The 72089-nt window shown below is 33.4% G+C and overlaps 3 protein-coding genes, 1 long non-coding RNA gene and 1 pseudogene across 4 annotated transcripts; 4 read left to right on the top strand and 1 right to left on the bottom strand.

Annotated features, from left to right (window-relative positions):
- Positions 1–2320: 2320 nt before the first annotated feature.
- Positions 2321–3336, top strand: LOC146949890 (uncharacterized). The gene is made up of 2 exons (XR_015025444.1): positions 2321–2483; positions 3122–3336. It is a non-coding gene; the product is annotated as an uncharacterized LOC146949890 (long non-coding RNA).
- A 6782-nt stretch (positions 3337–10118) lies between these two features.
- On the top strand, positions 10119–12979 carry LOC146949889 (uncharacterized; annotated as a pseudogene).
- A 13732-nt stretch (positions 12980–26711) lies between these two features.
- LOC146949888 (uncharacterized) lies at positions 26712–27491 on the bottom strand. Its single transcript, XM_085748582.1, has one exon. The coding sequence runs from the start codon at positions 27489–27491 to the stop codon at positions 26712–26714; it is 780 nt and encodes a 259-aa protein (XP_085604708.1).
- Positions 27492–29370: 1879 nt separating this feature from the next.
- On the top strand, positions 29371–29909 carry LOC146949887 (uncharacterized). The gene is made up of 2 exons (XM_085748581.1): positions 29371–29561; positions 29639–29909. Exons 1-2 carry the CDS (start codon positions 29371–29373, stop codon positions 29907–29909), a joined length of 462 nt encoding a protein of 153 aa, XP_085604707.1.
- Positions 29910–29924: 15 nt separating this feature from the next.
- Positions 29925–31703, top strand: LOC146949886 (uncharacterized). The gene has a single exon (XM_085748580.1). It carries the CDS (start codon positions 29925–29927, stop codon positions 31695–31697), a length of 1773 nt encoding a protein of 590 aa, XP_085604706.1. The 3' UTR covers positions 31698–31703.
- Positions 31704–72089: the final 40386 nt, after the last annotated feature.

The raw sequence follows: 72089 nt of genomic DNA, 5'->3' as shown, positions 1-72089 counted from the left end.
TCTAGCTGAGTTTAATTTGTACACTGTAAAACATCTGAAAAATACTCGTACAAGTGAGAATCACAAACATATTGAAAACTTATAAGCAATATCTTATTTACTAAAGCTTAACCCGTAAAGCTAACCCTAAACCTAATTTTTTCCCCCCATTTTTTCATCCACTTTTCTAAGCCATTGGATCTTGCGCATTTAGGCGCCATTCAATTTTAGCCATTGATCATATTATATTTATCTCTTCTATTTTCCGAAACAACTATTTCTTATTTATCTATTCTATTTTCCGAAACAACTATTTCATATTTATCTCTAATTATAATTTTGGTCATATCCAAAATTTGTTATCAATTCACTTAAATCCGAAATTTGTTTTCCTATAGTTTTGGCCATCCGAATCCTTATTTATTAATTAACCTAACAAATTTCCCTTTCAAAAAAAAATAAAAATTAACCTAACAAATTTCATTCGTATCCTCCTTTTTTTTTTTTTTGAAACAAATATTTTCTACACTTTTACGATTGCAATTTAACATAACAAATTTCATCTAAAAAAATGCATCGCACAAATTTTATTCTTATCCTCGCCTTTTTTTTATGAAGCAAATATTTTGGTTATATATACGAAGCCCTAAACCTGTTTATATACGAAGCCCTAAACCTGTTTCTCTCAATAAAAATAAACCCTAAACCGTGGTAAATGCTTAATCCGTAAAGCTAACCCTAAACCTAATTTTCCCCCCCATTTTTTCATCCACTTTTCTAAGCCATTGGATTTTGCGCATTTAGGCGCCATTCAATTTTAGCCATTGATCATATTATATTTATCTCTTCTATTTTCCGAAACAACTATTTCGTATTTATCTCTTCTATTTTCCGAAACAACTATTTCATATTTATCTCTAATTATAATTTTGGTCATATCCGAAATTTGTTATCAATTCACTTAAATCCAAAATTTGTTTTCCTATCATCCGAATTAACCTAACAAATCTTATATAATAAAGCTTAACCCCTAAAGCTATTTCTAACCCTAATATTTTCCCCCCATTTCTCCCTCCACTTTTCTGAGCCATTGGATCTTGCACATTTAGGCGCCATTGATCATCTTACTTAATTAATGCTAGCCGAATTTTGTTATCAAGTTTGCTATAATTTTGGCCATCCGAATCCTTATTTTTATTTTTTTTTTGAATTCCTATCCCCCTTTTTTTTATTCCTATCCTCCTTTTTTTACGAATCCTTATTTTTTTTTTAATTCCTATCCTCCTTTTTTTTTTATTCCTATCCTCCTTTTGGCCAACCGAATCCTTATTATTTTTTTTAATTCCTATCCTCCTTTTTTTTTTATTCCTATCCTTCTTTTTTTTAAGCACATATTTTCTACACTTTTAAGTTTGCAATTATTTAACATAACAAATTCCATCTAAAAAAATTCATCGCACCAATTTTATTCCTATCCTCCTGCCTTTTTTTTTATGAAGCAAATATTTTCTACCCTAATCTATTTATCTATAAAAGTTAACCCGAAAGCTTATTTTAGCTCTAATTTTAACCTAAACCCTATTGCTAAAATTTACTGTTTTAACCCTAAAGCTTAATTCCGATTTGTTTAACCCTATTAACCCTATTTTTTTGCAAGCCAAAAATCGTATTGTTCCTAATCGTTTCCTACTAAACAGATAAACATAAAAAAATCACTCCTATTAACAAATTGTTCCTATCCACTCCTATTAACAAAATATTATTAACAATAAAAACAACAAATCTGTTGCATATCCACTCTTATCTGTCGCTACAGTCCTTCTTAACAAATTCCACTCCCATTTATCTGTTGCATATCCACTCCTATTTTTTTGACAATACAGATCGCTCCAACCTTTGTTAACAAAATTAACAAAATTTTCTTGCATTAATTTCGGTCATTCCTGCCAACTACCCACTGATCCATTAAACATTTAATGTGGCCTTCCATATCTCTCCATGCAGCAAGTGAATTTGTATTCCACGAGAAGTCTCTCCAACTCTCCAATTCATTGTGTACACATGTCACCATGATTCAAATTCATTTTGTCTATGAGTCCGGTTTAAATAGTGGCGTGCACATACCTTTGTGGTACAGTTAATCTTAATGGATTTCCATACAATTTCTGTTCTAATCAATCTAATCATGAATATTTTGTCATTGAGGTAATTTTCTCTCATCATTTTTATTCATGTGCAATTCCTTTTCTTTCGAGGATAGTTGGTTTATCTTGAATTGTTGACCTTTTTCTTAATGTGTATCTGAATGGCTAAAATGGATTATTGATTCATTCAAGGTACAAATTGTTTTCTTAATTTGCTTTGGAATAGTGAGTTTTAGGACTGTTCTTCATCGACAACATGGTTTGGGCTACAATTACATTGATGTTGTCCCTCCTCACTATTGCAGTTTCAAGTGTGTATTGTCTTTAATATTCATCCAAATTCCCTCCTCTATAAATTATGTAAGTTGAATCATCTTTCATTTTCATTTTTTATTTTGTTTTATGGGTTTGATTAGAAACAGTTTAATAATCTTTTTGGGGATTTTTACCAAAAAAATTCTTCAACAATGATTGATAAGGAGGATAATACTTCAGAGCCTTTTGATGCAGAGACAAAAGGTTGGGTATATTGTGTTATTTGAAGCCATCTGAATAGAGTGATCACTCATGACTCTGACATTGAGAAGGGTATATATAACTCCATTTTGCATATTAGTTTTAGTCCTTTTTATTTTTGAAATAATATTAGCTTTAGTCCTTGATATCTAAGTTCTTTGTATATTCCACAACATTTTTTCCCCAATATAATGGAATTGGGGAGCCAAAAAACTATATGTAATAGCACTAATCCTCATTTGAAATATATGAATCTTTTTTTTTTTTTTTTGCAAAAAAAGCTTAATTGTGTTTTATTGGATGAATATGAATCTTTTGTTGTTTTTTTTATGCATAAACTTTTGATCATAAAGATAAAATAGGGTGTTGATTAAGTGTTAGGGAATATGAGATGTGTACATGTATCATTGTGTTGTTGCTTCTTACAAGTTAAAGCTGTTTCTTTTTTACTGGTATTAATTTTTTTTCTTTCACATTGACAGATTCATATTGTAGCATTTCAGAAAGAGAATGTAACCAAAAAGCTTTTCAGAAAGAGAAAAGAAATAGGATACTCATAGCATGATTCTCAATGGAAGAAAGATAGTAGCAATGACCAAAAAATAGAAAGTTTAAGTCACTCCACATTATTATTGTTGAGATTCTGAAATGGAAAATTCTATTGTTTAATGGTAAAAAATGGGAAATTCTTTGTATATATCTCTAAACTTAATACATATATTTAAACTTATATATAAATAATTATACTTCTGGATTATATAATTGACTTTAAGCCTCAATGTGGAATCTCTAACAATCGGTTTAGTCATCATCCAAAAAAGTACATGGGTGTCATACCACCTATTGTAAACTGAAAAAAGGACATCACCAATTTTACTTCAAATTTTAGTTAATATCAGTAAAATATGTGGTTTTTTATAGTTAACGGGTCTTAATTATTAGTTATAGTTCTACTTATTTTTATTTTCGAGATCATGCTAACATGTGTGTTAATTTTCCTTTTAAAAAAAATATTTTCCTAACTTTTGTTATCAAAAAGCAAACAAATAAGCTTAATAAATTACTCCCTCCGGTTACATTTATAAGCAAAAAATCACTTTTTAGATTCATTCAATATTTAATGTATTTGGTCAATACATAGACCAAATTCATTATTTATTCAATGAACCTAAAAAGTGCATTTTTGCTTATAAATGTGACCGGAGAGAGTATGTTTTTGGATCTGCTAAAAGTAAATAGATGTTTTGGTAAGATTCAAATGTTATGAAGATTTTTATTTTTATTGCAACATTTATCTCTGTTAATTTCTTTTGTAATTTTTAATAGTGTCAACCTGTTTTGTAATTTTAAATTTTTGACATTTCACCATCAAATAATGGCCATAACCGATGAAATCAATTTTCAATTCATTTTATTTTTTAATTTTTATATGACTTCTATTAAACTATATATGTTTACATTGTTACGACTTATTCGTTTAACTTCTTCTTGGAAAGACCCGTGCGGTAGCACGGGTCAAGAGTCTAGTAAATATAAAAATTATACTCAACTTAGATCATTCATTAATTGGTAACTTATCTTTGCACATATAACACACATCATGGTGCACTAGACTCAACAATATGGTGCTGTGGTGAGAGACCTTTATAGGTCTTCTACCGTGGGAGACCCCCTCCTCTTTTTTTCTTTTTTTTTGTTGCAAATCAATCAAAGACCATTGGATATACATGAAAGACATTGAATGGTTGTGATGTATAGAGAATATGGCCCACTTAAGTTAATATTTAAACATAAATCTCAATTTAAAAAAATGAAATGGAAATTGGAATTAAACTTAGAAAATGATGTTTTGGAAATTGTCACAATTTTTTAAAAACCCAGCAACAGTTTTGAAAACGTTATATTTTGTTTTTTATTTTTTTTGGTTACAATTGTTAGAACATTATAATGTTAAAACATTATAATGAAGTTTGATAATTAAATATAACGTTATATATGTTTAATTGTTTTAATTATATTTTATTTTGATACAACGTTCAGTTAAACATTATATTTTGATACATTCCAAAAACATATGTTTATTTTTTTTTTTTTTGAATAAAACATATGTTTAATTGTTTAATTGTTTTTGGAACTGTAAAATTAAACATTATTTTGAATGTATTAAAATTTAATTTTGTTTTGAAAATATATGTTTAATTGTTTTTTTGGAGTGTATGAAAATAAAATAATTTTAGATATAACGTTATATTCAGTTTAATAATTTTAATTTTTTATATTCCAAAAACACTCTTTCCTAAGTTTAATTCCAATTTCCATTTCATTTTTTAAAATTGAGATTTATGTTTAAATATTAACTTTAGTGGGTCATATTCCCAATACATCACAACCATTCAATGTCTTTCATATATATATCCAATGGTCTCTAATTGATTTGCAACAAAAAATAAAAAAAGAGGAGGGGGTCTCCCACGGTAGGAGACCTATACAGGTCTCTCACCAAAGACAACACCCAACAATATACTCCCTCCATTTTTACTTAAGTGTCGTTTGATACTTTGATTTTATGTTTTTATATAAATGTCGTTTTGATCTTTTAAGCTAAAGTTCGTCAGTTATACCCTTTCTCACTTACTCATATTCATTTTCAATAAAACTTTCCCGCATTTACATTAGACCTTCATACCGATGTTACCCCAAGGCCATCAACATCTGTTATCTCCAACTTTATCATGGTTCAACGCTCGACTTGTCCTATTTATAGTGCAACATACACAATTATGATAAATAATCACCATCAACATTATCTAGTAAACCTAACTCATATTTGCGATAGGGGATATATTGAGATCAATTTAATGTGATTAACAATTATATATTATAATCATCGTCAGTAGAAATATACACAACTGTAAAACCCTTGTATGAGTAGAAAGATCATCCATCTGTACCTTGCAATTAGGAATTGAAAGGAGTAAGTAATATGAATTTTACCATATAAATTGAAATATAAAAACACTTATTTGACATTAAAAGAATAAAGTTATGTCCTCGTGAGCTTAGCTCAGTTGGTTGGAACAATGCATAAAATAAAATATGCAAGGTCCGGGGTTCAAACCCCGGCCACTACCAAAAAAAAGAAGAATAAATTATCGCCATAGTTCCATTGGGGTTCAAACCCCGGCCACTACCAAAAAAAAGAAAAGAATAAAGTTATCGCCATAGTTCCATTCAGACAAGCGATAATAAAAACAAGCAATTGAAGGCAAGTAACTGGCGATACTTTGGAAGCTCTAACAGTTGGAGAATAACTTGAAGGCAAGTTTTAGAAGACACCTTCATGGGTGACTTCTAGCAAAACCCATATATATATATATATATATATATATATATATATATATATATATCATAAAGATCTACTTAATCTATCTTCAACATTAGTTTGAAGTTGACAAACTAGTCATGGACCGAAAATGGAGCTCAAGTTTAAGACTTAGTCCATGTCTTCTAAAATGGTTTAATTTTGTATTCAAGTTGAATATATAGAACAGAATCTATTACGTAAGATGTACATTGAATATCCTCTCTTATAGAGTAATCATATTATAATTAAGAAATTATATTATCTATCCTCATTTATATAATTATCCCCATAAATGTGTACATATATCAGACACAACTAGGGGTGGGAATAGGTTAGGCCGATCGAGCTAGGCTTTGCAAGCCTAAGTCTGGCCTGCCATATTTTTTTCAAAGCCTAAGCCTGACCAGCGGCCTGTCATAGGCCTACTTTTTAGGCCTGAGCCTGGCCTTCTGAAAGTTTGATACGACCTACTAACCTGTTTAAAATCTTATATCTTATGAACATATTTAAATAAGCAATGTGATCTAAGTTTAAATGGACTAGCGAACTAATAGTTCAATTATATTAAACTCTCTTTTGATAATCAACACGATGTTTTAGGAAATTTGACTATATATTGTATCATATTTCTATTCTAGTTTATAATAATACATTTATATATGCAAAAAATTAATGTATACTAATAAAACTTAAATTATTGAAAAAGTTTACAAATTTATATTTTAATTCAAAGTACAAAATATTATATAATAATAAATAATATTATTCATATTACTTAAATAGGCCGGCCTAATAGAATTAAGAGGCTTTTTGAGAGGCATGTGACATGACCTTTTAAACTAAATAGGCTTAAGAAAGAGCATAGGCCTTCTCTATTTAAGAAAAAAGCTTGGCCTGGTCTGGCCTGTCGTAGGCTAGACCGTAGGGCCCTGTAGGTCGGCCTAAGCTATTCCCATCCCTAGACACAACCATTTGACTATTTGCCTAGTAGGGTATAGAATCCTTGAAAGTCATATAATAGGTAAGTCATTTTCAAGTGGGTGGGTTTAGCCTATAGAAGGACTTTGATAACACTTGGGTAATCTTGGAGAGGCTGGGATGATACTCAGGGGAAGCCCGTAGAGGCTGGACAATACTTGGTGCCTGAAAAGGTGTAAGAGAATCTATAATAGAGATCCTTAATATGAAGTTTTTAAATGGGTCTTACGTGTACACATAACTCTTTTATAATTTTTTAATAACAGTATCTAATAAGCACTCAGTCACTTCAATAGAGACCCACCGACAAAATGTCTAAATGGGTCTCACTAATAACTCTTCATCGTTTACATTCCAACAATACAATGATTAATCTAATAAAAAATAGTGTGAGGTCCACTTAAGAATAGAGGTCGTAAGTGAGAGTTTGAGTCTTAGAAGAACCCAAAAAAAAAAATCCCAATAGAGATACATATTATATACCGGGTCTTAAATGGTTAAAACTTCACCATTGGGGATCGTCTAACAATACTTGTAATTTGGAGAGGCGGAGCAGAGAATACTCAATGTTTTGCGAGGCTTAAAAAAATAATACATGTAAAACCATGACAAGAAAATGTAAATAATCCTCAAAGCCATAGAGGTAGAGTTAAGAATCATCAAAGTCGTAAGGGGTGGAGTTAAAAATACTCAAATGATCAACAGGGGTTGAGTTAAGAATCTTGAAACATGGAGAGAAGCAAAGTGAAGAATACCCAATCTTGAAAAGGCGGAGTTAAGAGTACTTGAAGTCATTCGGATGAAAAATTAAAAATTTCTCTTAGAAGGGGAGAACTACTAATATAAAAATTTGTGTGTTTTCTCTTTACTTTAAATGTTCTTTATGTCTTTTCTTCAAATGACTTAAATCAAATGTTTTAAGTAAAATAAGAAAAACTTTGACAAAGAACTTAAAGAAAATGTTTAAAAAAGTAAAACACAATTCAAAGTTCCTCCTCCTTTCTTGTGTTTCTCATCACCTTCATATATAAACAAATAGTTTCTTCAATGTTAAGAATGAGTCTTATTACGAAAACTCCCGTCCCATGTAGAAAAGAAATAAAGCTTAGACTGAGTTTATAAAGAGACGTGTCTCTCTCTCTCTCTCTCTCTCTCTCTCTCTCTCTCTCTCTCTCTCTCTCTCTCTCTCTCTCTCTCCTAATATTGTATTTAGAGCTTATCCAAGATGCGTTGAGCCACCTGTTTTAAAGTCACCGCTATCTGCATTTGAATCATGCTTTCGATGTCCAATCATGAGCGTGGAAAAGTATGTTTTAGAGCTATACATTGGATGAGATATGATATGAATATGTGTTTATAAGTGGTGGGTAGTTCCTATTGTATAATTAGGCATAAAATTATCTCAAAAACATAATCAGCATATTTAGGGTCGTTCCTCTGAAAATGGAGGCCCGGTTCTCATAGTAAAAATTGGTCCAAAAAAAACGCAACTCTTTTAAGAGAGCAAAGAAAAAAGTTTGAAATATATGTTTATTACTATTTTCATGAGAAAAAAAAAACATTATAATGTTTATTGTTAGAGCTTTGCTATTTTATATAATAATTATTAGTTAAAAATTGTAAAAAGTGTTCTATAAAAATATGTGCCAAAAAATTCATACAACAAGTGGTCTAAATAAATAAGAAGGAAAAAAAAGTATCATTGTGTTTCTGTCCAAAAAATAATAAATTTAAGAAGCAAAAAGTACATTTTGTGAGAGTTGAACCCATACCCATGTACAAATACTTGTTCTTCTCTTTAAAGTCTATATATAAATAATGAGATGAATTTTATATACTTTGTGATAATAAACCTTACAGAATGTGTTTAACAATAAACCTTACAGAGTTTTGATGATAACAAGGTATTAAAATTGTCAATTGGACTAGCTAATATTTGTTCAAGTGTACAGGACCATAGTTAAAAAGTTACATCATATAAAGGTTCTGAAGAACTAAAGAGAGCTAAGGAATCAAGAAAAAGGAAGCTTGAAAGCCTCTGAAGAAAAGTGCTCCTGAAGTCAATAGTGCTCCTGAAGACAAAGTGCTCCTGAAGATGAAGACGTCATCAGAAGCTGAAGTTCATCAGAAGCAAGTTACCCAGAAGCTGAAAATCACCAGAAGCTGAAGATTCAAGATTTAACTCTTCAAAAGCTGTCTATTGGATTCGAAAGCAATGCTGAAGACTGGAAATATAAAGCAACGGTCATTTTGTGAAGATTTGAAGGCATTGGATGCTTATCTTCAAAAAGTGTTAACAAAGTACAAAGTGTACGAAGTGTACAACTACTATCTCCACTACTCTGCAGTGTCCACGCTACAAGACAAGAAAACAGCTCCAGAATACAGCTCTGCCTACAACAATGTTCCTTCACAATATGAATGGATTTCAAATTGGTTCTTCATAGGACAACAACCATATCAGGCAAAAGATCATTGGTGATTGATCAAGCTTCAATAAAGGAGTGAAGACTTAGAGTTTGGAAATGCTGAACACAAGACTCAACATTTTACTAGTGCCAAAACTCTGCTGAAATTGTTCTGCATTCAAAATTCACTTAGAATTTCTATTTCTCAAGTTCATATCTTAGAAATTCTTAAGTCTTAAGAGTTTTATCTGATTTGTATTGTGAACACCACTGATTGTATATCAAGTCTCTTGCAATTGTGCTTGAGCAAAGAAGTCTCTTGATTGTGTTCTTGAGCATAGGAAGACTCTTGCAAAGTGTGCTTGAGCAAAGGAAGTCTCTTGCTGTGTACTTGAGCAATTGTAATCAGATATTACATTTTAGTGAACTCTCCTTGGAAGTACAAGGGGGATTGGACTACTTCCGGATCGTGGAAGGAACCAGTATAATTGCTTTGTGTCTTTCTTCTTCTCTCTCTGTTTTTATCCGCTGCATTTAGATCCTGAATATCACTTCAGAAGATGTCTCACTTTGCTTCTGATCAATGTGCTTCAGTTTAGGAGAAACGAAGAAAAATCTAACACAATTCAACCCCCCCTTCTTGTGTTTTTCTCACCTTCAATTGGTATCAGAGCCTTGGTCTGTTGTCTTTAACACTTAACAGTGTAATAGAAAAAATCTGAGAAAAACATGTCTGGTGATACTTCCAGATCTAGATCTGGCCACAACAACAACAATGTTCCATATGATTATGGTGACAACAAGAAATCCAGTGTAGGAAAGATTCCTACATTCAATGGAGACCCTGAAGAATTTTCTTGGTGGAAAACCAACTTCTACAGCTATGTCATGAGTTTAGATGAAGAATTATGGGACATACTTGAAGAAGGTGTTGGTGATGACTTGGTTCTTGATGAAGAAGGAGCTGCTGTTGATAGAAAGAAACATACTCCTGCTCAGAAGAAGATTTATAAGAAGCATCATATTATCAGAGGAGCACTTGTCACTGCTATTCCTAAAGCAGAGTATATGAAGATGAGTGATAAGTCATCTGTTAAAGCAATGTTTGCTTCTCTTTGTGCTAATTATGAAGGCAGCAAGAAAGTCAGAGAAGCAAACGCTCTTATGCTGGTTCATCAGTATGAGTTGTTCAAGATGAAGGATGATGAGACTATTGAGAAAATGTACTCAAGGTTTCAAACCCTAGTCTCTGGACTACAAATACTGAAGAAGAGTTATGTTGCTTCTGATCATGTGAGCAAGATACTCAAAAGTTTGCCTGCTAGATGGAGACCAAAAGTGACTGCCATTGAGGAAGCTAAAGATTTAAACACTTTAAGTGTTGAAGATCTTGTTAGTTCTCTCAAAGTTCATGAGTTAAGTCTTAATGAACATGAGTCTACTAAGAAGAGTAAATCAATAGCTCTTCCATCCAAAGGCAAGTCATCAAAAGCTCTCAAAGTAGTTGAATCTGAAGAAGAAGAAGAAGAACCATATGGTTCAGATTCTGAAGAAGATGCTGCTGAGATGGCCATGCTCTCCAACAGACTGCAGTATCTGGCTAAGAAGAATAAAAAGTTTCTGACCAGAAGGAGTAACTTCAGAAGCTCAAATAAAGAAGATCAGAAGGGTTGCTTCAACTGCAAGAAGCCTGGACATTTCATTGCTGATTGCCCTGATCTTCAGAAAGAGAAGTCAAAGGACAAGTCAAAGAAGTCAACTTTCAAACCAAGCAAGTTCAAGAAGCAGAATAAACAGAGTTTAATGGCCACCTGGGATGATTTTGGGAAGTGAATCTGGATCTGATAGAGATGAAGCTGATGAAGGTGCAAAGATAATTGTTGGGTTAGTAGCTACAACAACTTCAGAAGCTGGATCAGAATCAGACTCAGAAGAAGAAAATGAGGTATATTCTAAAATTCCCAAAGAAGAGTTGATTGAGTCTCTTAAAGAAATCCTTACACATTTTGAAGTAAGAACCAATGAGTTGAAGGATTTAAAAGAAAAATATGTTGATTTAATGAAACAACAAGAATCAACTCTATTAGATCTGAAGGCTTCTGAAGAAGGACTTAGAGGTTTTGACTTCATTTGTAAAACTTATGAAGACAAGCTCAGGTTCTTGTGTCAGAAGCTACAAGAAAAGTGTAATGGAAAACCTTTAAGCAACCATTAGATTACGCTTGAAGATTTTATCATGTCTGGCATTGACAGAAACAAAGTTGCTTCTATGATTTATAGCATTTACAAGAACAATGGCAGAGAAATTGGTTTTTCAGAAGTGAAAACTAGTAAAACCAATCTTAAATCCTGTTGCGAATGCGTCAAGGAAGGACTGAAAACAGTTTTTGTACCTGAAGGTGTAAAAGGTGAAACTGTGGTTCAGTCAGAACCTGAAGCTCCTGACTCTAAGGCTAAGATTGCATCAAAGCCAAAGAATCTTAAGTCTAAGGTTGTGACTAACTCTGAACCCAAAACCTCTAAGATTAGGATTCTGAAGAGATCAGAACCTGTTCCTCAAAGTCTGATGAAACCAGAATCTAAAATCCTGAAGTCTGGTGTTCAGAAGAACAAAACAGTGTCTGCTTCTGAAATACCAAAATCAAAAGGTGTTAAACCTAAGGTAATGGTTAATCATAAGCAACCTAAATCACATCCTAAAGTACAAGAAGTGAATAGTAAAGCTTCCAGTACTAACCTTCCAGGACCCATAACACAATGGGTACCTAAATCTAAACTTGTGAAAAATGCAGATATGTCTAAAAGCAATGCCAAAGCAGAAATCATGGTACCTAGACAGCGGTTGCTCAAGACACATGACAGGAGAGAAGTCCATGTTCCTCAACCTAACAATGAAAGAAGGAGGAAATGTGAAGTTTGGAGGCAACCAGTCTGGCAAGATCATTGGTACAGGAACCATTGCTAATTCCTCTACCTCAATTAATAATGTATGGTTGGTAGATGGGCTTGAACATAACCTATTGAGCATCAGTCAATTCTGTGACAATGGTTATGATGATTTATTTGAAAAAGCCAACTGTACTGTAATCAACAAAGAAGACAAATTCATTGTGTTCAAGGGAAAGAGAGTGGAAAATGTCTATAAAATCAACTTTTCTGAACTGGTTGATCAGAAGGTTATTTGCCTTCTATCAATGAATGATAAGAAATGGATGTGACACAGAAGGTTGGGACATGCTAACTGGAGATTAATCTCTAAGCTTAGTAAGTTACAACTTGTCAAAGGCCTTCCTGATATAGATTATCATTCAGATGCACTCTGTGGTGCATGCCAGAAAGGAAAAATTGTGAAAACATCTTTTAAAACTAAAGACATTGTTTCAAACTCCAGACCCTTAGAACTACTCCATATTGATTTATTTGGACCAGTCAGTACTGCATCCTTATATGGAAGTAAATATGGATTAGTCATTGTTGATGATTATAGCAGATGGACTTGGGTAAAATTCCTGAAAAGTAAAGATGTTGCTTGTGATGTATTCAGTAACTTCTGCACACAAATTCAATCTGAAAAAGAAACAAAAATTTAGAAAATCAGAGGTGATCATGGTGGAGAGTTTGAAAATGAGCCATTTGAGGCTTTCTGTGAAAAACATGGAATTGTTCATGAATTCTCTTCTCCTAGAACTCCACAACAAAATGGGGATGTAGAGAGAAAGAATAGTGTTGGAGTAAGCCCTAATAGCCAATCTATGTTGATTGGGTTTGCTTTGTATCATGATATTGATATAAGTATATATTGTGAATATATAATAATAAGGCATTTCTTTATTGATTTTGTTCTGTTTCAAAATAATAAAGTCCCTAGAATAGTTAGTCCGTTTAATGGAACATTAAGTATAACTTAATTGTGAGACCCCGTTAAACATAAGGAAACTATTCTTAAAGTATCTGTAGTCAAGCTTTATTGAGAAGTGGGATATCATTAAAGCATAGAGACTATTATGTGGGTAGACTGATGATCACATCTCACAGATCATGGATAAAAGAGTTATCAAGTCTTCACATAGATATAAATATTAGGAGTAATATTTATATTGGATTGACCCGCTATGAGAATACTACATAGTAAAAGTTATGAAAAGTGTCATAAGATATTCTCATAGTGATAGTGGTGTATTCCACCCTTCGACCTGAAACCACTATGTACCCTAGATGTTGGAGTCGAGTGCTTTGTCACCATTCAAACGTTGTCCGTAACAGGATGACTATAAAGTTGGTTGATGGGTACTCCATGAATCATGCTGAGGGACATGAGTGACCTAGATGGAATTTGCCCCTCCTACATAACAGGAGAAATGTCTACAGGCCCAATATTGAACTAGACAAGGATGACACGGTCTATGCCTTGTGTTCAATATAGACATGAGGGCAAAAGGGTAATTATACACATGATCATTATCACAGAAAGGTTTCGTCAGATCACATGACATTCTCGTCACTTGGGTAGCAGTGATGCGTTGCTAGATACCGCTCACTGTTTATAATATTAAATATGTGATTTAATATTATTGCCAAAGTTATGAGAACCTATAGGGTCACACACAAAGGACAGATAGGTGAGAGAATTAAATAAGTAAGACTTATTTATAAAATAATAAGTAAGACTTATTAATAATTAAATAATTAAATATGACTTTATTATTTAATTTACGAAAAATAGAGAAATGCGGTCCACCGTAAGGTACGGTGTGTTTAAATGAAATATGGTGCACTGTAAGGTACGGTGTACTTAAGTGCTTGTCTTGCTGACCACACAAGTGACTCTATAAATAGAACCCTTGTGTTGAAGCATTACTAACTTTTGGTTGAAAGACTTAACCTAATTCTAAAGTTAGAAACCTAGCCGCCGCTCTCTAAACCCTACTCTCTTGAATCTCCGTTGGAATTGACTAGCACCGGTCATCGGAAGTTCTGTTCGTGTGGACTGAGTAGAGGCATGGCTACGTTGCTTTGCTCGTTATCAGAAATAATTCTGGTTCTGCGCTTCAAGAGGTAAACACATAATCCTTAAAGTGTTTAAGCATGTGTTCTTGTTGATTTGTGATTAATGATTTAATCAAGATCCGTTTTCATTGGGATTTCTTCCGCAAAGAGGATTAAAATTTTGAAAAACCCCTCTAAAAATCCCTTCAGTGGTATCAGAGCTTCTGGTTATGTTTAAATCGTTGATTCAAATTTTGTTGTTCGCAGTATGCAAACTTTTGTAACAGATGGAATGTTTAATTTTGTTTTTAATTCGATTAGAAATCAATGGCTGAATTTAAATCAATGGTTGCTACGTAATTGTTATGTGGCATCGTAAGCCTTCACGTTTTGAATTTGATTCAAAACTGATTGCATAATTATTTCAGATTCTGTTATGTCGTGTTGCATCATGCGATTCAATTTTGCCGTGAATATGATTCATTTGCAATTACGAATTTGGTTAAATATATTTGATTGCTATATTTATTTACAAATACTAAATAGTTATATTTTGAAGAGATCACGTTCTATTTTATAATTATGTATGACGAAAGAGATCGCGTTCTGTCAGAAGGCAATTAATTTAATTAATTTTGGTACCGATTGTATGTGATGCAATTTTGCTGAATCAAAAATGTTTTGTGATTCATGAAATACTTTATTTGATCAAGAGAGAGTATTTTATTTTAAAGTTAAATTTGTGCAAAAGGCGACCATTTACTCGAAACGAAAATTGTTTTCGAATTGGTATGTGAATTTAGAAATATGTGATTTGAAATTCAAATCATGTTTGGTGATTTATCCTCGGAACAAAATTTATTAGAAAATTAATTGTTTTTCATTTAGCTTATGAATATGATTCAAAAGCTTCTTCTATGTTTGATAGAGATCAAATATGGCAGTCAATTATGAACAGAACGTGATCAAATCATGCGATAATATGTGATCCTTTTAATAGTGACTGTCACTGTTTTAACGGGTTTTGAATTCAATTAAATCCAGCAAGTTTTGATATGATTTCAAAACGTGATCTTTAATTTCCTTGAATGGCTGAATTGCCATTAATTATTTTAACAGGCATTAATTTTTACTAGAGGCAAATTTGTATTTTAAAGATCTTTATTTATATGCTGGATATTGTTGAATTTAAAACGTGCATTAATTTAACTTATATATAATTTTATAGCTATGATATGTGTATATTATTTGCTATATCATTTATACCGTGTGACCCTTTAATCGGTATCTGCTAAATTAAATTATTTAATAATAGTTAAATAATAATAAAGAGTTTATTATTAATTTATTAAATAATATGGTGTATGGTTATGACCTTAGATTTTGACGTTTTCTTAATTTATTTATTTAAATACGACCTGCGTGTCATGATTTATTGTTATTTTATTTTTAAATACGACATGTGTGTCGTGGTTTACTTTATTTATTTTATTTAAAGAGTTAAATAATGTAATTGTTCGAGTTGAAGAAAAGACGATGTCAAATGATGATTCCAGTTGGAGAGCTTGTGAAGTTTGCTCGTGGGTCAAAGAATTGTAATAAAATAGTTTATTTAATTCTTACGCGTTAGGAGGTCATAACCATACTACCTAATTTAATTATTTTATGTATGTGATGCATGAAATGTATGTTTATTTAGCGCATGTATGTGATGTATGCTTAACATGTTTTAGATGTATGTTAACATGTATGTTTTAAATGTTTTATATACTTGCTTTCTATAAGCATGAATGTCATGCATCTTAATAGACGCGTGTATGCGATACAAATGTCGGTGAGATCAATCTTAATATAAATCCTTCAAATAGAATATGAAGTAAATTGTTTTCAAAAGTATAACACACTTCAAGACTAATATCGAAATGTGTAGGTTTCGCCTCCGCGAAGTGCACTTTCTATACTAGTAAGTTGTGGTGCGGTAATTCTATTTACCGATTGTTATTTTTTGGATCTAATTTGACTAGATTATTTTAATAAGATTAAAATATATATATTTACTTCAAAATATTAAGTTTAATGCTTTCCAAAAGTTTAACACCCTTCAAGACTAATATCGAATATGTGGGTTTTGCCTCCGTGAAGCGCATATTCTATACTAGTAAGTTGCGGTGCGGTAATCCAATTTACCCAAGTGTTATTCTTTTGGGTTTAACTTAACTAAATTAATTTTAATAAGATTAAAATAAATTTAGAAAGGAATTCCTACCTAAATAACTGATTAGAGTAAGGAATTATTCACTCAAATGATTTGAAAGTTGTATGAGATACAATTGGAAGGAGTTCCTACCTAAATAACTGAGTTTTGAGTACAACCCCCGTTGACTTAAAGCAAGGTGAAATATGGATTTCAACCCACTAGAAAATCTTCCAATGAGATTTTCCGATTCAAATGTTGAAGGTCATTTGTTTTGAGTAAAATAGTGGGAGCATATTTAATTAAAGACCTAATTAAATATGTTTTTCAATCATGATACATTTATTTTATTTATTTTCTGTATTTAGAATTTCTTCGGCATATACATTTTTATTATATTGTTAAATGTTCTTAAGAAGAACAAAATCTTCAGAAAGGAGTTTCTGAATTGGTACAAAATTAAGAATTGTTCTTAAGAATAAGAAAAAAAACTGTATAATTTCGAGCACCCATTTCCTAGCAACTTTATATATCTAAATTCGAAAAGAATGCTTGTCAGAAGCATCAGGTCGATTGAGTGGATATAAGATATCTCATAGTGGTAACGACAATGGATAATGATATGATCATTAACCTTAATGTTATAACTGCGAGATAAGATAAAGAGTTTCAGCCTATCAAGTAGATGTAAACGGATAAGAATAAAATTCAAACTTTGTTTCTCTACCTTGGAAGGTTAAACATGGTTGCTAAATAGGGAAGCAATTATTTCAAAAGTTGAAAACAAAACATTGCTCGTAGTTTTGAAAGAGTCAAAATAAGAAAGAAGTAAGACTTCTCATTTACCCATATAGTTATATAAAGTTAAATTTCTACTTCTGCATCATAATTATATGATACTTGATGATTAATCTTATATTTGTTGAAATATAGAGTTTTAAAGAAGAGTAGAATATTAACCATAAGTGAAGTCCACCTACGTCTAGAATGGAACAAATAGTTTCATTGACTATAAGAGCTTATGATTGGACTTAAACTTAACTTGATATGGAACCAAATAATTGTTATTAAATTCCATATAATATAGAAGCATTATGTCCTAAATCTTGTATTGACAAGAGAAGGATTGTGTAGTTGAATAAAAGACAAATGTTGTCCTATTATCCAAATAATGTTTTCTATACAAGTGTGTTAATCAATAATGGAATTGAGTTCCATGATCTTGATAAGCTGGTCTATAACTTATGAGAAAAGGATCAAATGAGTTAAAACCTTTTGTATATCATTGGCAACGCTGTTTAGTACAAACAAATGAGATTCACATTTCCAAAATCCATGGATATGGACTATTGGACTCATTTGATTTTATATCATTTTGAAGGATGTGAGTCCCACCTTTCAAAATAGATTAGTAAACCACTCACCAACAAAGGTGAAAGTGCACGTAATTTATTTGAGTTTATATACATATGAGATGTATATGGAGAGCTAAACATATTTGCTAGATATTGTTTCTATTACTTCGTCTAACATTACTAAATCATTTAGTGGATAAGAAAAGTGTATTTGACACGATTCAAGAAAACTTTGAAATTGTTCAAAGATTTTAACAATGAAGTAAAAGGAATAAGTTTGAAAAGTATAAAGACTATACGAGTAAGTCGTGATGGTAAATGCTTGATTAATGAGTATAATGATTATCTATATCGCTTCATGTTTGACATGACTCGATCTAAAATAATTTGATTATAACTCAAAGACTCTTGAAATTAATGAAATTACAGTTATTCTTCACCCACAACAAGTTCTAATTGAGTAATCATAAAGGCACCATATTAGATATGGAGGTAAGAGTACCTATTTTTGACTTTATGATAATTTGAGGTTATATGGTTTACTAGATAAACTAAACTTCAAATTAAATGAATGTATACTTGTGGAGGTTCCTTTAGGAAACTAGAGGATACTATTTCTACATCTTCCTTGACAAAAGTTATTTGTCGCTAGAGCTGGAGTATTCCTTTTCAAGGAGTACAGCTCTGCAAGAGCTAGTGGGAGTGATGTAGAACTTGAATTAAGTCAAGTACCACAAAATACATGTTTCTCTAAGAATGGAACATGAACTGATTCAACAAAGGGTTGTTGGTAAATCGCTAGTTCGAGTAGCACATGATCTAGATGAGTCTGATATGTCATAACACTAGGATGAGAAACATGATTTTGTCATGACTCAACAAGGTGATATGATGCTCATGGAAGATGAGCACTGACTTACTAGAAGGTCGCAAATGACCTGATTTTGAGAAGTGGCTAGATGTCATGGGATCTTATAAAGAATCCATGTACACAAATCATATATGGATATTGGTTATATCATCCAAATGAGTATGACTCATAAGATAAATGTGAGTTTTCTTATAGAAAACTGACATGGATAGTATTCTGAATACCTTTAAGATGTGATTGATTGTAGAAGGTTTCACGCAATTCATGATGCATATCATGACGAAACCATTTCATCATTGTAATGCTTAAATCTAATGATCCCAATTCCCATTGTTGTATAATACATGTTCTAGAAGATGGATAACGAGGTTGTATTCCTTAATTGGAATAACCATATATATGTATTTGATATATGTAGGATTTCGTTAATCCAAAGGATACTAGAAAGGTAGATGTATTATAAAATTCATTTATGAATTAGAGAAAAACTTCTCAAAGTTGAATTTTTATTGAAACTTTTATTAATAAAGAAATCTTGTGCACATAAAGAGATTAGTGGGAGCATTGATATTAGTTTGGAGGAGTACTAGTCACCAAAATAATTTATCTACACATGTAAGACATGGTTAGAAAATTATTTTCAGTATGTACCAAAATTGATTATAGTGTTTGACATTAAGATACCTTCAAGAATAGCCTTGGATGTCTTAAAGGACTATGGATTGTTTCTTGAACACGGATGAAAGAAACATTGTAAATGAGTTACAATGGTGTTGACTTTCATATCGGTGTACAATATATCCAGATCGTAATTTGGAATAAATGTTATGCTAGGATATCAACTATGAAATTTGTAAAAGTACAAGCTTCAGATAGTTGTTGTTTCTATTACATATGTCAAATATATATGATTTGGATTGTTTAGCTCATAACTGAGTGAAAACATGTGTTTCTTGCGTTGCGGATTCCATTGATCTCGTCTGAGGTAAAATTGGTTTAAATCTTGCAAGCAATGAAAACTTGATCTCACCAATGATCCAAATGTATACTTTGACACTTCAATTTCTTTCGATAGAAAATCGAAAGTGTAAATTGAAAGTAGTGTAGCCTACCAACATAGGAAAGGGTTCCTTATCTACTAGAATAGTATCATGCCCAGAGTGTGCTTGATGCTAACACTTGAGCAATAGATATTGAGTTAATATTTGATTGGCTTTTAGTGCTAGTGGGAGATTGTTGGAGTAAGCCCTAATAGCCAATCTATGTTGATTGGGTTTGGCTTTGTATCATGATATTGATATAAGTATATATTGTGAATATATAATAATAAGGCATTTCTTTATTGATTTTGTTCTGTTTCAAAATAATAAAGTCCCTAGAATAGTTAGTCCGTTTAATGGAACATTAAGTATAACTTAATTGTGAGACCCCGTTAAACATAAGGAAACTATTCTTAAAGTATCCGTAGTCAAGCTTTATTGAGAAGTGGGATATCATTAAACCATAGAGACTATTATGTGGGTAGACTGATGATCACATCTCACAGATCATGGATAAAGAGTTATCAAGTCTTCACATAGATATAAATATTAGGAATAATATTTATATTGGATTGACCCGCTCACTGTTTATAATATTAAATATGTGATTTAATATTATTGCCAACGTTAAGAGAACCTATAGGGTCACACACAAAGGACAGATAGACGAGAGAAATAAATAAGTAAGACTTATTTATAAAATAATAAGTAAGATTTATTAATAATTAAATAATTAAATATGACTTGATTATTTAATTTACGAAAAATAGAGAAACGCGGTCCACCGTAAGGTACGGTGTGTTTGAATGAAATATGGTGCACCGTAAGGTACGGTGTACTTAATTGCTAGATATCGCTCACTGTTTATAATATTAAATATGTGATTTAATATTATTGCCAACGTTAAGAGAACCTATAGGGTCACACACAAAGGACAGATAGACGAGAGAAATAAATAAGTAAGACTTATTTAAAAAATAATAAGTAAGACTTATTAATAATTAAATAATTAAATATGACTTGATTATTTAATTTACGAAAAATAGAGAAACGCGGTCCACCGTAAGGTACGTTGTGTTTGAATGAAATATGGTGCACCGTAAGGTACGGTGTACTTAATTGCTTGTCTTGCTGACCACACAAGTGACTCTATAAATAGAACCCTTGTGTTGAAGCATTACTAACTTTTGGTTGAAAGACTTAACCTAATTCTAAAAGTTAGAAACCTAGCCGCCGCTCTCTAAACCCTACTCTCTTGAATCTCCGTTGGAATTGGCTAGCACAGGTCATCGGAGAAGTTCTGTTCGTGTGGACTGAGTAGAGGCATGGCTACGTTGCTTTGCTCGTGATCAGAAATAATTCTGCTACAAAGGTTCTGCGCTTCAAGAGGTAAACACATAATCCTTAAAGTGTTTAAGCATGTGTTCTTGTTGATTTGTGATTAATGATTTAATCAAGATCCGTTTTCATTGGGATTTCTTCCGCAAAGAGGATTAAAATTTTGAAAAACCCCTCTTAAAATCCCTTCAAATAGAACTTTACAAGAAATGGCTAGAACCATGATTCATGAAAACAATTTAGCAAAACATTTTTGGGCAGAAGCAGTAAATACAGCATGTTATGTCCAGAACAGGATCTATATCAGACCTATTTTGGAGAAAACAACATATGAACTCTTTAAAGGAAGAAAACTCAATATCACTTACTTTCATCAATTTGGATGTACATGTTACATTCTGAATAACAAGCTCTACCTAAAGAAATTTGATGCCAAAGCCCAAAGAGGAATCTTCTTAGGTTACTCTGAAAGGTCAAAGGCATACAGAGTGTATAATTCAGAAACACTCTGTGTTGAAGAATCTATGCACGTTAAATTTGATGACAAAGAGCTTGGAGATAAAACTCCAAAGCAAGATGAAAGTTTTGCAGAGATACAGGTTCCTAAAGATACTCCAGAACCTGATCAGATAGCTGAATCTGAAGATAGAGTCCAGAAGCTGAACCCACCTCAGAAGCACATGATGAAGTTGCTTCTGATGAAGCTCAAGATGGCTCTCAGCAACCTATTCAACCACATATCAAATTCAAGCACAAGTCTTCACATCCTGAGGAGCTAATCATTGGAAACAAAGATAGTCCTAGAAGAACAAGATCATATTTCAGTCAAGAAGAGTCTATGATTGGACTGATATCAATGATTGAACCTGCTACAGTTGATGAAGCACTTTCAGATGATGGATGGATACTTGCTATGCAAGAAGAGCTTAATCAGTTTGAAAGAAATAATGTGTGGGATCTGGTACTCAAACCTCAGTACAAGAACATTATTGGAACAAAATGGGTATTCATAAACAAGTTGAATGAGCAAGGAGAAGTAACTAGAAACAAAGCAAGACTTGTTGCACAGGGTTACAGTCAACAAGAAGGCATTGATTATACTGAAACATTTGCTCCAGTTGCAAGATTGGAAGTAATCAGGTTACTTCTTTCCTATGCAGTTAATCATGGCATAATATTATATCAAATGGATGTCAAGAGTGCATTTCTTAATGGTGTCATAGAAGAAGAAGTGTATGTCAAACAACCTCCTAGTTTTGAGGATCTTAAGCATCCTGGCCATGTTTATAAACTGAAGAAATCACTATATGGCTTGAAACAAGCTACAAGAGCTTGGTATGATAGACTAAGTAATTTCTTAATCAAAAATGATTTTAAAAGAGGACAGGTTGACACAACACTCTGTTTTATCTTGGTTTTCGGGTGTCAAACATTGATTACGTTTGAACCTTTTTAACCTTTGATATCTCATTTTTTCTTGGGAAGGGAAAAATAAGAAAAACCCTTGAGAATCGAGGTCCGGGAGTTGTTTTCGCTACGGGAAGGTGTTAGGCACCCATAACGACTATAGTATCCTATAGGAACCGTCTTTATGTTCTACGCGTGCGCTTTATTTTTAAATGCTATTTAAGAAATGATATTTACACCTAAGAGTTTTCTAAGTGAAGAATTGGAGGGAGAAGAAAGCGTTTGAATTTTTATTTTATTTGAATTGAAGGAATTTTGATTCCTTGCCTACGTACCCTTTTAAGGGATCAAATCCACCGTAGTTCTCTTCAAAAATGTTTTTTGTTTTTGTTGGTTGCTTTTAAGTTTGAAAATGGAATTTTGAAGAATGAGAGAGAGGCCTCAAGGGCATAAGATTGTGAAATTGTGAGGTTGGATTAGTTATTTTGGAAAAAAGTCAAGTATGATTAATTTTCATTGAAATTTGATTAAGAAAAGAAAAGGAAAATTCAATGGGATTTGATCCCAAGGTTTATTTAGAAAATGGTTTGAATGATATTGTTCATATTTATTTGGAAAATGATTTTTCTAAGTGTAAATCCTAGGCATTCATCTAAACATGCAATCCTAAACATACATCTAAACATGCATAACCTAGCCATACATCTAGAAATATCTATGTGATGTGTGTGCATGTGTCGGTGCTTGTGTCGGTGTACATCATTAGAGTCCGTAGTCCATATTACATCCTTCACCTACATACACACTACTTCCTTGTGGGAACTTAGTCCCATATGAATGAATTAAAAGCAAAAGGAAAGTAAAGAAAAGAGATGAGAAAGTGTGATGGAGGATATGCTTATGATATATGAGACATGAAACACAAGGAAATAATTAGTAGCACATGGTAATATCAAGAGAAATAAAGCAAGAAAAATGTTATAACAAAAGCATAGAAAACAACACAAAATAAAGCCAAAATAGGTGCAAAACATGACTAAAATTTGCTCATAAAATGCAAGAATCATATGACCTATAATTCTCACATTCCAACACATTTTTCAAAGATTTAGAATCAGGTTTTAGAATGAGAATTAAAGCAACATGATGAACTTGACATTTTTAAAGTAAACTTAGGCGTATTTGCATTATTTATTCACAAATGTAACTTGTAAACCAAGCAACTAATCAAGATTCACACACAAGCATCAAAATTATGTACAGACAGTAGCTAAATATTCATAGAATCATATAACATGTATATCAAGTAGTCATCAAGAACATAGAATGGAATTGAGCAATTTTTTAGAGGTCTTTTCACATAAAACCAAGAAATAATACAAGAAAATGTGATAATATTTTTTTAACAAGATTTTCAGTAAACAAAATGCATAGAAACATCACAAAAAATAACAAGAAACATGTATGAATTTTTTTTAGGATTTTTAAGGGATTTTTAAGGCTTGAGAACATATAAAACTTCACAAATTTTATTAAAATGGTAAACAATTAACAAGAAAATACCACACATATTTTTAATCAGGATTTAAGACATAACAACATCACAAAAAAGTTAAGAAAATGATCAAGAACATATAGAAATTTTTAGTAATTTTTACCAAAGTATTTGAGCATATAGGTGTGCAAATAGCAAGAAGCAGTGACAAAAATAGCAAAAAAACAAAGAAACCACGTAGGAAACCTAAGCCCAAACCCAGGCCCAAGGGGAAGTGGATCCTGGATCCACCAGGAATCAAAGAAGGCCGTTGGATTGATCCAATTGGATCAAACCCTAGATCTGACGGCCAGGGCGCAAAACCAGTAGACCAAGACTGAACCAGACCGGTTCAGTCACTTATACAAAGGCTGGTGGACCGGTCCAAATCATTATCACCATTCGTTTCTCTCTCTTCTCTCAGATTTCTCTCCCTTCTCTCTAGGTTTCCGTCGTCTTCTCCGGCGGGTTTCACCGCCGCCGGAGACCTAACCGTCACTCAAACTCACCAAAACTCTACGATCTAAAGCTTTTCACCGTTTATTTTTCGTTCTAAGCATGAATCAATCAACAAAAATCACAAAAAAAACCCTAGATCTATGTAGATCGGAACTTAATCTTCACGGTTTTGCAAACTTTTTATATTTTCTGAAACTTTTGAAAGAAACTTCATGAAAGCTTCCGATCTACAATGATTTAGACATGAAAGGCACTAGTAAACGGCAGAGCATAGGACTTTGAAAGAAGAAGAAGGATCTGAGGGTTTACCTGCTGGAAATCGGAGATTTGGGCAAAGGAACGGTTAGAAAATGTCCTGATGCTTTCTTCTTGCCTCTGGTGAACTTCTTGATTCGAAATTCGAAGATAAGTCGAAGTTTCTTCGTCTTCTCACTCTTCGTCTCTGTGATTTCGTCAAACTAGTTTTTTTCCTTCGATTCCTCTTCTTCTCACCTCTCCGTCTCTGTGATCACACTGATTCGTCCTTTGGATGATTCGGTGTTGGAATTGCAGAGGCTTTTGTTCGATGATGAAGATTCACTTCGAATCTCTGAGAACTTCGAACTAAATTGTTTTAATTCGAACTGATTTTGTTACGTAATTATTGGATTGAGTCTTGTGTGATGAAATTGATGAGAATTTGTGATGAATTGGCGTGGATTTGTGTTCTGGAAAACTAGGGTTCATGATCTGAGGATGAAATTCTTCATGAACTTCATCGTGTTCTTGAGAAACGGTTACAGTTTTGATCTTTGGGAGAAGAGAGAGAAATGATGAAAGTGTTTGTGATGATTTGGCACGTTGTGATTGATGATCCTTCTGTAATTTGTGATGTGGCTGTATTTATAGGCTGCCATGTGTGATGTTGGACCAATGAATTGCTGACATGTAGACTTGGACTTGGTTGGCTTCGGCTTTGCTGGGTTTGTGACCTTGAGGACCTCTTTGCAATTTCTGGAAATTAAGGGACTGACCTGCAAAAATTGATAAGAAAGGACAAAAACAAACTTGGTACGAAATAGGGACCATTCTGCAATTATTAAAAATTAAAAGACTAAAAAGAAAAATACCAAAAAGGACTGAAATGCAAATGTTAGAAATTGAAGGACTAAAGTGCAATTTTTAGAAGTTTTTAGGACTAAAATAAAAATTTAAAAATAAAATTGAATTAAAATTGATAAATGGAAAATAACGTAAAGTGAAACGATTAAAAACAACAAAACGGACTAAAACGAACCAATTACCTAAATGAGGTACTTTAAAGTAACCTCTCTCTGCCAAAATTTCGTGTGAAAAGACCAAAATGCCCCTAGGGACTAAAACGACTCAAAATGACTCAGATGCAATTTTAAAATGGTTTCTGATATGGAATTAAAGCAAGAGTTTATACAAGCACATTAAAAAGACCCAGAGGCAAATTTTAGAAATTAAACAGAGCTTTAACACATGAAAGGGCTAAAATGCCCCTAGGGGCTAAACTGACTCAAAATGACTTCAAACGCAATTTTTGAAATGGATTTTGACATAGAATTGAAATAAAGACTTATTCAAACCAATTGAAAAGACTCAAACAATTTTTAAAGGACTAAAATGAGTTTGGATACGGGAAATGACTAAAATACCCTTTTTCATGAATTTTGAAAGTAATATTGAAATAAGATGCAGAGGAAGGTGCAATTGATCAGAGACAAATTCAAATGACTTAAAATGCAAGAAAACATAGACAAAAACACAATTGGAAAGACTTTTTTTGAAGCTAAATTGAGAGATAAAGCAGAGTAAAATGTCAGTGTAAACAATAGCAAATTGGCAATTCTTCAAAAGTAATAGACATATATCAAAGATGAAAGAAAATTTTGAACAAGTATTTTTAGTCCAAAATTAGGGTTTTTTTTTTTGGATAAGGCAAGAAATAGTTGAGGCATCAAGGAGCCCAGAGACATCCCAACTAGGTTGGCACCCCACTGGTACTCCCATCCTGTGCCGACTATTCCATATATATTATTAAAAAAGGGAAAAAATATATACAAAAGGGGGGACTAGGCCAAAACCCTCAAAAGAAATAAAGAGCAAAACGGAAAGGAAAACAACCGAGATCTTTAGGGAAAACGGTAATTAGGCAAGCTATTTCTATCTCTAGCGAAATCAAAAGCTAATATAGAAGGCAATCTATCAAACCAAACGGTGTCAGTCAAGCTATTTCCAAGAGCTGCCAAAAGGTCCGCACAACAATTTCCTTCGCGGTAAATATGAGAACACACAGCATGAATACCAATACGACAATTATGCCAGCGGTTCCGAAGACGGAAAGGAATAAGATCTGTGTTCTTGAAGGCGAGGACCGCTGCTGAAGAATCACTTTCCACCCAAACTGCTCGCCAATTGTTGGTTGCCGCAAATTCTAAGGCAATAATGATTGCTGTCAGCTCAGCCTCCAGCACTGTTGTCGCTCCCAAATTGCTAGCAAAACAACCCATAAACGTGCCACGGAGATCACGAAAGATGCCTCCACAAGACGCGGAAGAGTTTGTAACCGAACCATCCGTATTGACTTTAACCCAACCAACGGTTGGTGCCTTCCACACCACTGGAATAATATCTTTAAACCGACGGAAAGCTGGAGGAATATGGAATTTACCCAACACAGAAATATCAGCTGGAACACAATAGCCATTCGAGCTAGAGCCACTCAAAGAAACTGAAGCTATAATTGCATTTTTCGCCATGAACAATGAGAGATTACGACCACCAAAGCGGATCCCGTTTCTGGCCAGCCAAATGGAATGCAGAACATGAACAATAGCTGAAATATATACGTCTCGGATCTGCGAGGAAGACGCGGCTGGAATGCTGTTAAGAATTGCAGCAACAGATTGCATTTGAAAGGAACAGCTCAACATCGAACCAAGCCAGGCCCAAAGTGCAGTCGCAAAAGCACATTCTAGGAATAGATGAGTAGAGGTCTCGGCTGAGTTGAAACAAAGAACACAAATAGACACTATGGTGCAGCCACGAGCCTGAAGATGTTCGTCCGTGGGCAGTTTTTGGTGCATAAGTCGCCATAAAATAAAAGAGTGAGAAGGCGGGATACATGGTCTCCAAATAATATCAGCCCAATCAAGAGATGGTGAAGAACCACGCAAAAATTGAAAAGCTTGGCGGGCAGTGAGGCGACCATCTGAAGTATGTGGCCAAACCAAAACATCAATTAACGGAGTCACCGGGAGAGTGATATTGGAAATACTTGCTGCAGTTATATGTTAGGGTATAACACACTCTTCAAAAGGACCCTTGGGAAAGATATTCTTGTTGTGCAAATATATGTTGATGATATAATATTTGGTTCTACTAATGCATCTCTTTGCAAGGAATTTTCTAAGTTAATGCAGGATGAATTTGAAATGAGCATGATGGGAGAGCTGAAGTTCTTCCTTGGCATTCAAATTAATCAATGCAAAGATGGAGTATATGTTCATTAAACAAAGTAAACAAAGGAGCTTCTGAAGAAGTTCAAGCTTGAAGATTGTAAAGTGATGAACACTCCAATGCATCCTACATGCATCTTAAGCAAAGAAGATGAAGGAGCAAAGGTAGATCAGAAGTTATACAGAGGTATGATTGGTTCTCTGTTACCTCACTGCATCTAGGCCAGATATTTTATTCAGTGTATGCTTGTGTGCAAGATTCCAATCAGATCCTAGAGAATCTCATTTGACTGTTGTCAAGAGAATCTTCAGGTATCTGAAAGGAACAACTAATCTTGGACTCCTTTATAGGAAATCCTTAGATTATAAGTTGGTTGGATTATGTGATGCTGATTATGCTGGTGATAGGATTGAAAGAAAGTCAACCAGTGGAAATTGTCAATTTCTGGGTGATAATTTGATATCCTGGGCTCGCAAGAGACAAGCAACTATTGCTATGTCTACAGCAGAAGCAGAGTACATTTCAGCTGCAAGTTGTTGTACACAACTACTTTGGATGAAACATCAGTTGGAAGACTATCAAATTATTGCTAACAGTATTCCCATTTATTGTGATAATACTGCTGCTATTTGTTTGTCTAACAATCCAATTTTGCATTCAAGAGCTAATCATATTGAAATCAAACACCACTTTATCAGAGACTATGTTCAAAAAGGAATTTTAGATATACAATTCATTGATACTGAGAATCAATGGGCTGATATATTTACTAAGCCTTTAACTATTGAAAGATTTGATTTTATAAAGAAAAATTTGAACATGCATTTTGTGTCTGATTAAAGCTTGCTTGCTCCTGAATAGGATTTTAAGTTCTGAAGTCAATTCAGAAGTTATGGTCCATCAGAAGCTCTTAATTGAGGTTCTGAGGAAAATGTGCTTCTGCTGATGACGTCAGCATCTGAAGTCCAGAAGCTGGATTTTGTGCTTCGGAATAGCAGAGTTAGTGGAAACGTTGGAAGTTACTTTTTATGGTAACTTCTGGCTCACTAACTTGGCAAGTACTCTGAAAACGTCTGACGTGGCTTATTTGTATTGGTGTATAACTTGAAAGGGCAATGATGATTATAAGCTTTGAAAGTACTAACACGCACCCCCTTTATCATTAATGTTATGTTTGTCGCTTTTCTGAATTGCAAATGTTTTACTAAAAACACTTAATCAATTCACACACTACTCACTTCACAACAAACACTTTGTATTCTCAATCCTTTCTTTACGAAGTAAGCGCAATCCTCATCTCAACCCTAGAACCCTAATCTTCATCATCATCAAATGGCATCATCAAGCTCACAACAAGACATTCCAGAATCAACATCCAGCATGCAACATCAAGGTGCTCCTGAATATACTTCACAAGAGGCTCCTGCCTACGAAATTAGAGGAAGAACCATGGAATTAGAAGAATGGCAGTTAAAGGTTCAAATAGAGAATCATGTTGACTTTGAATCTTTAGCTTTCCATGGGTGTGACATCAAAGGCTACTATGAAGCACAAGGACTCATGCCATACTTCAATATGTTGAATGGACTAACATACGAAGCTTTGGTAAGCATTTTCGGGTAAGAGCATCGGTTTATGATAAAGCTGCTTCTGAGGTAGAAGAGAAGCAGAAGATTCTTCTTGACCCTACTCTGGCTGGAAAATCAAGAGAAGAAATGGGTCTTGAACCATATAAGGGAATGGAAATTAGATCAAGCGTCCTGGGAATGTCAGTTTTTATTGTTGAATGGCAAATAGCATCTGTACTAAAGTTGGATGCTTCTGGTAAATACTCAAGAGTGGATATTCCAGATGCTAGGAACAGCCCCTAGAACGAAAAAGTAAACATGTCTATGTTCAACTCTAAGTTTCCAGGAAATTATGTTGAATTAGACATTAAGAAGAAGCTGCTTCTGAAGATACATAATGAGAACATGCTCCCAAAAGGTGGTGGTGGTGATCAACCTTCATTGGGGCAGAAGGTCTTCCTTCATCACTTTATTGAGCATCATAAAGTGAATGTGGCTAAATACTTCTTCAAGTATATGGTTAAGGAGCTGAAGGAGAGTCAGCTGAAGAAGAGAGTCTGGGTTCCTTATGCGAGGCTCATATCAGAAATCCTCTATCAAGGAGGAATTTCGGACTTACTCAGTAGTGTTGAAGCCTTCTCAGATAAGTATCTTGGCACTAAGACTGGGAAGTTCATCAATGCTCATACTCTCAAGCATATGAAGCTGATCAGCACTGTCACTAAGCTCAAATCTGACTTGAGTGAATCCAGCGCTAAGTCTGATCTGATGAGAGACTTTCCACCCATCTGCAAGAAGGACCCCGTTGATGTGCAGATAAATTTCATTAAGGATTACTATGAGACATATAAAAAGGTCATCAGGCTGGAGGGTGTACCTGAAGAGATGTACGGTGGTGCTCTGCCAGTTGCTAAGGGCAGGAAATCTAAGAGGAAGGCTACTTCAAAGGAAGAGTACCTTGAGGTTGAACAACCTACTAAGAAGGCCAAGAAAATGAAGGCTGCCTCTGAGAAACTCAAGATTGATGGTTCTTCAATGCTATCAATTGAGGAGGAAGTTCAGGACCTGGGAACTAGTGAGGTTCTGAACAAGAGGACAAGAAGTGGCAAATTTGTTGCTTCTTCTGTAACTACTCCTGAACAACCTCCAGTGCCCAAGAAGAAGAGGAAGCCTGCAATGAGGAAGATCAAGGAATCTTCTTATGTGGTTGAGGAAGTAGAAGATATAGAGGCTTCTACAAAATTGGTAACAAGGGAACTGAAGAAGAAGAAGGAAGAAGAATTTGCTGCTCAGGCTCTTCAGAAGGCCTTGGAGCTGTCAAAGATGATTGATGTTCCTGCATCTAGCATTGTTAAAGAAGATGCAGTTGATGTTGCTAAAGAAGCTATTCAAGCTACTGAAGATCTTCAACATCAAGTGACCTCAGAAGCAGAGAACTTGTTGATGGATGTAAGTGGTACTGAAGATGTCCAGGAGGATATTGCTGATAAGCCAGAAGCAGTTGCTACTGAAGAAGGTAGTCCTGATCTTTCTCTCTCTATTTCAGTTGTTAATGTAGAATCAGATTCCACCTCATCCACCTCATCATCATCATCATCATCAACTGATTCTGATGATGACAAACCCTTAAGACAACATTACCTTAAACTCATAAAAAGCCAATCAACAACATCCAAGCTATACTCAAAGCCTGCTAAACCTGTATCTCCTATCGAACCTATTGGGGTTAGAGTAGGTAAACTCTTAGAGTACAAGTTTAGCAAGCTACCCCCAAACCATCCTCTCCAACCTCAGGTTATTCAACCACTCAATATGATTATGCCTGATGAGATTGATGTTGAAGTCTCATCATCTCTACCAAAGGTTAACCTAAACTCACAAAAAGAGTCTGAAGTTGCTTCTGAAACAGATGTTAATGAAGAAGTTCTTTCAGAAATCCCCCAACAACAACCACCTAAACCACAAATGACTTCAACATCACAAATACCACAACCACCCAACACACAGATTAACCCACAAATGGCCCCTTCAACTAGCTCTAGCCAAATCTTATCTGAACAAACCGTTCCTGAGCAAACAACCTTCATTTAACCTACCCAACAATTGATCATTCCAGACTCTGAACAAACTCAACACCCACCTTCAAATCAGATTCAAACTCTTAGTGTTTCTGATCAACCATCAACTTCATCTGACATTCAGATTCTTGAACAACAACCTTTAAACATCCTGGAATCTGACTACATTGAATCTGAGTTACTCAAGATCAGCTCAGAAATGCAATCTCTATTGCAACTAAGAAGAGTTCCAACACTGTCTGTTGTCTATGAGGACCGTTGGACATCCTTGAAGAGCAAAGCTTCTGAGCTGATAGATGTTGTGAGCAAGAAATGTCTGAGGATCCAAGCTGCTGTAGTAAGAAGATTTTTGAGGCATATACATTTAGCTGAGCAAGCTAGAGGTCCACTATTGTATCTAGCAAATGAGCCTTTCTATTCAGAGTCAGACTATGTAACAAGGGAAGCAAAGGTATTCAAGATGCTGAAGCAAGAATTGAAAGAATCTAAGGTTAAGGAAGATTCTCTCATGCAGAGGCAGTTAGCACTTGAAGACTTTGTGAAGCAACAATCTGAGCTCCTGAAGAAGCAAACTGAGGAAATTTCAAGCTTGAAGGCGTTGATTCAGCAACCACAACAAACCAACCCTTAGAATGCACACCCTGTTGTTTATTTTTTTGTTGGTTATTGATGTTATTGTTTCATGCTTCTGACATTTATCTATGTTGTGAATTCTTTTTGCTTCTGATTATATATATCATCTCATGACTAAGATTTACTATATGTTTGCTCTGATATAAATTTTTACTCCTGCTCTGATTATGTTTTAATATGATTATAGATTCTGATTATAGTTTATACTCTATGCTTACTGGTTTTTCTCCCTATCTTTTAAACTATTTTCTCTTTTTGTATTAAGTTTTCTTTAAAAAACTTTTTGTTGATGACAAAAGGGGGAGTATATGTGATAGTATTTAAAGGCTCTGAGCCCCATTAATGTTATTTGAAAATTAATTCTGAAAAACTTCTATCATTTTTACCTGAAAGGTATAAGCTTTGAACGTAAGAAGGAGTATCAAATTTCAAATAAAATTAATTGAACCATTATTCTTATCTATAATATCTTTTCATTTTTAAGCTCTGATATTATTTCACGTAAATGAATTTAATTAACAAGGATAGAACTTAGGGGGAGCTTACAAACCTCACCTTAAAGACTATCAGACTCAGGGGGAGTTAGAGCTTACAAACCTCAGACTCTGAGCTTGCAAACCTCAGAACCCCAAAGTCAACTTGTTAATTAGATTAACAACAATTGATCAAATTTTAAATACTATTGTTTGTCATCATCAAAAAGGGGGAGATTGTTGGAACAAAATGTGTTTAACAATAAACCTTAGAGAGTTTTGATGATAACAAGGTATTAAAAATTGTCAATTGGACTAGCTAATATTTGTTCAAGTGTACCGGACCATAGTTAAAAAGTTACATCATATAAAGGTTCTGGAGAACTAAAGAGAGCTAAGGAATCAAGAAAAAGGAAGCTTAAAAGCGTCTGAAGAAAAGTGCTCCTGAAGTCAATAGTGCTCCTGAAGATGATGACGTCATCAGAAGCTGAAGTTCATCAGAAGCAAGTTACTCAAAAGCAACCTCATCAGAAGCTGAAAATCACCAGAAGCTGAAGATTCAAGATTTACCTCTTCAAAAGTTGTCTATTGGATTCGAAAGCAATGCAGAAGACTAGAAATATAAAGCAACGGTCATTTTGTGAAGATTTGAAGGCATTGGATGCTTATCTTCAAAAAGCGTTGACAAAGTACAAAGTGTACGAAGTGTACAACCACTATCTCCACTACTCTGTAATGTCCACGCTACAAGACAAGAAAACAACTCCAGAATATAGCTCTGCCTACAACAATGTTCCTTCACAATAGGAATGGATTTCAAATTGGTTCTTCATAGGACAACAACCATGTCAGGCAAAAGATCATTGGTGATTGATCAAGCTTCAATAACGACTCTTTTGATGTGCTGGCAATTTCACAACGTCTCTTTCACACCTCTATATAAAGGAGTGAAGACTTAGAGTTTGGAAATGCTGAACACAAGACTCAACATTTTACTAGTGCCAAAACTCTATTGAAATTGTTTTGCATTCAAAGTTCACTTAGAATTTCTGTTTCTCAAGTTCATATCTTAGAATTTCTTAAGTCTTAAGAGTCTTATCTAATTTGTATTGTGAACACCACTGATTGTATATCAAGTGTTCAACCTCAAACATTTTTATTTGTAATCTTGTTTGATTAGAAGTCTCTTGCAGTTGTGCTTGAGCATAGAAGTCTCTTGATTGTGTTCTTGAGCATATGAAGACTCTTGCAAAGTGTGCTTGAGCAAAGGAAGTCTCTTGCTGTGTGCTTGAGCAATTGTAATCAGATATTACATTTTAGTGAACTCTCCTTGGAAGTGCAAGGGGGACTGGACTACTTCCGGATTGTGGAAGGAACCAGTATAATTGCTTTGTGTCTTTCTTCTTCTCTCTCTGTTTTTATCCGCTCCATTTAGATCCTGGATATCACTTCAGAAGCTGTCTCACTTTGCTTCTGATCAGTGTGCTTCAGTTTAGGAGAAACGAAAAATCTAACACAATTCAACCCCCCCCCCCTTCTTGTGTTTTTCTCACCTTCACAAATGTCCTGGAAGTTTGTGAGTCATTACCAAAATTTTAGTATCTTAAAAAGGTGTAAGTGTTATAGTTTATTAGGCTTGTCTGGCTAAATTTATCACAAGTTATTGTTAGCCTGTGCGTCGGTCATGGTTCAAAGGTGGGTCGTGACAAAGTTATAGTGTTAGCCCAGCAATAACTACTCCAATGCAAACTACCGCTGCGACAAACTATCAAACATAGATGTTCTACCATGCTACAACAATAAATTAAGTGTTGAGTATTACTTTTCCCACCCTATGGCCTTCTCACGCGCCCTGTAAAACTGACAAAATAGCCCGTTGGAAAATGTATTCAGGAAAAATACGAAACCTTGTCCGGATTACATAATCCAGTCAGCGTCGATGTATAAAACGAAGTTCACCCCCCATTTTTACAGTTTCACTTTTTACTTTCTCTCTCCCTCCTATCCCAAATTCTGAACTACAAAAATCCAACCAAAATTGGTGTTTTCTTGCTCAAAAGATCACATTTCAACCCTTGATAAACATCAAATGGAATGTTAGTTCGATTTCTCTATGCATGCAAGTTAATTGTACCGTTTTTTTTCTTCTGTACTGAAGCAATCCGGATTTCGTTTTCGGGACAGGATTGTTGCAATCTGGAAAATAAAATCCGAAAACACCCAATATGATTTTTGATCTTCTGTTTTGTGTTGTGTTTGTGCTGATTTCGTTTTGTGCATGTTACAGAATGTTCCTCCTCTACTCAGCGCGTAAGAGTGGCAAGGCATGCTTCCCGTAGGAGAGAGAGTCTTCAACGGATGGTTGAGGATGATGTTGTATCGAGGCGTCGGGGTGCCAGGGGACGCCGTGCTGATGTCGAGCCTTAGCCGGAGTATAAGCAAGAGTTTGATGATATGGACGTGCAGCAGTAGCAAAAAATGGAGGAGGAGGAGGAGGAGGAGCTTGAGACAATAGAGGAGGATGGAGAGGACGGCGAGCCGCAACGAAGGTGGAGGGGGAAGCGGCCCGTGGTTCCAGACACTGAGCCTCTTGATGACTATCCTGATGGCCCAACGACACTACCCTGCTGTGGAGGTACCATGTGCACGTGGCCAAGAAGGCGTCTGAGGGCGAGGTATTTATTAATGTTAAACTTCCTTTAATATGTTGTTATTCTTTGTGAAAATAATGTTTATGTATTGTTAAACTACCCGTTTTGTGGAGCCATGATTGTAAATAGTTGTTGATATTTGTGAAACTGATGTTTATGTACTGTTAAATTATTGAACTGCCCTGTTTGTGAAGCCATGAGTGTAAACTAATGTTTATGTATTGTTTTTAATTATTTGCAGTGGCGTGGCAATTTGAAATGCATCAACAACAGGAAAAAGATAGAGGCGATGCATGATAAACAGACCTTCCCTATCATGGCTGCACGATGGTGGCGTGACAGAATGCAACACTCCGGTCTTGGTTGGCTTCAGGATACAAGTTACAACCTGATTGACCACAGTCTTATTTATGCATTTGTGGAGATGTGGCACGAGGAGACTTCGAGTTTCCACCTTCCGTTTGGGGAGATGACAGTGACAATTGATGATGTGTCCTGTTTGCTGCATCTCCTCATTGACAGCATGCTTCTGTCCCACGAGACTATCACACGAGACGATGCGGTGGATTCCATGGTGACGCACTTGGGGTCTGATCCGGGTGATGCTCTTCTTGAGATGACTCGTACCAGAGGTGCACATTGCTGATTTAGCTACTTGAGGAGGATTTTCAAGGAGCGTATGTTGCAGCAGTTAGCGTTGGAGAATGAGCATGGTGTGACTCAGGAGGTGCAGAGGTTGCGAGACCAAGTTGTCCGCATATATTTGCTATACTTGGTGGGGATCACACTATTCACTGACAAGAACCAAACTGTTGTAGATGTTGTCTACCTGAGGTACTTTAGAGACCTTGATATTGTTTCTGGATTTTCATGGGGAGTTGCGGCACTAACTCACTTGTATAGGGAGCTTAACAATGCTTCACATTGGAAATGCGGTCAGGTGTCAGAATACCTGACTTTGTTGCAGGTATAAATTAAAAATTATGTTTTGTTTTTTTAAATGTAAGAGTTTATTATTTGTATATTTATATGTTGTAGTCGTTGTTGCAGGCTTGGGTGTATCAGCACTTCCAAGGTATTGGAAGCAATGATGCTTGGGCATCCTATCGGGAGGATCGGGATCCACGCGATGCTTTTTGTACCACGGGTTGGTCTGGGTACACTAGACAACTACATAAACCATCTGGATAGGCTGGATCTGAATGGCGTTGTGATGCACCCGTATAGAGATCATCGCCAGGCATGTCCGTTTGAGCGAGACAGCCTTTACTCGGGATGGCTCAGATACGGTAACTGCATGGTGAGATATCTGCCGGAGCAAGTGCTTCGTCAGTTTGAGAGGGTTCAGACCATTCCGAGACATCTGATAAGTGCTCAAAAGTAATATATTTCATGTGTTAAAAGAGGCATTTTTAGTGACTTGTTATGCAAGTTATCTACGGAAAAGCAATCAATTGTTGTAATTATACCATTTATGCTTTATATGCCTAATTCTACCCAATTTATGCAGGAAATGACAAGCAAGGACCAAAACTCAAGTGTGTGAACCAAGCACATCTCACTTACGCGAGGTCATCTCGCTTAAGCGAGATTCTTCCAGGGAGAAGCTCAACACTCGCTTACAACTCGCTTCCAGGACGCTTGTGCAATTTTAGAATCTCGCTTACGCGAGATTTCTCCAGGGAACAGATGAGCATCTCGCTTTCCATCTCGCTTCCATGTCGCTCAAGCAGGATTCTAAGGCGGTTTAAGTTTCAAGCAACCTCGCTTACGCGAGGTCTAACTCGCTTACGCGAGATGCAACTTCATCAAGGAGCAGGGCTACGTGGCAAGACTTCATTGGCCATGATTGGATATTTAGGCTTCTCGCTTGAGCGAGATGTATCTCGCTTAAGCGAGATTGCACGTTTTCAGCCCATTTAAATACAAGTTTTCCCTCTCTCTAGGACTATTCAGTATTCCATTGAAACATTTTATACATTTCTAGAGAGAGGTTAGAGCTATTTCATAGAGAGAAACACAAAGCAAGTGATTAAGGAGTAGATTCAACCCTAGATTCATTGAGACATCAAGGATCTTGGCATGGAATCTTCATCTTTCCTTCATTCCTTGCATTAGTTTACATGTCTATGTGTAACTATCACCTTCTTTGTAGTATTGAGGTAACAATCAAGCTATTATGTAATCTTTTGATCTTTTAATATATAAGGTTCTAGCTTAATGATTCAATATTGTTGTTATTCTTGCTTTTAATGCTTTCAAAGAGATTCAAGATGATTTGGACACAAACTCTTGAATCTAGAACTAGAATAACAATCTATCTTATGTTATATCACTCATGACAAGTTTGTAAACCTTTGATAATTACTTTTAATCAAGATTTTAATGCTTTCGGATACTTAATCAGGCTGGACACGGTCGATTAAGTTATCCGATCGACTTTGTTATCGTTTAAGGAATTTGGACACGAATGTTTAAACGCTAACTTGGAAATAACGATGTCGCTTTGGACACGAAGGATATTGTAGAAATGATTGTAATAATATTGGTTATAAAGCTAGAATCTGTTAATCGATCGAGAGATTGCTACTGTTATGCTTGCTCGTTATCTTATACCGCAAGCGAAATAGTTCGATACCCTCTCGTTTTTACTTTTGTAATCTATGGATATAGTGTTACAAACAAACAAATTATATCCAAACCCTTAATGTGAACTATTGTGAAAATGCTTATAATAAACGTAACTCCCTGTGGAAACGATCCTATATATACTCATGTGTACATAGTTATATGACATGTAGGAAAAATCTTACATCAACATCCCGCAGAGAGTACACCTCATGTGATTAACTTGGCGGAGATCACACACCGCTTTCAGCTTGCTCTTGATTATGTGCTGACACCTGAGCAGTTGGGGCATTATGCAGTTGGGGCATTATGGTGTGGAGGCAGTAGAGGGATACATCGAGTGGTTTTATCATCGGTCTCATCCACCCATGATTCTTTCTGACGTGTCGTTATCGGTGTCGATGCCACCGGAGCGTGAGGTCATTGATGCGGTTGCTGCTCAGGAGGATGGAGAGCATGGATACTTAGAGCTGAGCGGAAGGTTGAGCTGCATCAGAGAACATGTGTATGTTGTGATCTCCAGTGGTGTGGTGCCGGGAAGGTATGAGGAATGGCAACATTTGGAGGAGGTCTTGAAAGAGGTGCATAATGGGAAGGTTTACCGTCGTCGGGGAGCTATTGAGGGTGGCAGGGGTGCCAGAGGTGGTAGGGGTGGTGGGGGTGATACGGGTGTAGTGATAAGGGGTTGATTTTTAGTTATGATTGTACTTTTAAATTATGTTATGTTTGAACATCTTGGATAATTTTTAGTGATGTAACATTTGGATAATTTTATGGGTGTGTTTGATTAATTTTATGTTTGAAAATTATGTTGTGTTGTTAATTGTTATGTTATGAATTAGATTTTCGGTTAGAACATATGGTCAAAGTCATGGTCTGTCGTTTAGAAGCAAGCTAAATGCGCCAAAACAAAGGCTCAACCAAAGCAGATGGCTTCTGCCTCTGTGCTAATGCATTTCAGATTACATAATCCGGAAGTTTGTACACTTTCCGGATTATGTAATTCGAAATTAACATTTCTCACCCCATTTGTTGACTTTCTACGGGGTGATTAACACATTTCGGATTACATAATCCAGAAAGTGTACAAACTTCCAGATTATGTAATCTTAGTCCATTCATTGCACATTGGCATCAACATCCATCAAGCTGGTTTAAGTACCAAAATCCACGAATGTGTCCGGAACTCATTTTCCGAAGTGTGTTCTGATTATGTAATTCGGACTAAGGGTATTTTTGGAAGGAAAAAAAATAGGGCACGTGAGAATGGTACAGGGTGGGAAAAGTAATATTCTTAAGTGTTTAGATGCATTATATTAAACAAAAATATTTTGGGCCCAAATTTTGAAGGCCCAGCTTCATTGAGTTGTTTGTACCCCCAAGAGACGGGCCTAAGCATATTATAAATATAAGCACGAATTCCTTCAAAAAAAATATAACCATGCATTAAATGTTATGAGAATAAACAAGAGAGAAAGGCCAAGTAAACTTATTGATTTTAAAGATTGTTTTAGAATTTGGCCACCCACACAATTCTCTCACCATCTTCGGACAACTTGAATCAAACTCACCGCATAACAAACAAACAGTGAAATAGTCTGAGATGTGCATGAATTTCCGGGTAATAGACGTTAATCTCAAAACTGTCAAGAATATTATTTTAGGTTTAATTGCATGTTTGATCCCTTATGTTTATTTTAGTTTTCAAGTTGGTCTCTTATGTTTTAAAAGTTTCATGTTGGTCCCTTGCTTTTTAAAAGTTTCAAGTTGGTCCAAAACGTTAGTCACGTTGGAATAAGTCAGTCCCTTCAGTCACGTTTAAAGATTCGGGTTGACAATATGGGTGATGGAACTTAACTTATTTAGAAAATCAGTTTTAAAACATTTTTTAATTTTTTTTTGTTTTACTAAACTAAATATCATGTTGCGGAAGAGACTAACTTATTCCAATGTGAGTAACGTTTTGGACCAACTTGAAACTTTTAAAACGTAAGGGACCAACTTAAAACTTTTAAAATATAAATGACCAACTTTAAAACTAAAATAAACATAAGGGATCAAACATACAATTAAGCCTATTATTTCATCAGGAGAAGAAACCCAGAGTTGTGTATCACATTAATCCTAGAAGAATATGATAAAAACCAGTGAATCTTCCTTAAAAAACTGAATATATCAATTTAGAGAGTGGAAGTTTAAAATGAGAAGCAGCCAAAAGCTATATGACATTATTAATAAACAAATAATATATATAGTTACTACGTCATTGTCTCAGTCATGTTAATATTTATGTATGAACCTTCCCGTGGCACGTAAATTTGAGGCTGTGATCAATTCGTTAAATCAAATTTTGTGTACTACGTGAACTCCTCTTTATCTTTCTTTTTTTAAAATGTAATTAACTCTTCTTATCTTCTTGAATTGAAAACCAGGATATTTTCAGAGAGGTATATTTCTTGACTTATAAGCAAAGTTTATTATCAATAGTTATTGCGTTAGAATTAAGCGATAAGGGGTGAAGGTACCAAAATATGTATACATATTAGATTATGGTTTTGTCAACCAAAGAAAAATTAGATTTTGGTTTTACTATAATTTGGCAGGCATCAGTAGCTCGTCAAGACTCACATGATGAAACTGAGCCATGAAATTTTTTATTAGGTCATTTCACCGGTTTTAGTTGGACTAGTGGAGTGGAACTGGAATAGTGGAACAAGGTTTGTTAGGTAATGGTAATAAATTGGAAATGTTGAGAACTTGAGATTGAGAATAAACAATGTCCTAGATTTTGTTTCATAGTAGTTTAATGAATTTTATAAAAAAACAAGGTGTGAAGAGGCATAGGGAATGTAGACATTTGGGAGTTGAGTAGTCTAAGATTCAGGCCCGGCTTTGGGGTGCGCAAGCAGCTCAACTACGCCGGACCTCCAAAAGCTAAGGGTCCAAAAAAAAAATTAAATTTAACACTCACACCCCACTTAAATAAAAAAATATATATATGTTACTTCTTTTTCTTTCTTCGGTGCACGTTTGAGTTTTTTCTAGACTCTAATTCTCTTTCTTGAACATAAATCTGATGCTATCAAACCACGCTCAATTTGTATAATCATTTAATCAGTCAATTTAGAAATCTATTTCATTAAAAGAATTATAACAATTATTTCTTTTTCGCATAAACCATTTGTTTTCTCCTTTCCCACAACGGAGGAGTGACAAATTCAAACGACACCGTTAGGTAAATTTCACATCTCTTTCAAATAATTTTTTTTATTTCGTTTTATGTTTAGAAGTTCTTCTGATTCTGATTTTTTTAATGAAGCTTAGCTACAAAAAAAAATTAAGTTTTTTTTTACTGAGGTCTATTTTAAAAAGAGAGTTGAGTCTCTTATTTCATAAGAACAACCCTGCTAAGACTTTTTGGGGTGAAGATTTGGCGAAGAAAACTCAGTTGAAAGTGGAGTCTTCCACTCACGAGACTAGAGGAAGACAACCAATAGTGGCTCTCAACTATCTAGTACTCCCTCCGTTTCAAAATAAATGTCCATTTTTTGCAATGTGCACTATTCACTTGACTTACTTTTACCATATTTTTTAACTAATCTATAAATACAAATATTAGCATGTAAGATGTTGTTTGATTTGTCTCGACAAATATTTTCAAAATATTAAATTTTTATAATTTTTTACTTTAGATAAGTAAATATATTAACTATCAAAATTGTGCATTGACATGTGTGAAGTGACTGACTTTGACATGTATTTTGAAACGAAGGGAGGGAGTAAGAGATAGGAAAAATAGGCATATTGTTGCACCAAAGTGGTATGACCGTAAAGACCTTGTGTGTAGTGCTTTAATTAATACTTGAGTGGTGTAAGAAGACTCTGAACCAAAGTGGTAGATAAATACAAGGGAATGGAAATGACTTTTTTTGGGGGGTTGAAGAGGTAGTGGTACAACTTAGAGAGCTACCTAAAAAGTAAAAGGTGGTTAGATGCAAATAGACCTTCTAGACTATTGATTCATTGAAGACATTACATGTGAGATAAAATCTAAAAATCCTTCTTTTAATATTTTAATAATAACAAAACATTTAAGTTATATATTATGAGTTTTGATCTTATTGTTATTTAGCATGTGCTTTTGAGTGTATTTAATATTATACAGGATAGAAATAATTATGAGCAAAGCAAAAAAACAGAGGAATAGAAAAATATGGAAGAAGATTTTGAGAACGTTCTCTGCCCAGACAAATGATAATGAAAATTCACCCCAAGTGACTATGGAATATCTCTACAGTAACAAAGGCTTTTAATATGGAGGATCTTTACCCCACTTAAATGCAAAGGATCATATGGAGAAAAATGGAAAAGTGATCATGTGGTTTTTGAATCACAAAAGGAGCACATTTAATATGTGATAAATGATGTATTTGTAGAACCATTTTTTTTACGACTTTTATGACAACTTCTCTCTTAGACTTAAATTATGTTTTTACTTTGTGTCTTAATTGCTTTGGTTTTTATTCAATACCTCATTTTCTTTATAAATCAATAATTGTTTCTTAAATTGTCTTTAAAATAGTTGTTCAAATAACACAACTCTTAATATATATTGGAACTCTTTGGAAGCAAACATCAACAAATATGCAACCGACAACGCATCAAGCAAAAAGAAGTAAGACCCACAAGGTATATTCAAGATTGCACCCTTTCTATTATTATACACATCATGACAACTCACAAGAAGAAAGAACTTATCTATCAAAAGCCAACAAAGGATGATGCATGACACTACATATTACTTCGCGTCGCACCATAAGAGAGATTTTGCTGAGCTGTCCTACAAGAACATTCTCAAAACATTTTGAGAATTGTGAAAGAATTTGTTAAGACTTCAAATGAGATGGAAAATCTCTTGATTCAATTTTACCCTTGCAGAACTCACATAATCTCATCAGCAAGGACTACTCTTCTCCAAAAAAAAATAGGAAGGTTATACAAAGAAGAAAAACATTGAGTCATTGAGCAACAATCATTTCACTTGATTTTAACCTATCAAGAAAAATCAAGGACTAATGAGATACATAGGAGCTAATTAACGAGCTAAATTAGCCACCAGAGTTAATGAAGATTTTCCACGATTGTTGGTGATACAAAATCTTCGTTAACTCTGGTGGCCAATTTAGCTCCTTAATTAGCTACTATGTATCTCATTAAAGACTCTTTCATATACTCTTGCGCAGTCAAGAAACAAAATCCAGCAACAACTCTTTTATTTGAGTTCATTATAAATACTTCTAAACATCTTTATTCAAATCAAAAGGAAATCGAAGAAGAACTTCAAAAATCACCAAGTGTCATAGTGATTGAGAATTGTAAAAGCGAGATAAGGCATGAATTGTATGTTGCCCAAGTGGTGAAAAGAAGGAAATTGTAAAGATCTATAAATAATCTAAAGGAAAAGCATAGTGGATATGTCATTGAATTTCAATTATATATTGAAAAATCTGACAGTATTGTGGGAACTAGAGTAGCCCATATTAAATGAACCAGTATAACTTTTGCGTGTGTTTTTATCTCTTCCATTTTCTCTTTTAAATTCCTAACCCACACACATCTCACCTGGTATATTGATTAATTGTTTATTTACTAATCAAATAACTTGATCCAAGTTTATACCTACGAATTTTTATTGGTAAGATTTTAATAGATTACAATGTAAACCGTCATTTCTTGTGATATTATTCTATTTCAATTACGGGGTTGAAGATTTAAGGATAAAATTTGTGGGACAAAGAAGATCATAAATGTTTATAAATATTATAAGAATCTTTTCAAAAAAAAATTAGAATTTTTTAACAAAACATGAATTAAATATGAATTTTTGTATTTTTAGCCAAATAAATCCTTGTGGTTAACTTTTGTAAAAAAAATGTTAAAATTCATCATCAAACCTAGAAATTGATCACATTCGTCATCAAACCTAAAAAATTCAGCATATCCCTTCACAACCTTCATCAACTAACTCAGAAAAATTAAAAAATCAAAAACCAAAGAGCAATCCATGGATCAACAAACCAAAAGCCAAAGAGCAAGAAAACAAACCAAAATCCAATTACAGAATCTCTTTAGATCTAACATATGATTCATAACAGAACTTGAACCTATCCTCAAAATTTTCTCCCTCAATCAATCTTATTCACCTCAGAAAAGATACAACGTAAAAAAAAAAAAAAAAAAAAGACTAATCTAGCAACCCAAACATAAATGAAGTTTTCGTTGTGTTGTCAAGTGTCAACAATGAAATCAAGGATTTGCAATCTATGAAATTGAGAAATGATTTTAAATATGAAATTGATGGAATCCTTATATTAGTGGCGGATCTTGAGTTTATTTCATGGGGGTGCCAAATTTTTTTGGAACATATATTTAAACGTTTCCAAAAAAAATACAATATTGTAAATTGGTGTGGTGGTACAGTTGCTTGATTGTAACATGAGGGATGCCCCGGTTCAAATCCCATCCCACAAGGTCCATTTTTTTTTGTATAAAATATGAAGAATTCACTAAATAATATAAAAAGAGGGTGCAAAAGGGATCGAACACGCAACCTTTAATTAAAATTATTAAAGGTAAAGAGGGTGCAAAAGGGATCGAACACGCAACCTTTAATTAAAATAATTGAGAGTCTGCATAGCCTCTGCAACACTGACATGTTGATTATAATATCATGCCTAATATGATATTTATATAAAAGTTGGGGGGTGCAGTGGCACATGTGGGTCTCTAAAGAGATCTGCCCCTGCTTATATGAAATCGATAAAGTGTTCTAAACATGAACTGAAATAGCGCGAAGAAGTGTTGTCAACATATCCAAAAAACAATTTTGCATAAACTGAATTTTAACTCTGAAAGAAGAATCGAAGTGCGATTTTCAATTTGCGAGAAGAAATTTACGATCTAAACTCTAAATAGGTAGACGATTCAACATAAAAACTCGCCAAGATGAGATCGAAGAGCGATTTGCGATTCGTGAAAAGTGGTTCTGATCGACGAGAAGGAGAAGTGAGCGAGAAGTGATTTGAAAGAAAGAGGAAAGAAAGAGTAAACTGGTTTTAAACCGATGTAGTGAAATTGTAACAAGTTTAAATTTTTTTTATGTTATATGGGTTGCTTTGGTCTATTTATAAATTGGGCTGGGTTTTAAAAAATGGAAGGTTTTGGTTAGTGATTTGGTTGTGGTTAACCTAATTATTTGCACACTCCAATGACAGTGATGGTGAGATTGATGTTAAGATTGAGGATGCAGAAAATATAGAGAATTTGAGGTTAGGGGTATGAATTTGGGGAAAAATTGAATATTGATGTTTAAATTGGATTATTTGGTTTGTTGAGTTTTTTTTTTCTGGGTTTGTTGATGAAGGTGATGAAGAGAGAAGATGATAAATTTTCTAGGTTTGATAATGAATGTGATGAATTTTTGGATTTGATAATGAATTTTAACGTTTTTTTGACAAAAGTTAACAAGAATTTATTTGACTAACGGAGTACAAGTTAAGAGACCAAAACATAACGTTAATAAGTAATGAGACCAAAATGAAAACAACAAATAAATTAAGCGACCAAATAAGCAATTTAACCTAAAAAAATTATGTCAAAATGGTTGTCACAATTTTCAAAAGAGAAATGATATTTGATCAACCACTTTTTGATAACTTTTGTGACAACTTTCTCTCATACTCACATTAAGTTTTTACTTTCTCTATCTACTGTTTTAATTTTTGTGTCAATACCTCATTTTTTTGTAAAATTTTGGTTGTCTCAAAAGTTGTCGTATAAATCTTTTCAAAAATACTTTTGATTATTATTTTTGTCAACAACATCATCTGATTAATATTACATGCACCCGTCTCAATAATTATAAAAGTAATTTGGTAAAATCTTAATAAAATAAAATAAATTGAGGGGATCGTAAAATCCTGATTTATACACACCATTTTCAATATATAGAAATTGTTCTTAAACGTCGTTAAGGACCAAATAACACAATTTTTTTCATGACCGTATAACAACATATGATTTGATAAAACTAGTTTAATTAAATAGTGTGATAATCTCCCTTATAATTTTTTTTTATTTTATAAAACGATTGTAATGCATTGCTTTAATTAACTAAATACGTTAAAATATTTTAAACAATTAATTAAAAAGTAATCTAATTTCTTTTTTTGGTGGTGTCCGTGTCCGGGATTCGAACCTCGGACCTTGCATATATTATGCATTGTCCTTACCAGCTTAGTTAAGTTCACGGGACAAGTAATCTAATTTCTGTGTAAGAATAATCAATTTCATTTCTTAATTAAATTAGAATAAAAAAAACTGCATTAATTTATATATGAATCCTCCTAAAATAAATTATATATTATATTAAATGGATAGTTTGTTTAATATAAGGATATTTTTGTCTTTTTCAAAATTAAACACACTTCTTTCTCCTCTATTTCTCTCTTTCTTCTCTTGTATCAAACAATGGCAAAAGTTATGGTGCATAAGGAAATCCTTATGCACCGTGCATAAACACTTTACAACCATCTGATCTAGTATACACGAGTAATAATCCTAGGCTTCTCAAACTATACCAAATCAAACTTCATTTGCTTCAAGCATTTCTCTCACTAAAACATAAAGCTCTCCCTCTCTCTCTACAATTCAGATGAGTCTTCATCTCCTCTGGCCACACATGATGATTTCGGCGCGGTGGTCGCCAGCCAGAGGCGGCGGCGGCGCCGTGCCGGAGAACCAAACTCACCCTTTTTAAAAACTAAAGTCATTTTTCAACATCCATTTTCGTTTTAAAGCCAAATATGAACTCGGATCGCGCAAAAACACAACGAGAAGGAGTAGATCTAAAGATTAAAACTGGTTCGCTCCTCTTCTTCCCTCGCGTTTTCTTCTTCTTCTTCGATCCAGTGGCGCTGTGTTGATTGCTATATGTTACTGTTTCGTCACTGTTTGTGTTCACGGTTTCAGATCTGAAGTTGTTACTGGATTTGAAATCTTTGTGATGTTAGAGAGATTTATGGCTGGGAAACTGCTGGAAACCATTAAGTACATCTAATGGTTTACCATAGCAAAATGGTTTTGGCATTCTGGTACGGTGATGATGACGGTGATGATGATGATGAACGACGGTGTTGATGATGAGATTGAAGATTCTGGAAACCATTTCCACAGCAAAATGATTTTGGCATTTCGGTACGGTGATGATGACGGTGACGATGATGAACGACAGTGTTGATGATGAGATTGAAGATTCCAGTGGTGATGATGATGAACGACGGTGATGATTCAGTTTGTTTCCGCGTTTGGTTCGTTTTGTTTTGTTTTGTTTCCTTTGGGGGTGTAGGAAGCAATTGTGTTGGGATTTATGCACGGTGCATAAGGATTTCCTTATGCACCATAACCGCTCCCCCAAACAATATGTCAAATATACTCTATTTCTCATCTATTTTTCTCTTTTCAAACTCTTTCTCACATATTTCTTTCTTCACACTTTCTTCTCACAACCAAACACACCCTAAATCTGCATCAAACTGAAACCAATCACTATTTTATGTCGTGATGAGTGACGACAAATAGGAATAGAGATTTTAGTTGTAAAATGGGACCATAATTTGACGTTGCTGTTTAAACTCGTCCTTTTTTAATATTTAACATGTCCTAACGTTAATAATATTTGTGCCATCTAAATATGCAAATTTTATAATGCACATCGTGTCAATTTAGAAATTAGTTTGTCCTTAACAAAGATAATGAGTGAAATTTCGTATCAACATCGTACCTTTTTTAGGTAAAAAGTCATTAATCATCACATCACATCCTACCATATAATAGTGTTGGCTGGGACCATAATATATCAGTATCAATGTTTGTGATGGCATATTGACATCATCATTTGATTTTAAATGGAAAAGATTACCGTTTGAATTTGTTTATGGGTTTCTCTATTATAAGCATTCATTTTGGAGCATGGTCCATCCCATAAGGCTAGTCTACTATAGGATTGGACTAGCTATAAAGTATGTAGCTTATATCTCCTCCGACTGTGAGAGCTATGGGAGTGGCTATAAAAGATGAGAAATATATTGTATTTTTAGTAATCCGTTCCGGAATATCTGACCAATTTTCTAAAAAAAAAGTGTCCTAAAATAACTGAGTCATTTCAATTTTCAATACAACTTTCATCATTCCCAATACAATATACTCCCTCCGGTCCTATATATAAGAGAAGATTCTTTTTTTAGATACATTTAATAATTAATGTATCTAGTCCTCATTGTAAACAAGATACATTAGTTATTCAATGTATCTAAAAAAAGAATCTTTTCTTATATATAGGACCGGAGGGAGTAACACTAAATAATACTCCCTCCGTCCCGGAATAACTGACCTATTTTCTAAAAAAAAAGTGTCCCAAAATAACTGACTCATTTCAATTTTCAATACAACTTTCATCATTCCCAATACAATATAACACTAAATAATACTACTTTTATCATTACCAATACAATATATTCCACTTTCCCCTTTATTTATACATTTTTCTTAATATGTGTGAAAAACAAAATTGTGTCAATTAAATTGGGACGGAGGTAGTACTACTTTTATCATTCTCAATACAATATATTCCACTTTCCCCTTTATTTATAAATTTTTCTTAATCTGTGTGAAATGAGCCAAGGGCTCAGATAAATTGGGACGGAGGGAGTAACAATTTTCTCTCTTATTATTTATATTGTATTTTTTTTTTCTTAATTGCTTTGATTTTTATGTTGCAACTTGTATTTCTTTGTATAATTTAGTTGTTACGTAAGTTGTCCAATAAAATAGTTGTTTAAATAACATTCTTCGTAAGAGATTGCATCTCGTCATTTACTTCATCATCTACCTTTTATTTACTATTTATTTATAAATCTTGCTAACGAATCCTCCCCCGATGCATTTTTTAAGGATCTCAAATTTACAAATTATTTCTTTAAAAAGTCAACTATTACAATTTGCAATGTATTTAATACACAAATTTTAACAAAAATTTATCATTTAAAACTCATAAAGAGTTTGTACAAAAAAAAAAACTCATAAAATGTGCACCAAGTACATTTGTTAACATCCCTTACTCTAAAAGCGTATTAGGTAAAGCTATCACTAAACCTAATTTTTCCCTCCACTAATCACATCATTAATTGCTAATGGATGCAAAACCCTAAAAAAAATTCCCTCCATATGATGTTGCAATTCAAAATCCGAATATTCTGCCTTGGTGAGAGGGAAATTGAAATTTCAAATTCAAATTCTTCTTGGCTAATGTGGTGCTTTTCCAACTTCTTTCCAACAATTAATGCTAATTTTCCTCCTTATATGTTTCTATGTGGTAATTCTAAAGAGAACCATACCTTTGGAATACCCCATGCAATCAGTCACGTTTAATTTCCACTCAGCATTATTTTGGGTGTTTCCAATGCAAACAATTGTTTATCTTCCCCATCCTTTATTGCTATATATGTATGCAAACCAGATACCCATGAACCATATCGTTACTGCCTATCGAGCATCTTTGGTTGAAACATTGAAACCCTACTTTCTTACCACTGCTTGACCGGTAAATATATTACTCCCTCCGATTCTATTTATAAGAGAAAGTTTGGTCAACAAAAGTTAATGTATCTAGACTGACTTTTTAACTAGATACATTAACTTTTGTTGACTCAACTTTCTCTTATAAATAGAACCGGAGGGAGTATTATTGTTTGCATTCATATCCCTATCTTTTCATGTTGAGTTTTGTACGTTACTAATATTGGTGTTTAACGTTCAACAGGTCCTTTGGTGAAGAACCCTGTTTCAGATTTGGACAAGGCAACCAACAATATGAGAATGAAGTATAGGTCAAAAATGATATAATTTATCTTACAATCCTTTACAATTGGTTAGAGAAGTAAAAACGATACATATTCCATAAACCACAGTGCTCCATAAACCAACAATAAGAGCACTGTATCATTTTTACTTCTTTTATTTTGATCTAGCAAACTTACAAAACTGTAATTCGTTAGTGCCAAATTAGTAAAATGATACATATTCCATAATAATAATGGTGGAATTCTGTTTTCAAAAGCACCAGTTAATTAAAATAATTCTTACTGTTTAGTTTCCAGATGAAAAAATAGCATAATGTATAATGTATGTGGACAATCGAAATTGTTTTCCCTTTCCACATTTTGGGAAATACAACCAGTACCTGACTATTTCCTATTCTGCTGCTTAATAAACACACTTATCAGATTTCCAATATCATATAAATGATTGCCTTTTCCTATTTAAGATAACTAAATAAGAAAGACCTAAAACATCCTCTTTTTACATCTTTCCTTCTTTACCTGCGAAGTGTGTTTTTTAAGGACTTCCATTTTGGCAGTTCCAAGTATAATACTATTATAGTGATCGTTCCTCTCAAAATTTTATAGTAATAAAATATAGTATTTGAAATGGGTGAGTACGTGTCCATTTAATTTGTTTGTGGTTATTTGTGCGGGATTGTGTTATGGCAAAAGGAGAGATATTAACCGATGAAGGTGGAAATAAAACTATTGAGTCTACCTACCTCCCAATATTTTACCACTAAATTGCATATCACTGGTGGGGTTTTTCTTTTCACAGTATTATTAGTAGGCTAATGTTAAGTCTAATACAGTTTTAAGCCATAACATTAATGCTCATGTCATGGCATGGCATGTGGGGAAACCATATCCTAGAAATGTGTTTCAGAATCATCCATTTGTTTTTGAAAGAATGTGGTTTAAAACATATCAAAACTGCTAAACTTCATAGAATGACATAAGCTGACATATGGGAAAATACTTAATCCAATTTTGATGCCAACTTTTTGCTGTAGTAATCAAAGACTTGAAATGTATTAAAATAGTGGGAACAATTTATCATTTGCATAATTGTTCACGTCTAAGATTGAGAGCAACAAGTGTTTGGGATGATGGAAGTGATTGAGAGCAATTAGTGCTCTAATGCTTAAGTTAGATATGTAAGGATGGGCCACTTTTCTATTGTATTCATTGAAATTTTTTAAATTTCACATTAAACATAGAAAAGGTTAAATATAAAAATTTAATATGATAGGTCGATAAGACCTATTATGCATTGTATTGGCAAAATAGGTCGATAAGACCTATTGGTCTTTATTCTACGATATACATTTTTCTATGATTATATTTCATCTGAGATCAAAAATTACATATTGGTCTTTATTACAGTCGATAGGACCTGTGCGGCGCACGGGTCGTCAATCTAGTTTCTTTTTATTATTATAGATATAGACACAATAAGAAGATTAGTGGAAAGTCTTAAAAAAAAATATAGTAAAACCTATTTTAATAATTGTACAATACTACAATGAGTTCCACTAATCCTGACGAATTCCGATGGATAAAAATGAAGGATACATAAATGGAATAAACTCATACTCTAACACATTATTTTTTTTCAAAGACAAAGTGGAAGGAAAGATACTTCGATGATTTTTAAAAGATTTCTTTATTCTTATCAAATACTTTGTTTCATTCATCAAAACTTTTCTTTCTCTAGGTTTTTTTCCTTCATATACAACATCACAACTAACATTGTCGTTTTTCACTTCTTTCTAATTATGCAAATATATCTAGCTGTGTTTTTTTGTCAGTCGTCTAACATTTTTTTCCAATGATGAATCGACACACATACAACATTGAGAAAAAGAAATTGTTCCCTCTCAAAAATATTGTTCACTTTTTGAAAAAAGACAACAATTTCCAACTCCTTTTTAAGGTGTGTGATGTAGTAACAATGAATTATTAATCTATGTTATGCATCCTTAGAAATATAATCCCTCCGTTTCAAAATAAGTGTCGTTTTAGCCAAAAAAAATGTTTTAAAATGAATGTCACTTTCAGTTTTCAATGCAATAATAACTTTTTCTTTTCAATTGTATCCTTCAATTAATACTATATACACTACTTCCAAAGTATTATTTTTTCTTTAATGAAAAACAAACCAATAATTGATTAGGATAATTTGGTAAAATAACATCTTTCTTTTAATTAATGTATTTCTTAATATGTGTGTAAAAACCTTAAACGACATTCATTTTGAAACAGATTGAGTAATTGACAAGATAAGAATGACTAGTATATCATAATTGTATGTTGTCATCTTGTGGAAAAGTATGATTGTTTTTGCTTTTTTTTTTTGGTACAATGATTGTTTTTGCTTTAATTAAGTCTTTAAGTTTTTTTTTTAAGAATAATTAAGTTTTAATTTGTATCTTTTAAATAGAAAATGGTACGATAATATTAAAAATGTCAAATTTGAACTCTAGTTAGGAAGTAAAACTAAATCGAGAAATCATCGCACCCCTAATATCACATATATACATTCAAGTTATAAAAACAATTCAGCTCCGTCACTATTTACATATTGGAGCACGTTTGCTTAATAACTCATTATAAACATTAATTTTCATCAACTCAATCATTGAATTCAAAGTATTTACTTAGTAGATCAACAACTCTATAATTTTTATAAAAATTTCACAATTAAAGCTATTTAATCAAGGGTTAATTAAGATTTTAGTCCCTATAAATATTCACAGTTTTGTTTTTAGTCCCTACAAAATAAAATCACACTTTTTAGTTCCTATAAAATTTTCCATCAGCATTTTTAGTCCCTAGAAATTTTTCCATCAGCGCTTTTAGTCCCTGTAAAAAAATTTCATCAACAGTTTTGGTTCCTAAAATGCTTAAGGAAAATGTCATAGGGACTAAAAAGTATGATTTTATTTTGTAGGGACTAAAAACAAAACTATGAATATTTATAGGGCCTAAAAACTTAATTAACCCTTTAATCAAATAGTGCACATTTACTTGTATTTTTAAAAAGTTGATTAAACGTTCAATTGAAGTTACTAGATGAAGTATTAGGTTTAAATGTGTAATTGGTCCCAGCACTTTCAATAGATTTTGGCATTGGTCCCTGCACTTTTTTTTGTTTGGCATTGGTTTCTGCACTTTGTAAAAATATTGGCATTGGTCCCTGTACTTTTTTTTGTTTGGCATTGGTCCCTGCACTTTGTAAAAATATTGGTATTGGTCCCTGCACTTTGGAAAAATATTGGTATTGGTCCCAATCATTTCATGCCACGTGGCACCAATACCAATATTTTTTCAAAGTGCAGGGACCAATACCAATATTTTTACAAAGTGCAGGGACCAATGCCAAACAAAAAAAAGTGCAGGGACCAATGCCAATATTTTTACAAAGTGCAGGGACCAATGCCAAACAAAAAAAAGTGCAGGGACCAATGCCAAAATCTGTTAAAAGTGTAGGGACCAATTACACATTTAAACCTAATTTTTTTGTTACCTAATGGTTTTGAAATTTTATAAAAATTGGTAGAGCGAATTAATCTAATTTTGTCACGATGTAGGATCTTTGGATGGTGGTGCGATGAGTTTTAACCTCCGCACCACCGGTGGCCCCCTTTCCTTCTATGTTTGTCCCTCCCTCCAACCTCTCTGTCGTTCGATGCGCTTCGTCCAAACAAAGCATCGGTCTGTTTGTTGGTTCTGGTTCAGGGTGGAGGAGTTAGGTGGCGGCGTCGTAGCTTCTGTCGTCGGTGATGGTCAATTGATCCAGATCTACCAATTTCCTTTTGCAGGTTTCCTAACGGTTGTTGTACCCTCTCCTTCCAGTGTGATTAATCCTCCTTCGTCGGGCTCTTTTTGTTGTCTGGCCGTAGCAAGGTTCATGGTAGGAGGGTGAGGTGCGTACAATGGTCTTGGGATGTCTGCTTCAGGGATTGGGATCCAACGGCTCTTTTTGTTGTTGCTGTTTTTTTCTGCTTTGTATTTTCTTTTTCTGCTATAGGAAGATGAAGATGGGCGGTGGATGTCTCGACTGGTTTGGTTCGTAAATCTTGAACTTGGTTTTTTCTAGGTTTGATATGGGTTCTCTTATGTCCTGATGTGCTCAAAAGGGTTAGGTGCATAGATGCTCCGTGTTGACGGTAGTTGTTTATCGCACCTTAAGGACTTTATCTACCACAGTTGTTTCTTGCATCGTTAGTAGACTGTGGTAACAAGACCTATGCGTGCTTCGGCTAGTAATTGGTTGGTTTTGCATAAAAGGGTTTTAGCTTGCTTCGTTCAGAAGGGAGTTGTTGGAACTTGGATCATTTCTGTGTTGGCAGTCGATCCATACGCCTTTTATAAGCTCTGATTGGTAACTCTGCGTTTTTTTTTTTGCAATTCGGTTTCGTGCCCATACGTGGGTTTGCTGGATTGTCTGTGGTAGTGATTGTTTAAAGTTGTGTCTTTCTTATACCACTTATGTGCTGATTTGCTGTATCACCTGCTTTGGGTTGTTTTAGTGGTTTACTGGGTCAGGTATATGCCCCCGAGTCTTGTACTTCCTGATCTTTTAAATTTTATTTCCTATTTTGGCTTAAAAAAATTAATCTACTCAAAAAGAACTTTAAATTCAACAATTGGATTGGTAAAATATATAGTTTATAACGAGTTATTAAGCTAAATCTATATCTATATACTACTATTAAAATTGAAGCAATATAAATTTCCCATTTTGCTCCTAGGAGGGGCATTTTTGTAATTTTCTAATTAGTGGAATTTGGTTGTTGTCACCTCACTATGATATTGGTGCATTTTCCCATTTTGCCCCTCACCACTTTTTTTTAATTATTTTATAATTTTTATATTTTCAATAACTTTTAACTATTTTCCAATTTTTATATTTTTAACTATTTTTCAATTTTTTCTCTGAAATTCAGTTGCTTCTACATTGCCGTTGTGGGAGATTAAGGTATCGTTTGACCCGAGTTTTTTTCCAACTTCACTACATTTTAAAGGAGAAGTTAGGCCAAACAGAGTATCAATTAAGTACTTACTAAAAAATTGAATAGAATGAGCTTTGGCCAAAAGTTGTTGAATGTTACTTTAAAAAACTACTTCTCGACAATTTATTTCACAAGCACCTCTTTTCAACTCACGCTGGGAACCTTTTCTTTTATTTTTTAATATTATATTTCAATATGATTTTTTCTTCCATTTAACTTTATTTTATCTTATTTTTTTTGAACCGTTCCATTTAATTTTTTAAGGAGGTTCCATTTAATTATATTATCTTTTTTTAAAAGAATTTTATTATCTTTTTATCACTTATATATTTAATTTCAATATCGTTTAATCATCACAACCTCACGAATATTTTTATTCACGCTGTCATTTAATGATACCAATTATTTTTATTTTCTTTCTTCAACCTCGCAAATATATACACACACACATTAACGTTTAGAGTAATAATTTATGTGTGTCTGTTTCTTTGTTACGCTAATGCGTATAATTTTTTTTGGCGTTGCATAATGCGTATGATTATTTTTATAAAATTTTGATTTTAATTAAAAGTAAAATTGTAGATGTCTTTTCTTCAAAAAAGGTCTAGATGCCTAAAAAAATTATACTTATATATATATATATATATATATATATATATATATATATATATATATATATATATATATATATATATATATATATATAGGGATAGGATCAAATGACAACATGGTGTCAAATTTAGTTTGACACCAAATCTTAACCATCTATTTTAATTCAATCTAAGGCCAAAAATTACTTGGTGTATATCTCTATTATATATAAATGCCTTATTTTTTTTTCAAAAGTACACGTGTCACCTTCTAATTCTAAGGGACATTAATTGTTTCACCATGCCATAAAAATGTACACAAATATTATGCAAGGCAATCCTTATTTATTCATTTCTTTAATTGTTTTTTTTAAAGATATTTATTTCTTTAATTGTTGTTTCTAGATTTGGGTGATGTTGCAAGTGAATAATGTCCATATAGAATGGCAATTTGATTTTTGTTTTGATTTACATAAAAAACTATATGTGATGGCACGTTTATGTTTTCAATATTTTAGCATAACTATTCTTTCTTTCCTCGATAATTTTACATAGTATGTTAACCAATTTTTTTTTGGTTACGCGTCACCTTTTATTATTTAAACCAATTATAATATCACATGTGTCATCTTTATATAATACAAATGTCTTCTTCAAAATTTAAAGTACACCTAACATGTTTATTTGCTAAAGACATTAATTGCTTTCAAGGATATTTACATGTAGTTACTGATATAAGAAGTTTTTTTTTTGGTGATATAAGAAAAGGTTTAGTTGCGCATAAAAAACATTGATAAGCAAAACGTTTTTCTTTAAAAAATATTATTTCGAATGAAAATATTATTTACTTTTGACCAAAAATGCTATCAAAGAAATCCAATTAATCGCCTCACTCATTGTCATTGATAGAAAGCAATCCAAAAATGCTAAAGAAACTTCTCTCACAGTTTTCTTTGACAACACGATAAATTACACGTTTTCAATTCTTAATGGGTTAGAAATGCATTAATGTATTGATATTCAGGATCAGACATTTATTGAATCAAATATTCATTCATTTATCATATGAGAAATTAAGGGTGTAATTGATGTTATTTGTTTGATTTTTTTTGCTATAAGTATAGCTTCTAACTTTCAACATTTTCACACCATTTCAAAATTCATTCTTAATTTTTTTAGACTTTTCTCAAAATCTCAAATCCCTCTTTTGTTTATTCAAACTTCGTCATGGGTTTGTTGTTTCATATTTCCTGCTTCCACATTTTTTAGTTGTTTGATGATGACAAAGCGGAGTTGGTTCAACCATGTTGTTTCACTCATTTCTTGAATACTACGTGAATATGAAAGATTGATATCGGCTCCAACATTACCTGTAAATTATGAAAAATGAAGTGGTGTATCAGATCTCTCTATAATTTTTTATTCTTCACATTTGAGAGATATTTTTTTGTATCAATGATCCCATTAGAAATATATTTGGTTACGTGGTAGAGAGAATTTCTTTTTGGTGTATCATTTGCTTTTGTCCTTTTTTTAGTGTTACAATTTTTGTGGAGTAATGTTATTAGAACATCCAAAAATCTATAAATTATCTGACACCGTCTACAAATGTATAAATATGTAGGTTCAGAGAACATAAGTTGTCATTTTATTATTACTATTTTATGTATGTGTGGATGGTTTAATTTTCTCACCTATCAAATATAGTTGATCTGTATTTGTACGGAATTTTTTTATGTGAAACATTTCATTTTATGCTTTGATTTGATTGAGATCTCTAATGATATTCTTCATCGATGATATAAACGTTTTCTTTTACTCAATGTTTGTTTGGTATAAAAATACATTTTTTAAAGACAATCAGACCAATTTCAAATTACCACAAAAAACTCTAAGTTTGTTCCACTAAATTTACAAAATTGTAAGTCTTCCCAACATCCTGAAAACCTACAAAATTGGGCCGCTTATGAAAAAAATTCCATTAAATTTACAATTAGATGTCATTATCCCCATTTTCTTTATCGTTTTTTCAGATATACAATACCTAGAAAAGGAATAAAATATACTAACATTTACTCTAATGATTATTATTTTTTAATTTAGTTTGAAGAGGGTTTCATTGGAGAGCACGTGTCTACGTTTTACGAATTCAAGATTTTCAACATCAACAATATAATTTTTAGTCTTTTTCAAAACAAAAAAAATAAACAACATAAGTTTTAGTCAAGGCAATGTTTTGTATTTGATATAGAATCAAGATGTTAGAGTTTAGATACCTTAGGTTAATTTTTAATGAATTGATATGTCGAAAAGCTAATCTCAATAAATTGATTTAGCCTTTATCTATATTTATTTTATGAATATTTTTCTTGCACAATGGATATATTACACATGAAATCTTATTTGATGAAACTTAATTGATGCTTTTAAACACATCTCCGTACATGTTAAACATCACCCTAAAGATTACATACAATTGGTTCACATCATCTAAGTTGGACAAACCTTTTCTAATAAGAAGACATCTTAACTTCATCATGTTTTATTAAGATTGCTTTTCACTTATCATAGTTTCTTCAATAGAATGTATCAAAACCTTCAATCAGCCATTAAACAAAAATCATGGTTTCTTTTTTATTTCTTTTGACCGGATAAAACATAATCCTTAGTGTCATTTTATCTTAGTTAATTGACAATCAATATATGACTTTTTCTACTTTAATTTGCCAATGACATAGTTATTATTAAATAATTTTTTTTTGGGGGGGGGGGGGGGGGGGGGGGGGGGGGGACTATTAAATAATATTGTTAATTTTGTTATCTACCGTTTATTATAAATAATTTCCATTTGCAAGCAATTCCACGCACCATTTCAATCAAAAATTGTATTTTTTTTAATCTTTTGTCTCAATGTCATGTCTTTTTTTTTTTGTCTTTCTAAATTTCACGTATAATTTGGTATTTTTAACTGGGAAAAATGAATTATATTAACACAAAAATATCAAGTATTTGTATAATTAATAATTTAATAATTGTCTAGAAGTCTTAGCTCAACTGGCAAATGCCGAAATTGCAAGGTCGGACGTCATGACCCGGGTTCGAACCCGGGACCTCACAGTTGTGTGTGAGTTTATTTTCAATGGATTACCACTTCATCTAAGACCAATTTTTTTTTTAATAATTAATAAAATTTTCGAATATTAGTTTTTTCCCTTTTTATTAAAGATAATGATGATAAGCAATTTAAGAGTAATTAATGTCACTTAAATTAAAATGATTTTATAAAGGTTAAAATGTGTCATGTAATTATTTAGAATGAAAATGTCTTGATCGATGGATCAGACCGAAAAAGAAAAAAATGATAGTGTTAGTTATAGACACTAATTAAAGGAAGGCTTAATAGAAGTTTTAGCCCCCTAACTTTCCCAAAGTTGCGATTTTGACCCCCTAAGAAAAAAACTACAAAACTGCCCCCTATGTTTTGCACCTGTGGCAGTTTTGGCCCCCAAAGCCAATTTTGACTTGGTCTACGCTGATGTGGCACCCTAAGTGAGATGCCACGTGTTATTTTTTTATTTTTTTTTGTCTTGGGGGGACCAAAACTGCTACAGTTGCAAAACATAGGGGGCGGTTTTGTATTTTTTTTTCTTAGGGGGCCAAAACTGTTATTAAGCCTTAAAGAAAACAACTAAACCAAAAAAATACGGAAACAAACAAATATTGGAGTATATTATAACAAATAAACCGGAGACACTTAAAATTCAAATAGTTCATTTTTCTATCCGTATAAAAAAAAACTGAATTATTTTAATCTTTTAACATTTTCTATTAATGTTTTATATTCAATTCTTTTAAGAGAATATTTATTTTACAAACAAAAGTTTTTGACAAGTTTAAAAAAAAATTGTCATTAAATTTTGAAATTTTATATTTTTATAATTTAAAATAATTAAATTTTATGTGTCATTTTAATTGGGTTGATTCTATAAATATTAAACTTTGTCGTTTAATAGGTCGGACAAAAAAATAAAACGTTCTTTAAATAAGATCCTTAATTGTAACCCTTAATTAAACGAAATAAAAAATATGAAATTATATTGCAAAGAAAAAATCATGCACTGTTGAAATTTAAATAATTCAGGTTACTTAGAAAAAACTTTTTCTAAATAAACTAAAAACAAAAATAATTTATAAGTTTTTTATTATTGTTTGACATCCATTTTTTAAAAAGGAATGCCTCATGTACTTTGAAAAATTTTCGCTAAATTTTCAAAAAAAAAAATATCATTAAATTTCGAATACTTCAATTTGAATAATTTAATATTTTTCTTTTTTTGTGATTTTTTTTCATGTTATTAAGTATAATCATGATAAAATAAATTAAGAGTCATTAATGTGGTCATTTAAATTAAAATGATTCTATTATATGTCTCATTTATTGGGTGAGATGAGAAAAAAATGTTATTTAAATGATATCATTATATGATATCATGGTTTGAATCACTATTTTTGCTATTAATACTAATAATAACATTCCTAATCAAAGTTGGCTCGACTAATAATGAGTTGACTCAACCTCAAGGGCGCTGAGTCAATCCCCACTATTAGCTTGACGATCTCTTTGATAGGGAGTAACTTTGTAAGTGCTCATTGAGTCATGAGATATATCTTGATCTTGATGTGTACTCCAGAGTCTAACTCACCTAAAAAAATTATAATAAGAAAAACAATTTTTTTTTTAAATTGTAAATTGTAGATTATGATAGTAGTCTTTGAAAATCCTCAATTTATTTTATGAAAAATTAAGGATGTGTTTGTTCCAAGGCAAGAAATTACATATCTTGAAAGGACATTCATACCCATTTGTTTGGTAAAAATTTAGATTTCCTGGAATATTTTAGAAATTAATTATTTAAAAAAATAAAAATGGAAGTATAATGTTAATGGTAGTGAGAATTTATAGCAAGCTGGGTTTTATTACCATGGAAATTTTAGATTCCCATCCTTTAAGCATGAGAATAGCAATAGAAGAAAACATGTGTAAATAACATTTCTGAGAATATAACATGCATGGGAACAAATTATCAAAACTTAAAACAAACATGAGAATGTAGCATTTCTAATCTCACATTCCTAGGAATCATATTACAAATCTTGAAATAAACACACCCTAAAGTCTCTTTGACATATTCTAAAGGAACTTTTTTTTAAAAGAAATAATAATAACAAACACAATTTAAAAGGAGAATTGAATGATATCCAAAATTAAATTTTATAACTCAGTGATTTTGTCAATTTCAATTTTACAAACTTTCAACAATTTTTTTATACAATTTATTTAGGGGTCCCTCACAAACGTGGAGAGATAGGGTTCATCTATAGCCATCATTCTCTACAAGCACCTTATTTATTTGCTCCACAACGGGGGTGCTTATTTATTATGGTGTTAAATAGGTGAAGCACCCACATTGTGAACAGTCTTAGAGATAAAAGAGCACTCACAAATATATTTATGTTTACTTATCTCCAAGGATAATAGCTGAGTTCGAAACTCAGAATCTCGAAATTCAAAGTTTGTCCTTCTACTACTAGATTAAACCCTTAAGTTGGAAAATCACAATGAACAAGAAAATGAATTTTTATTTCAAATTAATAATGAAAAATGAAGTATCCCTTATACCCAAACCATCTCTCATCTTGATTTTTTTACTAAAAGAGTTTGTTGGTTTAATTGTTCATGCTAATTGGGATTGCTCGGTCAAACATATTGTCCAAAAGTTGTTGATAATTTTGTGGATTTTTTGAAGGAGTTGAAAACCTTACAAGTCATCAGGTGTATTGGTCACACTTGACACATTGACATGTCTCCGTTAAGTTTGAGACTCTTTGCGTCCGGGATATAGAGACATAATAAAATAAAGTTAGAATGATGCATGACATGTTAAAAAAGGTGGGTTGATGGTTGCTTTATTCAAAGAGTTTTTATCCCTTTCTTTCATGATAAATAAAGGATTAAGCAAAAGAAATCCAAAATCGAAGAAAATAGTTCATCATAATGTTAGGATTTTCGCGGGAGCGTAAACTGGGTTGGATAATCACATTAGACTAAGAGCAACTACTCAAGTGAGATTAACATCACATCTTCATCCAAATCTTAAAGGCATTGGATTTATGGGTCATCTCACTTATATGTTTGTTATTATATTCTCTTGCATCCAATCTGAAACTTTAATTCATATAACACATGTTAACATCTCTCCCTTGAAGTGTGAGACTCTCCGCATTTGTGATTTGGTAACAAAGCCAAATAAAATTAGATGAAGACATATCATGGTAAAAATGGTGAGTTGGTGGTGATTTAATGGATGGAGGTTTATGTTCCTTTCTTTCATGAGAAGTTACGAAATAAATTAGAAAAGGAAAAAAAATAAAAAAATAATTTGAACATGAGAGAAATGATAAGGAAAAAAAAGAGTGTGTGCTTTTAGGGGAGCGTATAAGGAATAGAGTGAATTGTCGATAATTTTACTGGTTCGATTAAGGAGTTTGACATTTTGTAGTAATTATTAACCAAAATATTAGACTAACTAAAAAAACGCCACATTATTTTAAAATTTCTAATAAGTATTTATTTTGTAAAATCAACAATACACATATGTTTTTTTCCATTGTCAAATTTCACCAAAGAATAAAAGTGAAGGAGTTTGAAGTAGTTGAAGTTGAATAACAAAAAAAAAATATAGCATGAAAGAGAATGACATCCAATAACTAAAGTTTAAGATTAAAAATAAATAAACAACTGACAACTGAAAACTAACAAAATATATTATCATAATGTTGGGATTTTCGGATGATCTGGATTCACGGTAGTCAGTGAACCATGCAGTCACCTGCAGTTGAGAAAATAGACCGTTGGATCAAATCAACATTCCTGATCATATCACTTCACCTTTTAGTCACCTGTATTAAATCCAAAGCTCCGTTCATTTCATAGCCTGCAAACTCATCCGGTCATCCACATTAACCTCTTCAACCCACGTTCTCGGCCGTTGTTGCTGGTGTTTTCGGCTTCGGTTGTTCCATGATTATAATTGAAAATCGGATTGAATCGAAGAGAGAATCATTAATTAAGTAACATGAATTGAATTTGGGTTGATATTGCGTGAGGGAAAATGAAAACTGTAGGCACATGGAATTGTGAAGATAGAAATGGATTGGGTTTAGAGGTAACAAAAAAGCAGTGCGTTGATTCAGATTATTGAGGATGGGTTTGCAGTGTGAAGGATATATACAGTGTGTTGTTTAATAAATCTTGAAGAGATGAAGTGATATCATCAGGATCGTTGATTTGATCCAACGATCTATTTTCTCAACTGCAGGTGACTGCATGGTTCACTGACTGCCGTGAATCCAGATCCATTTTCGGATGAGTCTTCACCGGGTTGGATGATCGTATTACGTCAGTAACAACCATACAAGTGAGATTGACACCACATCTTTACATAAAACCTTAAGACACTATGTATTTCGGTCATCTCACTTATATGTTGTTCAAAATCTACTCTCTCATCCAATGTATAACGTTAACTCACATTTGACACATTAACATATCCTAATCAATTGTGTGACTATATGCTTCCATAATTATGTAACGTAGTCAAATAAGGTCAAAATTAGGTGCAACATGTTCAAAAAGGTTGATTGGTGGTGATTTCATGAAGGGTAGTTTATATTCCTTTCATCTATGAGAATAGAGAAAGGAAACTAGATAAAAAAATAAAACAAATATGAAGAAGAAAATTGAAAATGGTAGAAACATTCAGGTGAAAATTATGTAGTGTGTGTTTTGTCCATGAGAGTATAAAAAATAGATTGAATTATCGGTAATTATATGGTTTTGTTGAAGGAGTTGAAGATTTTTGGGTAATTATTACCAAAAAAAGTCGAATTAATTAAAAAAATGTTGTATCATTTTAAAATGTCTAATAAACATGTATTTTGTTAATTCATCATAACACATGTACCTTTTCCATTGTCACACCCCATCATATATCATATGCGAAGGAGTTTGAAAAAATAGAGTTTGAATATAAAAATAGTATGAAAGTGAATGACATCCAAAAACAAAGTTTTACTGTAAAAAATGGTTAATTAAGTAAACGTTCCCTATAATATTAATATTTTTTTTTCAGTCCCTTGAAAAAAAATTGTATATCTGGATTTTTTTTGCAAAACATGAAGGTCTTGGATTTTTTTCCAAGAGCGGGGGATACTTTATCCTACACTGGACGAAGTTAAGCACGTAAACGAATTCCTTCTATCATTGGTTCAAGGAGACGAAAAGGAATATATCAGTTCTGATTCAGTTTGCAAATCAGACGAGAATAGTGAGGTACAAAGTGTTTATCTCTTGAGACTTCAGTTTTTCTATTATCTGATAAAGCAACTCCAATATTCTCATACTCGGTTTAATTTTATTTATAATGTCAGTATTCTTCTGATCTTTCTCATTTTTGCTAATGTAAGCCGTACTGTTTCATTGACCATATTATCAACTATATGTTCTGCTTCATTTTTTATAAATCTGCTATATCTCCGTCTTTTTTTTTTCTTTGTTCTTTGGAGCACCTATGTCTATGTGCATGCACAAGACAATTTTGTAGTCCCTTTTTCAAGGCTTTTCTGTTGTGTTTTTGTTGATGGGTTATTTTATAATATGCTTAGTTAAAAATGCGATAGATAATTGATGTCTTTGTTGTTGTTTGTTATACTTATTTGTTACACGATTGAATAATTACAAATTCGTGTTGGATGTTAAGATGAATCAAGTGTATGCACGATATTAACTTGGTATATATAAGGGTATCCACTATTAAAATCATGGAATTTGAAAGAAACTATATATAAGGGCATCTGGTAGAGACGATTCGTTGGGTAGGGGCAATTAATTGTATATGCAGTGGTAGGCCTCGAGACTCCAACACCCTCAGTTATATGCAGAACATAAAAAAAAAAAAAGGACTCATGTCTCCGTGATTAATTTTAGACATCCGTGTAAAATATTCCGGCATTAAATACTAATATTTCGACGTTACATCCGTTAAATCATTCCTGTTTAACGATACAAAAATAATATCCAAATAACTATATATGCGTTGATATTTGTATATAATATGCAATCGAAAATACGATAACGATGCGTTCTTATTATATATTGTGTATAAAATAATGAAATTGTTGTTTAATTAGATTTTATAAAATAAAAAAATAGTCGTAATTCTAGCCCGTGCTTGGCACGGGTTTCCAAGCTAGTACTCTCTATTTCCTTTTTTTGGAGAAACAAAACAAATTTTTTCATTCATTACCGGATCATTTATTTCTTTCTTCTTTCTTTTGAATATATTGTTTTCTATTGTTTTACAGTGATGAGAAATTAATCAAATTTTAACCATTTAGTGTCAACTTAAGAAAATGGGATGCAATGAAACTTAAGGATCTCCATCCTATCAATTCATTTAGAAAATGGTTAGATTAAAAAACTCAGGAATTTTGTGGGCCAAGTAAATCACATTTAATTTGAAATATTAATTTATTTTTTCTATGATCTTGTTTCAACTCCTTAAAGTGCTTACAATTCAAAAGACTTTGTTTTCTAGAGAACCGTTTTGGACATTTAGCAACCATATTCCTAGGGGTGTAAGTGGTTCGGACAAAACCAACGAAACCGAAAGTCCAAACCGAACTAAACCGAAAAAATATCCGATCTTGTTTGGTTCGGTTTGAAACCGATCCGAACCAATCAAAACCGATCTAGTTTGGTTTGGTTCATGGTTTTTCATTTTGAGATCCGTGAAACCGATGAACCAATCCGTTGATAACCACACTCCTTATTTTACTAATATTATCGACCTCACACAAACTTATGGTTATGCCCAAAATTAAACATAAAATACTTTTTTAATCCATTGACTTTCTCTCATCTTCATCTCATCTCATCAGTGAGACTCTTTCATTTCTACTAAAAAAGAAACCCTAGTCATCAACCACACCAAACCCATTGTTCATCGCCACCGGTCACCACTGAGATCGTTCATCTGTTGGTTAATTTTATCATGTTTATACCATTGATTTATAATCATTATATTTCTTCGTTTTCCATGTTCATTTTCTATGCCATTGATTTATACATGTTACGTTGTATGTCATTGTTTAGTAAAGATTATAAAAAGCCATTCAAAACAGAAAGCAATTTGTGATTTGCGTAAAATTTTGATCATGTGTGACGTCACTGATGTGTATTGATAAAAATTGAAATAAAACTATAAAATATATATACTACTCAATAAAAAGTGCATCCCTAGAAAATTTTCACACACGTATGCATAACTTTTTATTTGTTGGTTCATAAATAATTTTATAAGCTTTAGAGATTTAAAAATATTAGAGATTAACACTAGTCAATTCTAAACTGATTTTTGTGTTTGTTGATGAATGATGTACGTATGGATCATGTGAAATATTTGAGTTTGATGAAGTTATTTTTGAAGAATTATGGATGAATGAATCTTGGATCATATGTATGAAATATTGAATAAGGTTAGTTATAAAAAGTTGTTTGAAAAATAGAGAACATGAAAAAACAAAATATGAAATACAATTATACAAAGTTCTATAATTGTATTTTTAAATAAACCGATCAACCGAACCAATCCAAACCGGTTTCTTTTTTGAAAAATAGTGAAAACCGAACCAATCCAAACCGATGAAGGTTTCATGGGTTTGGACATTTTTTTGACTGAAAACCAATCCAAACCAAACCGTTACACCCCTACATATTCCAAATACATAGTTTTTATTCTTCATCGTCATTGATAAATTGATGTAAGGACAAGTTGAGAGAAAGAAATAGCAATCTAAATGTGTGATCTAGTAATGAATGAAAAAGATTTGTTTTGTATCTCCAAAAAAGGAACTAGAGAGCATATACAACAAGTAATTTTTGGCTTTAGATTAAATTATAACAGATAGTTAAGATTTGATGTCAAAATTTAATTTGACACCATGGTGTCATTTGATCCTATCCCATATATAGTCAGGATCAGTTGACACCAGGTGTAAGTCTAAGTCTAAAGACTTACACCAAATATTAACCCTTAGATCTATTTAATCACACGGTCAACAATAAATATGCAGCAATACAAAAACACATTCATGTATCGAATCTATTTAATTTCACACTTTCGGTTTCTTTTTAATGGAGTTTTCATTCCTGCAACACTGAGGTGTTTATTATATCATTGGCAAAGATGCAAATCAAAATCAATTCAAACTTCAATCGACGGACATTGCTTTTTACATGGTTTATAATTTTAATATTTGATAACTTTAAAACTCATTTGCAGTTTTCTGCTTATATAAGAACCATCAAAATTGTGCAGGCTTTTCAAATTTGATGCGGAAATTCATTACGAAACATTAAAAATCTAATTGAATGAGGGTTGAGTCTAGGTATTGGGTTACGATGGTGATTAAATCAATGAATCGGTGGGACTGAATTTTATGATTATCACCACATGGTGCTTGTTAATATTTGTTTCGACGTCAACGATGGCTTTGATTCATCATGAGGAAAAGCAAAGATCAGGTGTCTCTCAATTTTTCTTTATTGTGGATGGAATGATATCATCCTTTGGATCAACTTAATATAATGGCTTATATTTGGTGTACGTCTTTAGACTTACACCTGGTGTCAACGGATCCTGACTCATATATATATATATTACATCTAATTAACACTGCAATTTGTTTTGTACCTAGCACTTCTCAAAAGAGATATCAAGGACATTTCTAAAAGGAACACGGAAAACAATCACACTCATAGACAAACAAGCTCAAAAAAGGTATAAGCGTCGCTAGATAACGGCAAAGAGAGCAAGTTACGAAAAATACTTAGGCGGCCAATGGTTCAACTTTTGCCGAGAACATATGTTAGAGGTAGGTGATAAGCTAATTTTTTATCTAGAGAAGCCACCTAAAAAGATGCACGTTCAAGTCGTTCCCAAATAAAGATTTCGTGTTCATGATCTGCACTTTCAACAGATCATCTTAACTCTAATCCTAGACTGGATTATCTTCACTCACCGATGCTACTTCTTTGCTTGATTTTATCTGATGTAAATATGGGTGTCAATCCTTTTTTGGTAACTCTATAACAACAACACTCTTTTTTATAATTTTGGATAATATGTAATCATAATTCACACATCATTGGTTCCTTTTTGTGAAGAAAATTGATGTTGACACATTAGAAAAGGCTGGGACACGCATGTAAAATACGCTTTTGCCCCCTCGGCAGTTAACTGCCTAGGAATTACAATTCCGGCTGCAGTTAACTGCCGAGGATCTTCTGCTACAAGTCTGGCAGAAGCTCTCTCATCTCCATTATTCATCACATCTTCAATTTTTTTTCTCAAATCTCTCACAAATCTCTCTAAAAAACCCAACCAAATCCAACCAAATCCAACCAAATTTATTCAACAAAATCACAAGTGAGTAATTATAATGCTATTAACTTAAATTTTAGTTGTTATAAATGTTTTTATTTTTTAGTTTTTGAGTAGATTTATTTTATTTTAGTTTTTGAGTAGATTTACATAGTATAATTCATTTTTAGAGTAAAATGTTTGTATGATGTTTATGTTATAGTTTAAAGTTTATTGGTTATATTTTAATTTGGTGTTTTAAATTAATTTTTTATTTTAGTTTTTAATTAGATTTACATGTTATAAATCATTTTTAGATTAGATGTTAGTTGATTAATTTTGTTAAAATGTTTGCATGATGATTATGTTATAATTTAAAAAATTTAGGGTTATTTTTTAATTTGGTGTTTTATATTTTTTATTTTATTTTAGTAAGACTATATGATTTATTTTAAGAGTAAATATAATTTGAATAATTTTGCTATATTTTACGTTATTTTTTTTTTTTAGACAATTACATTTTAGGGTTATTTTTATGATTTTTAGAGTCTAAGTATAATTTGCACATTAAGTGTTTGATGAAATGTTTGAATGAGTTTTTCATTGATTATTTTAAATTTCTATGTGTGTAGATTTGAAACAATGGCCGGATGGATCGACGTTCATGCAACATTCAACGGCGGAGAACCTCAGAGGTTGAAGGTTCGGTGCCTTGACGTAACGTTAAGAGATCTAAAGGATCAACTAAATGAATTCAACCAAGGAGTCAACCCAAGAGACACAAGAAGTGTGTAAAATGTTCGGTATAAACGTCCAAAGCTCGACGAGGGGAGCGTATCATTCACTTGGGTGGAGTTAAAGAACGACGAAAACGTGACGAGTATGTTTTGGGAGCACACCAAGTTCCAGTGGATCGATATGCGGGTGACGTTGCTGAGATCAACTGAAGATATCATCAACAACTTGATTCCGCCAGAAGATCGTCATTAGTTAGGGTAATGTGCATTCAAACTACAACATTTGTCTCACCTCTGAAATGGGGTAATTCAAACTTGCCAAACGGCGAGGACTCAAGCATTTCGCTCAGCATTTATGTTTTTCCTTTGAAAAGATTAAATTTTTGTTTGGCTGGTTTAGATGAAGGTATTAAGTGTCAAGGAATGGACCTCATTTCGGTGGCACTGGAATACATTCATTTAAATCAAGCCTAACAAAAATTTATTCTTTTCGAAGGAAGGCATGAATGCTGAGCGAAATGCTTGAGTCCTGTTGTTTGGCAAGTTTGAATTTACCCCATTTCAGAGGTAAGACAGTTGTTGTAGTTGGAATGCACATTCCAACTGCAACAATTGTCTTACACTGGATGGGGCAATTCAAACTTGTTAATCGGCAGGTCTCCAACATTCGATGGGCATCTTGAACGATGGTATTCAAGTGGCAAGGAATGGACCTCATTTCGTTGGCACTTGAATACCATCGTTCGAGATGACCATCGAATGTTGGAGTCCTGCTGCTTAGCAAGTTTGAATTTGCCCCATTCAGTGGTAAGATAATTGTTGCAGTTGGAAGGTACATTCTGAAATGTAATGTAATTGTTTTTTTTAAAATACGTCGTTTATGTAATGTAACGAAACCTGTATCGCAATATTTATTCGAATTCATGTTATTGCAATATTTATTCGAATTCACGCTATCGCAATATTTATTCGAATTCACTCTATCGCAATATTTTAAATAACATAAAATAATTTTTAAAGAATTCCTAACAATTTTCTAACACAATTCTATTCTAAACAAAATAAAACAAAAAAAAAAACAAAACTCGGCAGTTAAGTGCCGAGGAATACCTCGGCAGTTTAGTACCGAGGAATACCTCGACAGTTTACTACCGTCGGTTTCATCATTTCCTCGGCAGTTAACTGCCGAGTCGTCTTGAAACCCAGAAATTGGCAGAACCTGTTGAAGGCAGAACCTATTACATGTGTTTTTACACATTGTAAACATATTGTTTCGATGCCAAACCATAAAGCTAGTCAAAGAAAATAAATTTGGCTCAATTTAACAAACACTAATTAAATGAACAAACTAATGAACCAAATCATCAAAATGTCATAAAAAAAAAGAACATAATGTCATCAAAATACAAACATAATGTCAACAAAATACAAACATAATGTCATAAAAATCCGAAATGTAAACAACAAGTCATAATCCTACTGCTGGCCCTAGTCCTGCTGGTGCTGCTGGTGCCTCCTCCTCGGTCTCTGGGCTCTCCTCCTGGTAATGATCGGCGCGATCTGCTGCCTAACATCCTGCAAGGCTACATACAACTGCTGAGGGGTCATGCTCATCACCTCCTGACCCAAAAACTCATCAGCATGGGCAACATCGCCGCTAACCATGTCATAGGTGTCAGGGGAGCTTCTAGCCTCGTACCGCTCCCACTGCTCTGCAACGATCTGCTCCTCGTTTGGAGGCCTCGGAACATCTCCCGGAAGAAGTGGCAAAATCTGAGGGTGAGACACAACCGTGTACCATCGTACATAGCCCTCTGCCATACGCCATGGTTGCTCTCCTGCCTGCTCACCCCTATCAGCCGCCTTAAGCGTGCGAGGGCGGAAGTCGACGAAGGCCTGCACAATCTCAGCCGGTGACAGCTCTGCAACATCCGTCGGAGGTCTAGGGACCGACTGGACGTATCCGTACTGCCTCAATACCCTCTCCGGCAGGTGACGGTACATCCTACGATCGCCGCACATGATCCAGCCAGAATACCAGAATACCTCCTCGAAAGGCTGGAACTCCATGTGCCCTTCGTACGGCCTCCAGCATACGCCATCAAACGTAATCCGATCAAGTGCCATCCGATACGTGGCCCCCTCTCCATGACCCTTCTGAAGAGTCCACCTCGCCGCAACCGGTAAATTTTCAATGTAGTCCGAGTTTGGATCAACAGTGTAAAACTTAGGGAAGTGCGACAAAAACCATGCCTGCACAAACCATACAAATCAAATTTATAAATAAATTAAAGTTAACTAAAAAAATAAAATTTAAAGTTAACAAAAAAATATAACAAAATATAACAAAGTAATAATAGTTAACAAAAAAAAATTAAAGTTAACAAAAAAATATAACAAAATATAACAAAATAATAATAGTTAACAAAAAAAATTAAATTTAAATTTAATTTTTACTTACCGTGAGCAGTGTCACGCTTCCTCCAAACTGTCTGTCTCCGGGCAAACATGCATGAGCTAACTCATCGTACAGGTATGCAAGTGCCATCCCTCCCCACGAATAAGCACGCATCCCCGCGTAGCCGTCCGCCATAGTCGTCAAATAGATCAACTGGATGCGTTTGTTGCTTCTATCCCCAAACAACAAGCATCCAACCAAGTATAGAAGGTAGCACTTCACACAATAAGTCCTAACCCTCTCCAACTCCTCCAGCTCCTCTGGATCCTGTGTATCCGCCAAAATGTTGGCTCTACCAAGGTGCGTCGTATAAAACTCCCTCAGCTTTGGATAACTAATGTATCCACCATACTCTGTATTGCAGATTTTCTCTGTCTCCTTCCTCGACGCACCCAAGTGAGTCATCAGTAGTGCCTCTCCCTCATGTCTCAACATCTTCTTCCGGTGGCCCAACATCCGCCCTTCAATCGGGACATGCATAAGACATGCGACATCATCCAAAGTCACAGTCATCTCCCCCATAGGCATGTGAAAAGTGCTGGTCTCGGAATGCCACCTCTCGCATAGAGTCATCAGCAAAGCGTGAGGCACAGTGGCGTAGCCCAAGTATACCAAATCATGTAAGCCACTCTCCCTAAGCGGATCCTAAAACCATCTCTGATTGGCGTTTGGACGTCCGAGACTCAAAATCTTGGGGCCATGATTAATTGGTTTTACAAAACGCTTCTTGCGGCACTGAAAAAATAGACAAATAAACATAGTTTAAACAATGTAAACATTTAACTAATAAATATTA

The sequence above is a fragment of the Medicago sativa genome, chromosome 2 (genome assembly GCF_051527215.1).
Source record: "Medicago sativa cultivar Bolivia chromosome 2, Bolivia_mono, whole genome shotgun sequence".
Classification (NCBI taxonomy): Eukaryota; Viridiplantae; Streptophyta; class Magnoliopsida; order Fabales; family Fabaceae; genus Medicago; species Medicago sativa.
The sequence above is the reverse complement of the archived record's forward strand: the minus strand, read 5'-3'. Positions and strand labels throughout refer to the sequence as shown.

Bases quoted from the DNA above. Each gene is read 5' to 3' on its own strand.
- LOC146949888 (XM_085748582.1), bottom strand. From the start codon at position 27,491: ATGCAATCTGTTGCTGCAATTCTTAACAGCATTCCAGCCGCGTCTTCC.
- LOC146949887 (XM_085748581.1), top strand. From the start codon at position 29,371: ATGGCATCATCAAGCTCACAACAAGACATTCCAGAATCAACATCCAGC. The intron at 29,562-29,638 runs GTGTGACATCAA...TAACATACGAAG, and splicing joins GAATCTTTAGCTTTCCATGG to CTTTGGTAAGCATTTTCGGG.
- LOC146949886 (XM_085748580.1), top strand. From the start codon at position 29,925: ATGTCTATGTTCAACTCTAAGTTTCCAGGAAATTATGTTGAATTAGAC.